Source organism: Cygnus olor (assembly GCF_009769625.2).
Source record: "Cygnus olor isolate bCygOlo1 chromosome W unlocalized genomic scaffold, bCygOlo1.pri.v2 SUPER_W6, whole genome shotgun sequence".
Taxonomy (NCBI): Eukaryota; Metazoa; Chordata; class Aves; order Anseriformes; family Anatidae; genus Cygnus; species Cygnus olor.
In genome coordinates this window covers 1-64,542 of record NW_024429077.1, presented here as the reverse complement: position 1 = coordinate 64,542, position 64,542 = coordinate 1, and the positions used below count along the sequence as shown (strand labels likewise).

The window sequence follows — 64,542 nt, the reverse complement described above, 5'->3', positions numbered from 1 at the left end:
CCCAAAATTTCTGTGTTGGCACCAGCCTCTGAGCCACGTGTTAATCAGGTGGGTTTTCCGTGTCCTCTCGGTACCCCTCCCTGCTACTGCAGGGATAGATGAAAACACCACCTGTACTCCCGCTCCAGCCACTAACTGTCCCAGTCCCCTAAAGTCCCGTTTGATAGCCTTCAGGCTTCTCTCATCAATATCATCACTGCCAGCCTGGACTATCAAAAGAGGGTAGTAGTCAGAGGGGCGGACCAGGTTGGGAAGCTTCCTGGCAACATCCCTGACCCTGGCCCCAGGGAGGCAGCAGACTTCCCTATGGGTAGGGTCAGGTCGACAAATAGGGCCCTCCGTTCCCCTGAGAAGGGAGTCGCCTACTACGATCACCCTTCTGTCTTTCTTGGTGGAGGCAGTCTTGAGGCGTGGGGTCGGCTTCCTCGCCCTAGGCATCCTCCTGGGTAGACTTTCTACCTCGTCCTCACCCACCGGCCTCACTCACGGCCGAGGTTGATAGTAGCATCAATTGCAGCTCGATAGGCACAAGCCAGACCCCAGCACGCCACAGTGATTTGTGTCACTTTGGAACTGCCAGAGTCATGACACCCTTTTTTCAAGCATTCTACCAGTTTTTTAGGATTTTGCAGTTGTTCAGGGGAGAATGTCCAAAACACTGGAGGTGCCCACTGCTCTAGAAACCTGCCCATATCCTCCCACACTCTCTGCCACTCACAACTATCCCGCCTCAAGACAGATCTCCAGATGAGATTCCTAAGTAGTTGTTTAACCTTAAACAAAACCTGAAGCGCATTCAGGAGACATAACAACAAGAACATGCTGGTCTGAGTATCCCAAGGATATTCAACATCTTGGAGAGTTACCGTAACTATCTCGGAGGATAAGAGGATGGTGAAGGAGAAAGGGAGAGTGAACAGGTAGGAAAAAATATCTTCCCCTGTCCCCTCCACAGATTGACTCCCTGATGAAAAAAGGCAATAGGTGTAATTGCTAATAGTTTCTGAGATATGGTTTCCGAAGTATAGAGTCAACGACAGTGCTGAGTACAAATACCAGGTTAGAGTCATGACCAGAAATCTCATCATGTCATAAGCCATCGTTACACCACACAGTACCATAACAATCTTAAACCAGGGCCCGGAAAGGATAAACAGCGTGACAGGGAGCACATACAGAAAGTAACGTGCTATAAAACTCAATTTGGGAAACAGGCACAGCAGACTTGAGATTAAGGCAATCAACATTGTGACTAGCAACTATAAAGCAGGTCCAATACTTATACCAATTTTAGTTTAACACACTCTGGTCAAATCTGTCGATATCTCAACCCTTCGGGCCCCACGTTGGGCGCCAAAAGGACTGTTGTGGTTTAGCCCGGCTGGCAGCTAAACACCACACAGCCGTTCGCTCACCCTCCCCCCTCCCTCTCCGGGATGGGGGAGAGAAACGGGAAAGTGAAGTCTGTGAGTTGAGATAAAGACAGTTTATTAAGACAGGGAAATAATAACAGCAACAACAACAACAACAATAATAATAATAATAATAATAATAATAATAATAATAATGTGTACGAAATAAGTGATGCACAATGCAATTGCTCACCACCCGCTGACCGATGCCCAGCCTATCCCTGAGCAGCCGCCCCCCCCCACCCCGGCTAGCCACCCCATATATTGTTCAGCATGACGTCAGATGGTATGGAATACCCCTTTGGCCAGTTTGGGTCAGCTGTCCTGGGTCTGTCCCCTCCCAGCTCCTGCTGCATCCCTAGCCTGCTCGCTAGCAGGACAGAGCGAGAAGCTGAAAAGTCCTTGGCTTGGTGTAAGCACTGCTCTACAACAATTAAAACATCAGCATGTTATCAGCGCTCTTCTCATCCTAATCCAAAACATAGCACCCTGCCAGCTACTAGGAGGAAAATTAACTCTGTCCTAACTGAAACCAGGACATTAAGGTTAAACAACTACTTAGGAATCTCATCCAGAAATCTGTCCTGAAGCGGGATAGTTGTGAGTGGCAGGGAGTGTGGGAGGATATGGGCAGGTTTCTAGAGCAGTGGGCACCTCCAGTGTTTTGGACATTCTCCCCTGAACAACTGCAAAATCCTAAAAAACTGGTAGAATGCTTGAAAAAAGGGTGTCATGACTCTGGCAGTTCCAAAGTGACACAAAGTGACACTGTAGCGTGTTGGGGGTTGGCCTATGCCTATAGAGCTGCAATTGATGCTACTATAAACCTAGTGATAGACCCTGCGGCCACTCCAACCCCTATAGCCACTCCAACCTCTACGATGGACCCTGCAGCCTCTCCAGCTCCTGCAGCCTCTCCAGCTCCTGCGGCCTCTCCAGTTCCTGTGACGGGCCCAGCAGTTGTTCCAGCTCCTGTGAGAGGAAAAGGACCTCTTTGTCGTCCTCGGCCGACAAAGAGGTGAGCCGAGACAGCCAGAATGGCTTCACCAAGGGCAAATCGTGCCTGACCAATCTGGTGGCCTTCTATGAAGGAGTGACTGCATCAGTTGACAAGGGAAGACTGACCAATATAATCTAACTGGGCTTCTGCAAGGCCTTTGACACTGTCTCACATGACATCCTGATCTCCAAATTGGAGAGAGAGAGATTTGATGGGTGGACCATTCAGTGGATAAGGAGTCGGCTTGAAGGTCGCACCCAGAGAGTGGTGGTCAATGGCTCTATGTCTAAGTGGAGGCCGGTGACGATTGGTGTCCTGCCGGGGTCTGTCCTGGGAGCAGTGCTTTTCAATGTCTTCATCAATGACATAGACAATGGGACTGAGTGCACCCTCAGTAAGTTTGCAGATGACACCAAGCTGAGTGGTGCGGTTGATACAATAGAAGGAAGGGATGCCATCCAAAGGGACCTGGACAAGCTTGAGAAGTGGGCCCACGTGAACCTAATGAGGTTCAGCAAGTCCAACAGATCTAGGAGGGCGCCAACTAGGAAAGGCATTTTGAAGGCATTGGCGTCCATCAGTGCTGGTCAGTCTTTAAGCACTGCCTCCTAAAAGCACAAGATCAGGCAATTCCAAAATACCGGAAGTCAATCAGGTGTGGCAGAAGGCCGGCCTGGCTGACCAGGGATCTTCTTCTGGAGCTTAGGCAGAAAAAGAAAATCTACGGCTGCTGGAAGCAGGGTCAGGCAATGTGGAAGGAATACAGCGACACTGTTCGCTTTTGTAGGGAGAAAATTTGTGTGGCCAAAGCCCAATTAGAGTTGAAGCTGGCCATGTCTGTGAGAGACAATAAAAAGGCTTTTTTTAGATATGTGAACAGAAAAAGGAGGACCAAAGAAAACATAGGTCCGCTACTTGATGGGGAAGGTCTCCTCACAGACAATAACATAGGCAAAACAGAGACGTTTAACGCCTTCTTCGCCTCTGTCTTCAACACTGATGATGGGCTTCGGGACCCTGGGTGCCCTGAGCTGGAGGACCATGACGATTGGAATGACAAACTCCCAACCGCCCCTGAACGTGTGCGGGATTTGCTGCTCCACCTGGATCCATACAAGTCCATGGGTCCGGATGGGATTCATCCCAGGGTGCTTAGAGAGCTGGCTGACGTCATCGCGGGACCTCTCTCAATTATTTTTCAACGGTCTTGGGAATCTGGAGAGGTCCCAGTAGACTGGAAGCTGGCAAATGTTGTGCCAATTTTCAAGAAGGGCAAGAAAGAAGACCCTGGTAACTACAGGCCTGTCAGTCTCACATCAGTGCCTGGTTAAATTATGGAGAAAATTATCCTGGGAGTTATTGAAGCGCACCTGGGGGACAATGCAGTCATTGGTCCCAGCCAGCATGGGTTCATGAGGGGTAGGTCCTGTTTGACCAACTTGATTTCCTTTTATGATAAGATCACCCATCTAGTCGATCAAGGGAAACCAGCTGATGTAATCTTTTTGGACTTCAGCAAAGCTTTTGACACAGTTTCCCATAGGATCCTACTGGACAAAATGTCCAGCATACAGCTAAAAAAAAAACATCATACGACGGGTGAGCAATTGGCTGACGGGTAGAGTAAATGCCTGTGGTAAATGGGGCCACATCAGGCTGGCAGACAGTCACCAGTGGGGGTCCCCCAAGGCTCCATTTTAGGGCCAGCCCTCTTCAATGTTTTTATAAACAATTTGGATGTAGGACTAGAAGGTGTTTTGAGCAAATTTGCCGATGACACTAAACTGGGAGGAGTTGAGGACTCTGTTGAGGGTGGAAAGGCCTTGCAGAATGATCTGGACAGATTGGAGAGCTGAGCGATCACCAACCACATGAAGTTTAACAAGAGCAAGTGCCGGGTCCTGCACCTGGGACAGGGCAACCCTGGCTATACGTACAGACTGGGCGACGAGACTCTGGAGAGCAGCCCTGCAGAGAGGGATCTGGGGGTTGTGGTTGACAGCAAGTTGAATATGAGCCAGCAGAGTGCCCTGGCAGCCAGGAGGGCCAACCGTATCCTGGGGTGCATCAAGCACAGCATTGCTAGTCGGTCGAGGGAAGTGATTGTCCCGCTCCACTCTGCGCTGGTGCAGCCTCACCTCAAGTACTGTGTGCAGTTCTGGGCACCACAGTACAAAAAGGACATTAAACTGTTGGAGAGTGTCCAGAGGAGGGCGATGAAGATGGTGAAGGGCCTAGAGGGGAAGACGTATGAGGAGCGGCTGAGGTCACTTGGCCTGTTCAGCCTGGAAAAGAGGAGGCTGAGGGGAGACCTCATCGTGTTCTACAGCTTCCTCACGAGGGGGAGTGGAGGGGAAGGCGCCAATCTATTCTCTTTAGCCACCAGTGATAGGACCCGTGGGAATGGTGTCAAGCTGAGGCAGGGGAGGTTTAGGCTAGACATCAGGAAGAGGTTCTTCACTGAAAGGGTTGTCGCACACTGGAACAGGCTCCCCAGGGAAGTAGTCACTGCACCAGGCCTGTCTGAATTTAAGAAGCGTTTGGACTGTGCACTTAGTCACATGGTCTAAACTTTTGAGTAGACCTGTGTGGTGCCAGGAGTTGGACTCGATGATCCTTATGGGTCCCTTCCAACTCAGGATATTCTATGATTCTAGATTATGAAGAGTTCCCTCTGTGAATAACAAGATGTGAAGAATAACAAGAAGGGGTTCTACAGGTATGTTGGACGCAAAAGAAAGACCAAGGAGAATGTAGCGCCTCTGACAAATGAAGACAGAGAACTCGTAATGACAGATGTGGAGAAGGCAGAGGTACTTAACAACTTCTTTGCCTTGGTCTTCACTGGTGGTCAGGCTTCCCACATCTCTCGAGTCCCTGAATCTCTAGACCGGGGCTGGGGGAGCGGAGTCCCTCCCACCGCAAGTGAAGAGCAAATTCAGGACCTCCTGATGCAACTTTACAAGTTTATGGGGCCTGATGACATGCATCCCAGGGTCCTGAAGGCATTCGCTGATGTAGTTGCCAAGCCACTCTCCATCATATTTGAAAAATCATGGCAGTCAGACGAAGTCCCCAGTGACTGGAAAAAGGGAAACATCATTCCCATTTTAAAAAACAGTAGAAAGGAAGATCCGGGGAACTACAGACTGGTGAGCCTCACCTCTGTGCCTGGCAAGATCATGGAACAAATTCTCCTGGAGGCAATGTCAAGGCACAAGCAGGACAAGGAGGTGATCCACAGAATCACAGAATCATCTAGGTTGGAAGAGACCTCCAAGGTCACCGAGTCCAACCTCCGACCTAACACTAACAAGTCCTCCACTAAACCATATCACTAAGCTCTACATCTAAACGTCTCTTAAAGACCTCCAGGGATGGTGACTCAACCACTTCCCTGGGCAGCCCATTCCAATGCCTAACAACCCTTTCGGTAAAGAAGTTTTTCCTAATATCCAACCTAAACCTCCCCTGGTGCAACTTTAGCCCATTCCCCCTCGTCCTATCACTGGGCACGTGGGAGGATAGACCAATCCCCACCTCACTACAACCTCCTTTAAGGTACCTGTAGAGAGCGATAAGGTCGCCCCTGAGCTTCCTCTTCTCCAGGCTGAACAATCCCAGCTCCCTCAGCCGCTCCTCGTAAGACTTGTTCTCCAGACCCCTCACCAGCTTCGTTGCCTTTCTCTGGTCTCGCTCGAGCACCTCCATGTCCTTCTTGTAGTGAGGGGCCCAAAACTGAACACAGTACTCGAGTTGCGGCCTCACCAGAGCCGAGTACAGGGGGACAATCACTCCCCTAGACCTGCTGGCCACACTGCTTCTTATACAAGCCAGGATGCTGTTGGCCTTCTTGGCCACCTGAGCACACTGCTGGCTCATATTCAGCCGACTATCAACCAGTACTCCCAGGTCCTTCTCCGCCAGGCAGCTTTCCAACCACTCATCTCCCAGCCTGTAGCTCTGCTTGGGGTTGTTGCGCCCCAGGTGCAGGACCCGGCACTTGGCCTTGTTGAACTTCATACAGTTGGCCTCAGCCCATCGGTCCAGCCTATTCAGATCCTCCTGCAGAGCCTTCCTACCCTCGAGCAGATTGACACATGCACCTAACTTGGTGTCATCTACAAACTTACTGAGGGTGCACTCGATCCCCTCATCCAGATCATCGATAAAGATATTAAAGAGAACTGGCCCTAATACTGAGCCCTGGGGGACGCCACTAGTGACCGGCCTCCAACTGGATTTGACTCCATTCACCACGACTCTTTGGGCCCGGCTACCCAGCCAGTTTTTAACCCAACGAGGCGTACGCCAGTCCAAGCCATGAGCAGCCAGTTTCTTGAGGAGAATGCTGTGGGAAACGGTGTCAAAAGCCTTACTGAAATCAAGGTAGACCACATCCACGGCCTTTCCCTCATCCACTAAGCGTGTCACTTTGTCATAGAAAGAGATCAGGTTCGTCAAGCAGGACCTGCCTTTCATAAACCCATGCTGACTGGGCCTGATCGCCTGGTTGCCCTGCAAGTGCCGCGTGATGACACTCAAGATAATCTGCTCCATGAGCTTCCCCGGCACCGAAGTCAGACTGACAGGCCTATAGTTTCCCGGGTATATCCTCCGACCCTTCTCGTAGATGGGCGTCATGTTTGCTAGCCGCCAGTCGACTGGGACCTCCCCTGGTAGCCAGGACTACTGATAAATGATGGAAAGCGGCTTGGCCAGCTCTTCCGCCAGTTCTCTCAGTACCCTCGGGTGGATCCCATCCGGCCCCATCGACTTGTGTACATCTAAGTGCTGTAGCAGTTTGCCAACCATTGCCGCATGGATTATGAGGACCACATTCTGCTCCCCATCCCCTTCCACCAGCTCAGGGTACCGGGTATCCAGAGAACAACCGGTCTTGCCACTAAAGACTGAGGCAAAGAAGGCATTAAGCACCTCAGCCTTTTCCTCATCTCTTGTCACTAAGTTTCCCTCCTCATCCAGTAAAGGATGGAGATTCTCCTTAGTCCTCCTTTTCGTGTTTATGTATTTATAAAAACATTTTCTGTTATCTTTAACAGCAGTAGCCAGATTTTGCTCCAGATGAGCTTTGACCTTTCTAATTTTGTCCCTGCACAGCCTCGCAACATCCTTATAGTCCTCCTGAGTAGCCCGCCCTCTTTTCCAAAGGTCATAAACCCTCTCTTTTTTCCTAAGCACTAGCCACAACTCTCTGTTCAGCCAGGCTGGTCTTCTTCCGCGCCGGCTTGTCTTTGGGCACGTGGGGACAGACCGCTCCTGAGCCTTTAAGATTTCCTTCTTGAAGAGTGCCCAGCCTTCCTGGACTCCTCTGCCCTTCAGAACCGCCTCCCAAGGGACTCTGCCAACCACTGTCCTGAACAGCTCAAAGTCAGCCTTCCGGAAGTCCAAGACAGCAGTTTTACTGATCCCCCTCCTGACTTCGCCAAGAATAGAGAACTCTACCATTTTGTGGTCACTCTGCCCAAGACAGCTCCCGACCACCACATCTCCCACCAGTCCTTCTCTGTTTGTGAACAGAAGGTCTAGTGGGGCACCTCCCCTGGCTCACTAACCAGCTGCGTCAGGAAGCTGTCTTTCACGCTCTCCAGGAACCTCCTAGACTGCTTCCTCTGAGCTGTATGGTATTTCCAGGATATGTCTGGGAAGTTGAAGTCCCCCATGAGAACAAATGTTGGCGATTGTGCAACTTCTGCCAGCTGCCTGTAGAACTCCTCATCCGTCTCCTCATCCTGGTTTGGCGGTCTATAACAGACCCCCACCAGGATGCTTGCCTTGTTGGCCTTCCCGCCTATCCTAACCCATAGGGACTCAACCTTATCATTCCCAGCCTCAAGTTCCTCAACATCTAAACACACTCTAATATAGAGAGCCACACCACCACCCCTTCTGTGCTGCCTGTCCCTTCTGAAGAGCCTATAGCCAGACATTGCAGCACTCCAGTCATGGGAGTGGTCCCACCGCGTTTCAGTGATGGCAACCAAGTCATAGCTTGCCTGCTGCACAATGGCTTCCAGCTCCTCTTGTTTGTTGCCCATGCTGCGTGCACTAGCGTAGATGCACTTCAGTTGGGCCATTGCCTTCTCCCCAGGCCCTGACATTGTTCCCCCTGGCACACCTCTAACAAGCCTTATTTCATCCCTGTCCCCCTTCTTACCTAGTTTAAAGCCCTCTCAATGAGCCCTGCCAGCTCCTGGGCTAGGATCCGTTTTCCCCTTAGAGATAGGTGGGACCCGTCTGCAGCTATCAGGCTGGGTGCCAAGTAAAGCACCCCGTGGTCAAAAAACACAAAATTTCTGTGTTGGCACCAGCCTCTGAGCCACGCATTTATCAGGTGGGCTTTCTGTGTCCTCTCTGTACCCCTCCCTGCCACTGTAAGGATGGAGGAAAACATCACCCGTACTCCTGCTCCATCTACTAATCGTCCCAGTCCCCTAAAGTCCCATTTGATAGCCTTCAGGCTTCTCTCAGCAATTTCATCGCTGCCAGCCTGGACTATCAATAGAGGATAGTAATCAGAGGGGCGAACCAGGTTAGGAAGGTTTCTGGCAATGTCCCTGACCCTGGCCCCAGGGAGGCAGCAGACTTCCCTACGGGTAGGGTCAGGCCGACATATAGGGCCCTCTGTTCCCCTGAGAAGGGAGTCGCCTACAACGATTACCCTTCTTTCTTTCTTAGTGGAGGCACTCTTGAGGCGTGGAGTTGACTTCCTTGCGCTAGGTATCCTCCTGGGTTGACTTTCTACCTCATCTTCACCCACCAGTCTCTCAAGCTCCAGGGCCTCAAACCTGTTGTGTAAGGGCACCTGGGAAGGCGAGGCCAGTGGGAGGGGGGGTTGCCTGCGACGCCAAGTGGGGACCTGTTTCTATTCCTCTTTATCTCCTAGGTCCCCTCTCTCTGTCCGACAGCAACAGGGCAGAGGGTCCACCACTGTTTGGGGTGTTTCACCCCGGTGCCTTTCCTTCATGCCTAGCAGGGAGTTGCTCCACCAGTCTATCTCCTGCTCACACTCCCTGATGGTCCTTAATCTCTCCACCTCCTCCTTGAGCTCTGCCACCAGGCTGACCAGGTCATCCACCTGCTCACACCTCACACACATGGTGTCTCTGCCACCCTCAGATGGCAGCAACAGGCTCAGGCACTCCCTGCATCCAGAGACCTGAAATGCTGCATTTTTGAGCAGGCAGTCAGTCTGGGTCGCCATAGACTTTCTAGAAAGAGCTTTCTGCCTAGTGGAGACCATGTCGGTTTAGTTAGGTAGACAGCCGGTAGATGAGCTGTTCTTCTGAGCGGGGAGGGATGCTCTGCCCTCTCCGAGTGCGCCCTGCCCGCGCGAAGTGCCACGCAAACTGCCGCGCCACGCCCTGACTGACATGCCACGCCCTGTTTGCCCGTCCTAGTCGCTGCGCTCCCTAGGGGCTGCCTTTGAACGCCAGGGGAGGGGGCGCTGCTGGCTCCGCCTATGCCTCGTCAGCCTCCCTCGCAAGGGCTGCCGGGTCCTGGCGGCTCCCTCGGCTGCCTCGAGTGGCCTCGATGCCGGAAAAAAAGCCGGGACAACTCGCATGGATTCACCAAGGGTAAATCATACCTGACCAATTTGGTGGCCTTCTATGATGGAGTGACTGCATCAGTTGACAAGGGAAGACTGACTGATGTCATCTCCTTGGACTTCTGTAAGGCCTTTGACATGGTCCTACACAGAAACAGAATCACAGAATTGCAGAATGAGTGGGGTTGGAAGGGATGTTTGAAGATCATCTAGTCCAACCCCCTGCCGAGCAGGATCACCTAGAGAACATTGCGCAGGATCACATCCAGGCTGGTTTTGAATATGTCCAGAGAAGGAGACGCCACAGTCTCTCTGGGCAACCTGTTCCAGTGCTCTGTCACCCTCACAGTAAAGAAATGCCCCCTCATATTGAGCTGGAACCTCCTGTGCTTCAGTTTGTGCCCGTTGCCTCTCATCCTGTCGCTGGGCACAACTGAAAAGAGACTGGCTCCATCCTCTCGACACCCTCCCCTCAGATATTTATATACATTAATGAGGTCATATACAACATCCTAATCTCTAAATTGGAAAGATATGGATTTGAAGGGTGAACCATCCGGTGGATAAGGAGTTGGCTTGATAGCTGCACCTGGAGAGTAGTGGTCAATGGTTCTATGTCCAGGCGGAGGCTGGTGACGAGTGGTGTCCCTCAGGGGTCTGTTTTGGGACCGGTGCTTTTCAATATCTTCATCAGTGACATAGACAATGGGATTGAGCACACCCTCAGCAAGTTTGCAGATGACACCAAGCTGAGTGGTGCGGTTGATACCAAAGAAGGAAGGGATGCCATCCAAAGGTGAAGGGATGAAAGACACGGACTCCTGATGGCTCTTGAACAGGAGACCGTTTCTTTCATCCCTTCAAATGGTGACCCCGACGTGATAGGGGAGGAGCAGCACTGTATGAGCGTCCGAAGGGAACCCAGCCGAACGAGTCAAGCTCGCAGCTGGACTGCAGCTTCAACCCCGGGACATCACCTGAAGGACAGGTGAGCGGCTGGTCATTGATCATGGGAGCTAGCCTTTTGGCAGAGGAAGAGGCTATAGTGAAACTACTAACGCAACTCCTAATAGACAGGGGAGTAAAATCTGATCCGTTTAAGATAAAGCTATTATTGAAATTTTTGCGAAAACAAGGGTTCCCCTCAATGGCTCCCGCAGTATTTGATGTAAAAACTTGGGACCAAGCGGGGGAAAAAATATGGGAAGCAGCGTCCCGTGGGGATACTGAGGTGATGCTGCTGAGGTGATGACTACATGGCGGCTGGTGACAGAGACTTTAAGATCGTGGCAGGCAGAAAAGGAAGTACAGAACGTCGCTGCCCAGGCAATAACAGCAGCCGAACCGAGATCAGAGCCTGCAAGGTCACCAGAGCGGTGCAATTTGATAGACCTGGGGGATAACAAGAAAGAGGGTCACGGACCGCCGCCGCAGAGCCCCTCCCCGCTGACCCCCTTGGCTCCCGCCTTGCCTACCCCCAATAACGCCTCCCTGGGGGCCCAAGCTTTCGACCCGCGGGAACGATGGGAGCCGGTGCGCCGGGAAGCGCTAAAGGACGGGGACCCGGTAGGAATGGCTTTCCCGGTGCAGGTGCGACCCAACGGTCCAAATGAATATAATGCCTTCCACTGGGACCTAATTAAAGAATTAAGAAAGACTGTGACTATGCTAACGCAGGGTCCAGCGCCACCTGCACCCCTGCTGTCACCTCCGAGCACCCGCCCACCTGCCCCGCCGCCGGCTGCTGTGTTTCTCAGGTTTGAGCGCCCGCCCGCCCGCACGCACCGGGCGCTGCCATGTTCCGCCTGCTGCTGCGCCCGGGCCCGCCGTCCCGCGGGCCTCCGCTCGCCGCCGCCCGCTGCCTCCGCCGCTGCTGCCCCCCCGCCATCCCCCCCACCCCCCACCCCCGGGCCGGCCCCCCTCAGCCCGCCGGCCCCTCTGCTGGCGCTGTGGGTGCATCCTCTGAAAAGGCAGCCACAGATCTCAGCGGTGAAAGCGAGAAACTCAATAAATCCCAGCAGCTGAAAAAAGTTTTAAAAGAATGTGGTGCTGTAGGGGTTTCATTCCACGTTGGAATTTCATTAGTATCTCTAGGAATCTTCTACCTGGCTGTGTCAAGTGGTGTGGATATGACTGCAGTTCTCTTCAAACTTGGTTTCAGTGAATCATCGCTGCAATCTAAAAGGGCTGCTGGTACAGGCACATTTCTGTTGGCATATGCTATTCACAAATTGTTTGCTGCAGTATGAATAATTTGTGTGCCAGCGATACAGATGGCAATGTTTAACAACAGGAAAACATTCCATTGTTCCTTATCCAGCTAAATTAGACGGCTAAGTACCTAAACATGCTTTCTCACAAACCACCGTGTCCCCTGCTCACCACCTTTGGGTTTTTCCAACTAGAACAAGAGTTGCTGTTGTAACATCACAATTTGCGTGAATAACAATCTGTGTAGCTCAAAAGATTACACTGTTTCTCTCTCCTGGGGTAGAATATTTGCATTGTGCCAAATGCTAGTAGATATTTTCATATATTTTCTATGCTCTGTGATACCTTAATATATGCAGATTTTCAGACTTGTGTCCTCTTGTGTTAGAGATAAAAACCATAAATGATGGAGAAATTACATTGTGAATATGTCTTAGGCTGTTAAATATTTGTTTTTCAGATTTTTTTTAAATGTATGTATTTAAGTAAATTTGTTAGCATATTTTTGACAATTTATGTTCATAAATGTTTTGAAGTAATTGTTTCAGGGAAGGTATCTGTGCTGCACTCTCAATAAAAATGTGTTAAATAAAAAAAGAGGAAAAAAAGAAAAAAAAGAAAAAAGACAAAAAAAGGAAAAAAAAGAAAGAAAAAAAGAAAAAAAAGAAAAAAAGAAAAACCTAGTACCTTTGAATATTGTATCGGACTTGCAATATGCTGTAAGTGTCGCTCAGCACATTGAGGGGGCACATTTGAGACATATTCCAAAGGAAAACTTGTTTCTAAAATTTAAGGAGCTGTTATTTTTGGTAGAGCAGTGAGTGCACCTGTATTGTATTATTCATAAGCAGAGCCACACCATGTTACCTGGTTATTTTTGCAGAGGGTAACACACACGCTGACCAGCTAACTAATATGACCCTGACTGCCCCGGTGCCTAAGGTGCTGGAGCAAGCACGGTTATCCCATGCCTTTTTCCATCAATCCGCCAAAGTCTTGGCGAAACAATTCACTACATCGATCACTGACGCCAGATTGATTGTCCAAACATGTCCTGACTGTCAACATGTTTCGACCCCGTCTTTAATGGTAAACCATGGAGGTCTACGGTCCTTACAGTTATGGCAGACCGACGTAATGCATATTCCAGAATTTGGTCGCTTGAAAAATGTTCACGTATCGGTAGACACTTTCTCTCATGCTATTTGGGCGACAGTTGCGGTGGGTGAAGCTAGTCGCCATGTCCAGGCTCACTTCCGTGTTGCTTTCGTGGCGCTAGGCATCCCAAAAGAAATAAAACCCGACAGTAGCCCCGCCTATGGTAGTTACTCCCTTCAAACCTTTTTTCAAACTTGGGGTATCCGACACATCACAGGCGTTCCTCATTCCCCCACGGGTCAGGCCATTGTTGAGCGCACACATGGCACTTGGGGTCGAGGGTATGCTTGTGTCTCCACAGGTCACGGACCAAGATGAGTACCAGCAAGGGGGGTAAGGCCATGGTTGGCCTCCTCCTCACAATCGCCGCGGTCATCGGTTATTGCCAGCCCTGGGTCTCCATCCAACCACGCCGCAACATCTGGGTCACCCTCGCCAACCTGACAGGACAAGAAGCGATGTGCCTGTCCCGGGCTAGTGCTAACGACCCGTTTACGACATGTCTGGTGGGGAACCCGGCAGATAACTAAGACTGGACTCTCTACTTAACGCAAGCGCCCCTAGAGCCACAGGAACTAGATATCCTGGGATGTGTAACAGCAACAGCATGTGTAAGGTTTAATTGCTCGGACAAAAAACCAAATCATGAAACAAATGGTCAACGCCACACTTGCTCCTTATTGCAGTGCATCTCTTTGCTGTAATTATACAAAACTATAATAGCATCCTTCCTTGCGCCAGGAGCCGCTCTGCTCGGCTGTGGGATCGACTGTGGAACGGACGCCCCTAGGTGCACCCCGAGCATTTTTCCTCGGAGGGGTCTTCACTCTCAGCCGCTCACCACGGGAGTAGACAAGGACCTCCTGAAGCCGCGGACAAATTATTTTAAGTGATATTTTCTTGTGGTATGAATGAGAAGTGCAAGAGGCCTCTTTGCGTGATTGTGTGATTGTGCTGTGCGAGTGAGATGCAGCATCGCTGCGAAGCAACATCCCTAGCGCTTAGTGGCTTGTTGACTGATGTAGATTCTAGTAGGCACGCTACTTTACAATCGGAATTCTGCATGTGATTTTCACCCTGTTGCTTAATGTACCTTGCTTACTGCAGTGTCTGCGGTGATTGATAGAAAATCTATAGAAAGCTTTTGGTTGATTGAAAATAAAAAAGGGGGGATTGTGGGAAAGGAATTCGCAGGTGGCTTTGCGCTGTTTCACACATCCCTGAATTAGAGATAATGAGGAAACAAGTGGTAGAACCAAAAACTTGAGCAAGGTCAAGATAAAGTAAATTGGCTACAGTGTTAAAGATGAGCTTTGGGCAGTGGCCAATTGCTGGCTGGCTCAAGGCGCGTGTCTGAGGGTCTCTAACCAATTGCATGACAGATTCGGGCACGTGGACAGCACGTGGGGCTACGGGGAAAGTATATGTAGTAGTGAAAAAGGGCAATAAAGGTCTCCTGTTCAAGAGCCATCAGGAGTCCATGTCTTGCATCCCTTCAGTAGACAGAGGTTGCTGGTGGTGAGCAGTCAAGAACCGTCAACATTAATATTACCTATATCCATGCAGATGTTACATTGGCTGTTACAGTCCTCATTCTTTTTCCAACTCTGGGGTATCTGCCATGTCGCTGGCATCCCCCACTTGCCCACTGGGCAAGCGATTGTCGAGCGAGCGCATAGGTCACTGAAAGCTATGCTAGATAAGCAGAAAGGGGGAGTAGGTGGCCTGTCCCCTCAAGAAAGGCTAGCCAAAGCAACCTATGTACTAAATTTTCTAAATTGATGGACGGATGAAGATGGGCCTCTGATTTTTAAGCACTTCCTTTCTATGCACGAGGACTGACCAGAGATAAAAGGGAAGGCCATGGTATTAGTTAAAAACCTAGAAACTAATAAGTGGGAAGGGCTGTATCAGTTAATAACCTGGGGTCGAGGGTATGCTTGTGTTTCTACAGATCGAGGTCCAAGATGGGTGCCTGCAATATTTACGCGGCCTGCATCATCGGCTGGAGCTACCTGAACGTCACTGTAGCCTTCTGGGTTCCACCGCAGCCGAAGGAGAACATACGGGTAACCTTAGTGGATAAAACAGGTCAGGACACTATGTGCCTCTCCTTATCCACCCCCAGGAACCCCTTCTCTACGTGCCTAGTTGGAGTTCCAGTGGAAACCTGGCTGGCACCCGATTCGATGACGGTGTCTCTGTGCAGCACCACAAACTCTTGTATGGACAATGGGGATGAGTGGGGTGCTTACTTGCCCCTGCTACCACATGAACCGTAGGTGCTTGAACTTTTAGGTTCAATCAAAAATGGACAGTTGTTTGTATTTTAATTACACTGGTAAAAATCAATTTATAGCACAAAATGTTAATTCCTCTCTATCAATATATAGAAATAGCACAGCCTGGTGCAGCTATATCAGCCCGAACATCTCCCGCTCCACCAATGTGCCCTTAGTGCTCCCCTCGGGGATCTTCTTTATCTGCAGAGATTGCACATGAGGAGGAATACACTCACATATAAGGGGAGGACCTTGTAGCTTGGGAAGGCTCACGTTGTTGACACCGAATACATCCATGGTTCTGAATTACAGAAAATACCATCGGCGCAGTAGACAATCAACCCACGCCTTTCAGGCGGAATGCAGGGATGATGTAGAATTCTGTAGTAGCAAAGAGATAATTCTGGCCTCTATATTTGCACCAGGAGTATCAGCATCGAAAGCTTTAGCCACACTGAATAAGTTAGGCTGTTGGCTTGCTAAGCAGTTTACAGCAGAAAGATATTTCAGTTTAGGTTTCTTGACTGACTCCACCTGGAGCACACAAGCCTTGATTAAATTGATATTTTAGCATGTAAATTGCTTTTGTCAGGCCTGTAGTTAAGTGCTATTCATTAACGTAGAGACGAGTCCCAAAGTCCTCTCTCATCATGTTTCAGGCTGAAGCTATCTCAGACCAGTAGTAATTTTGTACCTAGACCAGGATTTGGCACTGATTAGGGTTATTTTAAAGTATTTTAAAGGTCAGAGTCTACTCTAACTGGCAGTCTTTTATTGACCATCTGATTATTCTTTTACTCTTTTGTTTAAGGCACCAAGTCAATGCCATGTACCTCTGCCACAGTAGCTGAAGCAGAGGAACATACCATACTAATAAATAATAATGTCTGAGTTACAGATTCATAATGTTTGAGGAGAAAACAAAATCTACAGACAGAAAAAATCTTCTCTGTAGTTTCAAGTAAGATGTAATAAATGCTCATTTTTTTCACTTGCAAAGCTCACCATATATGACAAGGTATCAAGTTGTTGGCTATAGAAAATAGAGTATAGTGAAGCTTAAGCTTGTTTTTGTAGTTCTGAAAGGAACTAAGTTTCAGGAAAAATAAATCTGACAGTTTCCTAGGCACCAATAAAAGTTATTTCAATAATGCATTGAAAAATGACTGCTGCTTTCAGAGGTAGTTTTGATTTGTGCTTTTCGTTTCTTTGCTTCGTAGAATTAAGAGAGGCAGCAGTATCAAAACTAAGGTGACAACTGATGTTCACTTGGGCAGTTTATTAATCACATTCTTGGAAACTCAGAGAATTCTCAGAAACTTCAAAGTGTTTTCAAAGTGTTTGGGTTTTGGTCCAAATCAAAACAAGCAAACAAAAATTGTGTGTGGGGGGAGTATTTCCAGTGAACTGGAAATTTGAAATTCTCCTTTTTGGTCACTTCAGCAGTAGGATTGTTAGAAAAACGAAGTATAAAGCACAACTGGGGGAATCTCCTACTACAATCAGCTATTGCAGCAGCCTCTTCCCTGAGAGGGGACTGAAAAAAGGCTTGATAAAAGCAAAGTGAAAGCCGAGAAGCCAAGCAATAAGGTAACTAACTACCAATATATCTAGGGAAAGCACTAGGGAGAAGGCAAGTAACTTCAGGTAAAGAACAGTTTTTGATACACAAATAAGTGGATTTTTGCAGGCCATGAATATCTAAGTTAAAATGCACAACCATTAGAGAAGCTGAGTTCTGAAGCCCCCAAACTCAACCCTATGATGCTTAAGACAGTTTGAGAAATTTAGATATGTTCAGATGACACAGTAGCTGGAAATAGTGGACTTAGCCCTGCACCTTAACTGCAGGGGGTATGTTAAAGAACATCATCCTTCCCTCTCTTCCCATGTGAGTAAGCAGTTGGGAGTCAATGGTGTCTACTTGCAACTTATGTCACCCAGCTGTCAGAATGTATGTAGCATACATATCTCATCTGATGGGTTGGAAACTATGTCTGTGTTTCACTCTTCAGCAGTTACTCAAAATTTTCTTTCCATCTCTATTTTTGTCTGATGGGCAAGAGGTGGGGAGAGGATATTTCCAGGGCAGCTGACCTAAACTGACCAAAGGGATATTCCATACCATATGATAACACACTTGGCAATAAAAGCTGGGGAAGGGGAAGAAGAAGGCGGGGCTCTCATTATGAAAACATCTGTCCTCCCAAACAACTGCTACATGTATTGAGACCCTGCTCCCCAGGACATGTCCGAACATTGTTTGCTGACGGGAAGTAGAGAATAATTGTTTTCACTTTGCTTCTGTGCAGGTTTTGCTTTTTTTTGTTTGTTTGTTTTGTTTTGTTGTTCTTTTCCTTTAATTAAACTGCCCTCATCTCAACCTCTGAGCTTTTTAATTTTTTTATTTTATTTTCCCTCCTCATATTTTCTCCCCCTGTTCCTTTGAGGAGGGGGAGTGAAAGAGTGGTGTGGTGGAGTTTATCTAGTCATCAGTGTGAAACCACCACAGTATGCAAGTAGCTCAAGTCTCTTAACATTACAGGGCCTTATTCTTGGCTGTGTAAAATGACTTATGGGATTATTTCTGTACAAGCTATTCCTAGATGTGGCCTGTGTCAGAGGCTTTGGTTGGCTGAATATCGAAATGTTGCGTTAAAGGTTAAAGTAATTGGGATTGATGCCCAATTAGTTGTTATAAGTCCAGTCATGTTCAGGGTACTGAACTATCATGATTATGGATGCACAAATAACGTAATACACTCTAAGTCTAGTCATGTTCCATGAACTACTACAGCCACACATAAAAAGTTTGGTTGTGTTCAATGAGAACTACCACAGCTAGATTAATGAGTAGTGCAATTTATTAAAGAAACAGGTACACAGGTTCTTTGGACTGCCGGTGATAAATTCACTGTCTGCAAAGCACATACAAATATCAAAAGTAAGAGTAAGTACCGCTGGAACCCAGGGTAGTGAACAGGACCTTTCCTCAACTTCGACCTTTCTAACTTTCTCTCCCTCTCTCTCTTTCTTTCATAGAATAGATTCATAGATTCATAGAATCATTAAGGTTGGAAAAGACCTCCAAGATCATCTGGTCCAACCATCCCCCTACCACCAATGTCATCCACTAAACCACGTCCCTAAGCACCACATCCAACCTTCCCTTAAATACCCCCAGGGATGGTGACTCCACCATCTCCCTGGGCAACCCGTTCCAATGCCTGACTACTCTTTCTGAGAAGAAATTTCTCCTAATTTCCAAACTAAACCTCCCCTGGCACAACTTGAGGCCATTCCTTCTAGTCCTATCACTGGTTATCTGAGAGAAGAGGCTGACCCCCAGCTCCCCACAACTTCCTTTCAGGTGGTTGTAGAGAGCAATAAGGTCTCCCCTGAGCCTCCTCTTCTCCAGACTAAACAACCCCAGGTCTCTCAGCCACTCTTTATAGGACTTGTGTTCCAGACCCTTCACCAGCTTTGTAGCCCTTCTCTGGACACGCTCCAGGGCCTCAATGTCTTCCTTGTACTCAGGGGCCTAAAACTGAACACAGTACTTGAGGTGCAGCCTCACCAGAGTCTACGTAGACTACATCAACAGCCTTTCCCTCATCCACCAGGCAGAATACCTGTCCAAATATCGATGTGTCTAAAAATACATTGATGACAACATTGTGTGAGGCGACACAGTTTTGAGAAAGGAATAAAAATAGTCTAAATCCTTCTGAAAGCTGGTTTTGCCATAAAACAAAGTAAGGTCAAAGGACCTGCACAGGAAATCCAGTTATTGGGGGTAAAATGGCCGGACGGACGTCATCACATCCCAATGGATGTGATCAACAAAGTAACTGCTATGTCTCCGCCAACTAGCAAAAAGGAAACACAGGCTTTCCTAGGCCTTGTGGGGTTCTGGAGAATGCATGTTTAAGGCTACAGTCAACTTGCAAGTCCTCTATATCGAGTGACTCGAAAGAGGAACTATTTTTTGAGTGGGGCCCCCAGCAACAACAAACCTTTGAACAAATGAAACAAGAAATAGCTTGTGCAGTAGCCCTTGGGCCTGTCTGTACAGGACCAACTATGCAAAATGTACTTTACACTGCAGCTGGGGAGCATGGCCTTACCTGGAGCCTCTGGCAGAAAACCCCAAGAGAAACTCGAGGTCGACCTCTGGGGTTCTGGAGACGAGGCTATCGAGGATGAGAAGCCAATTACACTCCAACTGAAAAGGAGATACTAACAGCCTATGAGGGGGTTTGAGCCACTTCAGAAGTTGTTGGTACAGAAGCACAGTTCCTCCTGGCACCATGGTTACCTGTGTTACATTGGATGTTCAAATAGAGAATCTCCACTACACATCATGTAACCGACGCTACATGGAGTAAGCGGGTAGCGTTAATTACGCAGCAGTCTCAAATAGGGAAACCCAACTACCCAGGAATCCTGGAAGAGACCACGGACTGGCCAGAAGGCAGAGATTTTGGAGTATCTACTGAAGAAGTAACTAATGCTGAAGAGACACCACCATATAAAGAGTTGCCAGAAGACAGAAAGTAGTTATGTGTTGTTCACTGATGGATCTTGCTGTATGATTGGAAACCATCAGAATTGGAAGCTGGCGTTTGGAGTTTCACAAGACAAGTTGTGGAAGCCACAGAATGGAAAGGTGAGTTGAGTCAGTTTGCAGAAGTGAAAGCCATCCAACTGGCCTTAAAAACTACCAGAAGAGAAAAGTGGCCAGTACTGTATCTCTACACTGACTCCTGGATGGTGGCAAATACTTTGTGGGGATGATTACAGCAATGGAAGCAGAGCAACTGGCAGCGCAGAGGTAAACCTATATGGGCTGCTGCACTGTGGTAAGATATTGCTGCCCAGATAGAGAACCTTGTTATAAAAGTACATCATGTAGATGCTCACATGATGCTTACAGTCGTGCCACTGAAGTACATCAGAATAATGAACAGGTGGACCAGGCTTCAAAAATTGAAGTGGCTCAGGTAGACCTGGACTGGGGATGTAAGGGTGAGCTGTTTGTAGCTCGATGGGCCCATGAAACATCAGGATATTTGGGGAGGGATTCCACATAGAGATGGGCTCGTGATCAAGGGGTGAACCTGACCATTGAGGCCATCATCCATGAGTGTGAAACCTGTGCTGCGATCAAGAGAACCATGAGGGTAAAGTCTCCCTGGGATAGGGGGAGGTGGCTAGGATTTCGATATGGTGAGGCCTGTCAAATTGACTATATCGGACCACTCCCACAAACCCGCCAAGGCAAACGTTACATACTCACCACCGTGGAAGCAACTACTGCATGGCTGGAAAGATACCCAGCAAACCATGCCACTGCCTGAAACACCATCTTGGGCCTGGAAAGGCAAGTGCTGTGGCGCCATGGTACACCAGAGAGAATTGAATCCGACAATAGGAGTCACTTCTGAAGCAATCTTGTGACCTCCTGGGCCAAGAGGCATGGCATTGAATGGGTGTATCACATCCCCTATCACCCACAAGCCTCTGGAAAGTTTGAGATGTATAATAGACTGTTCTTTTCAGTAGCGTATATCTTGTTCAGAATCTAATCTATTTTTAAGTTAACTATATTGTGTTGCAGCTCCAGTTTCCTCCTCATATCACAACTACAAAAGACACACACCTGATTATCTTCCTGTTTGTGGTTAAATCAGAAATAAGAATGAAGCAATTAAAAAGTTGTAGCCCACTGCTTGTACTGGATCCCGTTTTATAAATCCTTCTAACCTTTAAGCAGGTGTTTGCTGATAGGAAGAACTGAAATTACTCTCTCTGGGTAAATAGGTACTTAAATCTGAAAACTTAAATCTGAAAGCTATAGCATAGACTTGCTTGCTGACACTTGTGCTGAAAATGCAGTTGGGAATAGAATCAATGTAAGGAGAACTGTTAAGTTTTATTTCAATTTTATTTAATATATGCTATTTTAAATAATGAGATTAGACTGTAATTGAGATGTTTTGTGGCTCTGAATGGTAAAAATGAGTCGTACTGAAAATTATTCAGACAGCTTGAAATGTTTAAATGGGAATGCAGTGTCTTTCATCACCACCACATCTCAGTCTAGCATTACTGGAGTTGCTACTTGCTGTGTTAATTCAGGATGTTAGCTTTTTTAATAATTATAAGGAATTTACAAACAAGACAGGTTGCATGACTTCTCTGAGAAGTCATTTTGAAAATTGCCAATAAGTGGCAGTGGTACTTTTACTAAATTTATGAAAATAACTGCTGAAACTTATTCTAATATATAGAGAAATCAGAGATACCCCACAAATATTTTGGAGCCAAATTCTCCACATATGGTCAAGCTTTGTTTTTCTTCCTGTGAGCTGTTTCACTGTCTCCTGGTGTTGGTATACTTGCACTGCACAGAGCAACACCATGCAAAGGTATAAACTTGGGGGCCCTATAGCCATTTTTATAGAGGTGTTATTTTTTGTAGTGCTGTGCAAGATGGCAGTGCAGCTCCCAGAGAACACTTGGGTGTCTTCACCGCCCTGGCTGTATTCTTCATAGGACAGTTCAGTCTACAACTTCCTCACGAGGGGGAGTGGAGGGGAAGGCGCCGACCTATTCTCCTTAGCCACCAGTGATAGGACCCACGGGAACGGTGTCAAGCTGAGGCGGGGGAAGTTTAGGCTGGACATCAGGAAGAGGTTCTTCACCGAGAGGGTGGTCGCACACTGGAACAGGCTCCCCAGGGAAGTAGTCACTGCACCAAGCCTGTCTGAATTTAAGAAGCGTTTGGACTGTGCACTTAGTCACATGGTCTAAAATTTTGAGTAGACCTGTGTGGTGCCAGGAGTTGGACTCGATGATCCTTATGGGTCCCTTCCAACTCGGGATATTCTATGATTCTATGACTTGTGTTCCAGACCCTTCACCAGCTTCATAGCCCTTCTCTGGACACACTCCAGGGCCTCGATGTCCTTCTTGTAGTGAGGGGCCCAAAACTGAACTCAGTACTCGATGTGTGGCCTCACCAGAGCAGAGTACAGGGGGACGATCACCTCCCTGGTCCTGCTGGCTACACTATTCCTGATATGGCATATAGCAACCACAGCAGTGATCACATGCGGTACTAAATAGCAACTAACATCATACAATTCAGATCACTGGCTATTCTTACCCAACATTAAATCCCCTTGAGGTACACATTGGACTTCCCCATTCCTCCGCATTACCCATCAAGTACACCCAGGTACTTGAGCAAAAACAATCCCATGGGTGAATTTTTCTTTGCCTGAGGCAGGAACCCAGACTCTCTTCCCCAAAATGCTCTTTATGTGCACTACAGGAACTTCATCTCCTTCTATAGTATGTAGAAGGAACCTGAAGGTGCACAGGTTCATGGGACCTGATGAGATCATAGAATGGTTTGGGTTGGAAGGGACCTTAAAGATCATTTAGTTCCAACCCCCCTGCCATGGGCTAGGATGCCACCCATTAGATCCGGTTCCCCAGGGCCTCGTCCAACCTGGTTTGGAACACCTTCAGGGATGGGGCATCCACAACATCTCTGGGCAACATGTTCTAGTGCCTCACCACTCCCTGAGTGAAGAATTTCCTTCTAACCTTTAGTCTAAATCTCCCCTCTTTTACTTTAAAATCATTCCCCCTTGTCCTGTCATTGTCTGACCAAGCAAAAAGTTGTTTGTCATCTTTTTTATAAGCCCCCTTCAGGTACCGAAAAGCTGGACAATAAGGTCACCCCAGAGCATTCTCTTCTTCAGGCTGAACATCCCCAGCTCTCTGAGCCTTTCTTCATAGGAGAGGTGCTCCAGCTCTCTGACCATCTTTGTGGCCCTTCTTTGGACCCACTCTAACAGGACAACAACCTTCTTGTGCTGGGGGTCCCAGACCTGGATGCAGCACTCAAAGTGGGGCCTCACAAGGGTAGAGTAGAGGGGGACAATCACCTCCCTCGACCTGCTGACCACACCTCTTTTGATGCAGCCCAGGATGCAGTTGGCCTTCCAGACGTCAAGTGCACACTGCTGACTCATGTCAAGCTTTTCATCCACCAGAACCCCCAAGTCCTTCTCTGCAGGGCTGCTCTCAATAAATTCTTCTCCCAGTCTGTTGCACTCGTGTCCGGGATTGCCCAGACCCAGGTGCAGCTCCTTGCACTTGGACTTGTTGAACCTCATTAGGTTCACATGGGCACATTTTTCTAGCTTGTCAAGGTCCCTTTGGATGGCATCCCTTCCTTCTGTTGTATTGACTGCATCACTCAGTTTAGTGTCATCTGCAAACTTGCTGAGGGTGCACTCAATCCCACCGTCTATGTCATTGATAAAGCTATTAAACAGTACCAGTTCCAGGACAGACCCCTGAGGGACACCACTCATCACCGGCCTCCACCTGGACATAGAGCCATTGACCACCACTCTCTGGCTGCGACCTTCAAGCCAATTCCTTATCCACTGAATGGTCCACCCTTCTAATCCATCTCTCTCTAATTTGGAGATCAGGACATCATGTGGGACCGTCTCAAATGCCTTGCAAAAGTCCAGGTAGATGACAGTGGTCTTCCCTTGTCAACTGATGCAGTCACTCCTTCATAGAAGGCCACCAGATTGGTCAGGAGTCTCCTGGATAGCCGACAGCCTGCTGTGTAGCTTTTCCAGCAGACATCCAGGTGGTTGAAGTCCCCCATCAGGATGAGAGCGTGCGAGCATGATGCTTCTTGTAGTTGAAGCAAGAACGCCTCATCAACGGGCTCCCCTTGATCAGGCAGCCTATAGTAGACCCCGACCACAAGATGTCCTTTATTGGTATGGTCCTTAAATTTCATCCACAAGCTAGCTCTCAACCTGTCTGTGGCTGTTTCTCAGAGGCACCTCTTCTCAATCAATCCCTTCCCTCACATAGAGGGCAACACCCCTGCCCCTCCTTCCCTGCCTATCTCTTCTGAAGAGCTTGTAGCCCTCTATCCCAGTGTTCCAGTTGTGTGATCTGTCCCACCACGACGCCATGATAGCAGTGAGGTCATATTTGTCTAATTGGACCATGGTTTCAAACTCCTCCTGCATATTTCCCATGCTGCATGCATTGGTGTAAAGGCACTTCAGCTGGGCTATCGGTCACATCTCTTTTCCAGAAGAACCCTTCCTGATTGCTTTGGGACAGTTCACAAGTATTTCCCTGTTGTTTCCTAAAGTGACAACGTTCTCAGGTTTGCTTCCTTCACTCAGAGGTACATCCCCTTCTCCCACTGCATATAGTTTAAGCCCTCCTGATAAGCCCAGCCAGCTTGCTGCCCAGAACACTTTTGCCTCACCTGGTCAGCCTCACCCCATCCAGTATCAGCATGCCCAGTCTCTCAAAGTACGCACAAGATCGTAGAACCCAAAACCTTGAGCATGGCACTAGCCACACAGCCAATCATTCAGTTGGTCCATTTGTCTCCTTCTTCTTGGGTCCCAGTCACCAACTGGGAGGACAGAGAAGAACACTACTTGAGCTCTTGATCCCTTCAACATCTTTTCAAGGGACATAAAGTCCCTTTTGATATTTCGGAGTCTCCTTGTTGCAGCCTCGTTTGATCCTACTTGAAGAAGTAGGAAGGGGTGATAGTCTTTGGGACCCACCAGGCTTGGTAGCCTCTTCGTAATATCGTGGATGCGGCCCCAGGCAGGCAGAAAACCTCTCTGGAGAGATTATCTGGAGATACTGAGAGAGACTGAGCCAACTTTGGTTGGCCTTCCTGAGATCTTTACTAGTTCTCCCAGAGTCTTCTCTCTCTTGCCCTAGAACATCATATCTGTTGCGCAGAGGCACTTCAGGGGAAAGGGGGAGACACCTCCTCCGGCTCTGATCAGAGACAAGGGTCCACTCTCCCTTGCATCCTGTGAGATGCATCTAAGGGTCCTGAGGGATCTGGTGGATGAAGTTGCTAAACCAGTATTCATCATATTTGAGAAGTCATGGCAGTCCGGTGAAGTTCCCACTGACTGGAAGAGGGGAAACAGAACCCCTATTTTTAAAAAGGGAAAAAGGAAGACCTGGGAAACTACAGGCCAATCAGTCTCACCTCTGTCTCAGGCAAGATCATGGAGCAGATCCTCCTGGAAACTATGCTAAGGCACATAGAAAATAAGGAGGCAACTGGTGACAGCCAACGTGGCTTCACTAAGGGCAGATTGGGCCTGACAAATCTGGTGGCCTTCTACAATGGGGTTACAGCATTGGTGAGTAGGGGAAGAGCAACTGACATCATCTACCTGGACTTGTGCAAAGCATTTGACTCTGTCCCGCACGATATCCTTGTCTCTAAATTGGAGAGACATGGATTTGATGGATGGACCACTCAGTGGATAAGGAATTGGCTGGATAGTCACACTCAAAGTGTTGCAGCCAATGTCCAAGTGGAGATCAGTGATGACTGGCGTTCCTCAGGGGACCGTATTGGGACAGGTGCTGTTCAAAATCTTTGTTGGCGACATGGACAGTGGGACTGAGTGAACCATCTCCAAGTATGACGATGACACCAAGCTGTGTGGTACAGTCAACACTTTTGGGCCCCTCACTACAAGAAAGACATCAAGACCCTGGAGCGTGTCCAGAGAAGGGCTACAAAGCTGATGAAGGATCTGGAACACAAGTCTTATGCAGAGTGGCTGAGGGAACTGGGATCGTTTAGTCTGGAGAAGAGGAGGCTCAGGGGAGACTTTATTGCTTTCTACAACTACCTGAAAGGAAGTTATGGTGAGCTGGGGGTCACCCTCTTCTCAGAATCACAGAATCACAGAATGGCCAAGATTGGAAGGGACCTCTGAAGACCATCTAGTTGTACTGGGTCTGGCTGGGATGTTAACTTTCCCTGCAGCAGCCCATACAGTACTGTGCTCTGCACTCGTAGCTAGAACAGCAATGGTATCACACCAGTGTTGTGTCTGCTGCTGAGCAGTGCTGGCACAGCATCAGGACTCTCTCTAACCCCCCTACGGGTGGGCAAAGATGTGAGAAAAGAAACATCACCAGGGCAGCTGACCTAAACCAACCAAAGGGATATTCCATACCATATGATGTCACACTCAGCAATAAAAGGTGGAAAAAGGAAGAAGAGGGGAGGGGTGGGCTCTCGTTGCGAAAACGTCTGTCCTCCTCCCAAACACTGGCTACGTGCGTTGAGGCCCTGCTTCAAGGACGTGGTCAAGCATCGCTCATTTGTGGGAAGTAGAGAGTAATTTCTTTCCTCTGCACTTCCACATAGCCTTTACTTGTTTTGTTGTGTTTTTTTTCCTTCTCCCCTCCCTTTTCCCCTTTCCCTTTTTTCCCCCTTTAGTTAAATTGTTAATTGTTTAAATTGTTTAGTTAAATTGTTTAATTAATAATAATCTTTCCTTAATAATTATTTCTTTTTTTTCCTTTAATTAAATCATCCTTATCTCAACCCGTGAGTTGTTCTTTCCTTTACTTCTTCCCCTCCTCATCTAAGGAGGGGGAGTGAGAGAGCGGTTGTGGTGTTCAGCTGCCTAGCACGGTAAAACCACCACACTTCCTCACGAGGGGGAGTAGAGGGGCAGGCGCCGACCTATTCTCCTTAATCACCAGTGATAGGACCCGAGGCAGTGGTGTCAAGCTGAGGCAGGGGAGGTTTAGGCTGGACATCAGGAAGAGGTTCTTCACTGAGCGGGTGGTTGCACACTGGAACAGGCTCCCCAGGGAAGTAGTCACTGCACCAAGCCTGTCTGAATTTAAAAAGTGATTGGACTGTGCACTTAGCCACATGGTCTAAAATTTTGAGTAGACCTGTGTGGTGCCAGGAGTTGGACTTGATAATCCTTATGGGTCCCTTCCAACTCGGGATATTCTATGATTCTATGATCTGTCTCTAAGGCATCTATGCCGAAAGCCCACCAGAGCCCTTTTGGGTCCGTGAAATATCCTCTTCTAAGATAGTCTATGCCAAGGATGCACGGAGCATCCGGGCCAGTCACAATACGGTGCTTTTGCCACTCATTCCCGGTTAGACTCACTTCAGCCTCCAATACAGTTAACTGCTGGGATCCCCCCGTCACCCCATAAATACAGATGGGCTCTGGCCCTTTATAGCTTGATGGCATTACAGTACAGTGTGCACCGGTGTCTACTAAAGCCTTATATTTCTGTGCGTCAGACGTGCCAGGCCATCGAATCAACAGACCAATAAACTCGATTGTCCCTTTCCTCCCCCTGGCTGGAGGCAGGGCCCCTCTAGTCCTGGTCAGAATCTTCGTTTCTGTGTCTAAAGGACTGCCTGCTGGAAGTTGGAGCAGCAAACTTTTCAGAGAACCCCTTTCTCCCGATTGTTTTCTTTTGCAACTCACGTACTCGTGCCTCTAGGGTCGTGGTAGATTTTCCATCCCATTTTCTCATGTCCTCTCCATGGTCACATAGGTAAAACCACAGGGTGGCGCAGGGTGCGTACCCACCATATCGTCTTCCTTGCACGGATGAACGTTTACCCCTAATAGCCGAGACACTGGTTTGTACAGGTGGGGAAGAAAATAAACTCTCTTTAAGTTGGTGGACCTTTTCAGAAAGTTTCTCCAAAGTATTCTCTTTTAGTTGATGGACGCTTTCAGAAAGGTTCTCCACAGCCGAGACGCAGGCCTGTAGGGAAGAGGAGAGACTTTCTTCGTACTGCCGGAGTTGTTTAGCCACTTCATCCACTGTGGGTTCGTCACCATCTTTCCAGGTTATTATTGCCAATGAGCTGGCCCATGATGATGGTGCAGTCCGTATAAACTTCCGCCACATGGGTCGAGTACACTGGACTTCATCTGGATCTGTGGATATTTGTGCGTCTTCTAGGTCCCTATAAATCACCTCCCGTACGGCTAATTCCCTCAGGTACTGAATTCCCTTCTCCATGGTGGTCCACTTGCCTGGTAGACATACAAGTTCTTCCTTGAAGGGATACCTTTCCTTCACAGCTGACAGGAGACGCCTCCAGAGGCTGTAGCCTGGTGCTCCATCTCCAATTGCTTTGTCAATGCCTGCATCTCTAGCAAGGGATCCCAGCCACCTGGCTTCCCTGCCCTCTAATTCCACACAATTGGCTCCGGTGTCCCAGCACCGGAGCAGCCAGGTGACAAGCTGCTCACCTATGCAGCGACCAAAATCTTTTCGCACATCTCGTAGCTCACGCTGGTATAGGTTTCAGGTAATTACTGTTGTTTTTTCGAAATTTTCATCTTCATCCTCCTGCTCCTCTGATGGCCCAGCCTCGTCTTCTCTATACCTAGACCTAGCAGAAGACTCTCTGCGTTCTAAACGACCTGAGTCTCCATACCATTTTTTCACCTTGTCTACAGGGGCAACTTGCACTGCTACAGCTCGTTTCTCTGACCCAGCCACAGGGCCTGCCACAGGGGTTGGAATACACGCTGGGCCCATCACAGGGGTTGGAGCGGCTGCAGGAGCCAGAGCGGCTGCGGGAGCTGGAACGGCTGCGGGAGCTGGAGTGGCTGCAGGAGCTGGAGCGGCTGCAGGGTCCATCGTAGGGGTTGGAGTGTCTGTTGGGCTTGTCACTAGGTCAATAGTAGCATTAATTGCAGTTCGATAGACATAGGCCAGACCCCAGCAGGCTACAGTGGTTCGTGTCTCTTTGGAACTGCCAGAGTCATGACACCCTTTTTTCAAGCATTCTACCAGTTTTTTAGGATTTTGTAGTTGTTCAGGGGTGAATTTTCAAAGCACTGGAGGTGCCCACTGCTCTAGATGCCTGCCCATATCCTCCCATACTCCCTGCTACTCATAACTATCCCGTCTCAGGACAGATCTCTGGATAGCATTCCTAAGTAGATGTTTAACCTTAAACAAAACCTGAAGCGCATTCAGGAGACATAACAACAAGAACATGCTGGTCTGAGTATCCCAAGGATATTCAACATCTTGGAGAGTTACCGTAACTATCTCGGAGGATAAGAGGATGGTGAAGGAGAAAGGGAGAGTGAACAGGTAGGAAAAAATATCTTCCCCTGTCCCCTCCACAGATTGACTCCCTGATGAAAAAAGGCAATAGGTGTAATTGCTAATAGTTTCTGAGATATGGTTTCCGAAGTATAGAGTCGACGACAGTGCTGAGTACAAATACCAGGTTAGAGTCATGACCAGAAATCTCATCATGTCATAAGCCATCGTTACACCACACAGTACCATAACAATCTTAAACCAGGGCCTGGAAAGGATAAACAGCGTGACAGGGAGCACATACAGAAAGTAACGTGCTATAAAACTCAATTTGGGAAACAGGCACAGCAGACTTGAGATTAAGGCAATCAACATTGTGACTAGCAACTATAAAGCAGGTCCAATACTTATACCAATTTTAGTTTAACACACTCTGGTCAAATCTGTCGATATCTCAACCCTTCGGGCCCCACGTTGGGTGCCAAAAGGACTGTTGTGGTTTAGCCCGGCTGGCAGCTAAACACCACACAGCCGTTCGCTCACCCTCCCCCCTCCCTCTCCGGGATGGGGGAGAGAAACGGGAAAGTGAAGTCTGTGAGTTGAGATAAAGACAGTTTATTAAGACAGGAAAATAATAACAATAATAATAATAATAATAATAATAATGATAATGATAATAGTACTACTACTAATAATGTGTACGAAACAAGTGATGCACAATGCAATTGCTCACCACCCGCTGACCGATGCCCAGCCTATCCCCGAGCAGCCGGCCCCCCCACCCTGGCTAGCCACCCCTATATATTGTTTAGCATGATGTCAGATGGTATGGAATACCCCTTTGGCCAGTTTGGGTCAGCTGTCCTGGGTCTGTCCCCTCCCAGCTCCTGCTACACCCCCAGCCTGCCCGCTGGCAGGACAGAGCGAGAAGCTGAAAAGTCCTTGGCTTGGTGTAAGCACTGCTCTACAACAATTAAAACATCAGCATGTTATCAGCGCTCTTCTCATCCTAATCCAAAACACAGCAACCTACCAGCTACTAGGAGGAAAATTAACTCTATCCTAACTGGAACCAGGACACCATTCAGGCCGGAGTTGATCCTTTCCAGGTCCGAATCAGGACCCAATTTCCCACGAGTCCTGAGAGATGACAAAGAAGAGGACAACCCCAGAATACAGTTCTTAAGAAAACTCTCTTGTTTCGAATTGTGGTATCTCATCCCTTCTGCCCAGATAGGGTAATCCGAACAGCATCTCATACGGTGAAATTCCTATATCCTTTCTTGGTGCTGTTTGAACCTGTAGGAGTGCTAAAGGTAAGCATTTTACCCAAGGAAGTTGGGTTTCTAACACTAATTTAGTTAATTGCTTCTTTAATGTCTGGTTCATTCACTTTACCTTCCCAGAAGAGGAGGGGTGCCAGGGGGTGTAAAAATCCCACTCGATCTCTAAGGCCTGCATTAACCCTTGCAGTACTTGTGAAGGGAAATGACTTCCTTGATCTGAATCAATGTTTTCAGCTATCCCATATCTAGGGACTATTTGCTCCAGTGATACCTTAGCCACCGTGTTTGCAGTGGCAGATACCGAGGGGAAAGCTTACACCCATCCAGTCAGATGGTCAATTAGGACAAACAAGTACTTAAGTCTCCCTGCTTTAGGTAACTCAGTAAAGTCTACCTGTATACTTTGGAAAGGTCGAATCCCTGACTCCTGTCCCCCTCTAGGTGGGTTACGGATGACCTTTTAATTTACCTTTTGACATATGGTACATCCTCTGCATATTTGCTTCACTAAAGTGTATATTCCTACACAGACATACTTTCTTAGCACAACAGCACACATTGCTTGCACCTCCCAATGACTCTCTCGATGTAAAACAGCTAATATTTGCCTCAATAGTGCTTTATTCAGCGTTTCTCTCCCATCAGGGAGTATCCATTTTCCCTCAGACTTCGTGGCTCCTGATTCCTTAAAAAAATCTCTCTTAAAACTTTTTAGTTCTTTCTTAGTTTTCAACAATTCCCTGAATCCTCTCTGGATTTATTCCCCGTTTTCCCTCAGACATTAGATGCCTTAAATACCTGACTTCTCTTTCTACATATTGTAATTTATTTTTCAATGCTCCCAAGCCCTGCTTTCCCAGAAAGTTGAATAGCTTGTTAGTAGCTTCCTTCACAACTGTTTTCTCCTGTCCTGACAATAAACGATCATCCACATTTTGTAACAGTAATACCTCCTGGGGAGGTTGGAATTGCTCCAAAATCTGTTCTAGAACTTGCCCAAATAAATTGGTGGCCCTGTAAACCCCTGAGGTAAAACTGTCCATATGTATTGTTGCTTCCGCCCCATCTCAGGGTCTTTCCAGTCAGAGGTGAATATATCTTTGCTCTCAGGGCCTGAGAGCACTCCATTAATAACACTGTTATTCCAGCCTAACAATTTACTATTTGAATGCCCAATTTCATCATCAAATCCCTTCCCAACAAGTTAGTCCCTGCCTTGGGTACATACAATAATTGCCCAGTGATCATTCTATCCCTAGTCTCAGCTTGGTGTCCCCCAAAAAGTGGCACTGTTATCCCAGGCCCTTCTACCCCCATCACTTTTTAGGGTTTCATTAGTTAATTTAATCCCTGATACTTTACAGGCTAGTAATGACCTAGCTGCCCCAGTGTATTGGGTTCAATGGCAAGGTTCAAGGTGGGGGGCTGCAGTGGCAGCCTCCGCAAGAAAAATCCAGAAGCCTCCCCGTGGCAGATAAGGGACAATTTCAGCCGGCCCCAAAGGGGCCCACCGCTGCCCAGAGCCAAGCCATGAGCAACACAGTCTGTTCCTCTGTGAGAGCACATCCACGAAAACAAACAAACAAACAAAAACCTGCTGCTCAACAGCAGTTGGGAGAGCGAGGAGCAAGAAACCTCCCCGCAGACACCAAAGTCAGCGCAGAAGGAGGGGGAGGAGGCGCTCCAGCCTCCAGAGCTGAAGCCCCCCTGGGGTCTGTGGAGAGGCCCCTGGTGGAGCAGGCTGCCCCCCCCCACCCCCCCACCCATCCCTCCCCGATACTTGGGAATCTGACCAAACACCACAGCAAATATACCAAAACTTCTAGACTGTTACTTAGATAATGCCTACATCCTCTTTCCCTGCTCATATAACTTCAAACAGCTCTGTCAAACACTACGTACCACACCTTTAACACCTTCAAGAACCCTTTAAACACTTCTTTTTATAATAAGCAGCTTCTTTTTATAATAAGCAGCAATTGACTAAGTTCTGGAAACTCAGCTTCCCCAAACGAAGTGCTTACCTTTGGCACTTCTCCGAATTCAAATTGCACCAAGAAAAGATGTGGGAGTTTCACTATATGATATTTTATTTGGATTGCTGTACATGGACAAAGGGAATGAATTACCTCAATTTGAAACAAAAGATGCTTTTCTTAAGAACTGTCGTCCTCTTTGTCATCTCTCAGGACCTGTGGATCATTAGCTCAAACCCCAGTCTTGGAAGCCCTGATCCATCCATTCCGAGCAGGAGATTGGGATCTGATGCGAACATGGAGAGAATTGAAACTGCAACCTGAGTGGGACGGACTGTTCCAAGTGCTCCTGACTACTGAGATGACAGGAAGAACGGCTGAGAAAGGGTGGACTCATACCTGGGTAAAAGCATCAGTTAACCCTGATACCAGAGAGACTGCATTAACAAAGACTTTTAAGGTTAAAACTGTTAAAACTATCTATTGTAAACCTTTAACTTCTCCTTAGAAGAATTCTTAATGAATTAATGAGTAAAAGGGATTGAATTACACAGAACTGGAGTGTTTCCAGGGAACACTCCCTGGAAGTGGGAGAAGGGGGGGTATTTAATCCCCACCAGAAGAATCCTTATTAGTTTGTGATTTTTATTGTTTTTCTTAATTATTTCTTAATTATTATAGGGGTGTATATATACATAGAAATGATGTATTTTAAGTTTATCTTAGTAATACCTGTTCTCAATGGATTAGTGATAGGATGGAGGGAAAAATCAGCATTTCCAATGAATCCAGAACATCTCTCGAGTTCTGTCTCGAAATAATTGTTGGATTTGCACCCAGATGCCTAGAAAGACTGAAAAGGCCTTGTCCCTGATTGCTATTTCCGGCAGCAACTGTGTCTGGATTCTCTAGATTTCTAAAAATGACAGATCATACTCAGTCCCGGGAAGGAACAGATTTTGAAGTTGAGCTCCCTACACACAATCCTGGCTACAATATACTGTGTTATCAAAGGTGCCTTTTAAACAACATTGATAGAAACTCAGGAAGCAATAGTACTGACCCTGGGTGTGGAAATATCCATGAAATAGGGAATAATCCATACTGTACTGAATATGGTAGCCACGGGAATGCTAATATACATAATGCACACCAGATACAACATGAGAATCCTGTAACCGGATGGCCTGTTCCGAATGGCAAGGAGTGGTACTGGCTATGTGGCAATAAAGCCAGGAAGGTGTTGCCCCTAGGATGGAAGGGAGCTTGCACCCTGGAGGCAATAATTCCAAATGTAACTATTATTGAAGACCCACAAAGCCAAAGCCCCTTGAGACCACACGCAGGATTAAGCAGACTTCAGATAATCCTCTAGTAAAATTCTCTAGCATTTCACAGTTTTGCAAGGTGGTTTTTACCTTGGTTAGGGGTGAGTGAATTAGAAAATGCTATTGTAAATATCTCAGCTATAATTGAAGAACTAGAAAATAAGTTTGATAAGTTTGCAAAAATAGTACTCTAGAATCGAATAGTATTAGATTTATTAATAACCTCATAAGGAGGAGCGTGCACTGTAATTAATACTAGTTGCTGTATATATGTAGATCAAATGGGACGAATTTGACTGATCTCAAAAATATCTGGGAGAAAAAAAAACACAACACAACAAGATCCTACATAGAGTAGCTCAAGATGACAATTCCTGGGGATTTAGAAACATTTGGGAGAAACTAACTTCATGGTTACCTGAATAGAATTGGTTCAAACAACTATTTGTTGGTATTGTAATAATAATGGCATTGTATATCTATCATCCCCTGTGACATCTGAAGAAGATTACACCTTAATGTTGGAAAAACTCAAGAGTGCGGTATGTGAAGAGGTACAAAAACAACAATAGGCGTAAGAAAAGAAGAGGGGGGAATTGTGAGAAACTAAGTTGTGTTTTTGCACTAGAGAGCTAACTTTCTGTATTCCAAGGTAGTTGTGTAGTCATAATAAGGAGAAATGCTAAGTAGATAAGTACACAGTAGAAGGCCTCACTGTTCCAAAATAAGGTAGAAGCTTGAGAAAAACAGGATGAGCAGTGTGAGAACAGTAAAACAAAGATCACAAGTTCTCAAAACATAAGAAAGGGAAAAAAAGGGAAAAAGGAGAAACTAAAGGGTTGAAAAAAAAAGAAAAATTGTGCATATATGGTATAGAGGAGCATCAAGTAGCTTGTGAACCTGTAGTACTCAGCCAATGAGGAAACGGGAGGTGATCAGGTGTCGGGTAATAGGGAATAAAAGGTTATGATTTGTTTACTATAATGCGCTCCTAATTGGCAGGACGCCCGCCATTGCAATCGCGAAGAATCGCTTCACAGAAGATCCTGTCTGAAGAAAATTATTTGAGATGTTTCTCACACTTTTAGTATCAGGGAAGGCGAAACTCTCAATATCTCTTCTACCTTGTTCTAATTCTTACCAGAGCCTAGAATATGCTCCTTCTCTAGGGACAGTGCTAATTGCAGTCCCTGTCTCCCTTCCTGGAGCGACTGCTGCTGCCACCGGTGCAATATTAGGATTATAGGGAGCATAACTTGGCTCCTTCTCCGAAAAAGGAATCTTATTGTTTACACATAAATTTAAAGCCTGAATTTTCATCAGGCCCGTATTTTAGCCAAAATACTGCTGTTTCCTTAATTGTTTTTTTGTCCAGACTGATACACAATATTTAACCATTTTTTTTCTTTTATCATCTCCTCTAATTTTGGGATTATTTTTCCAATTTCTTATAATTCTTCAGGAAGACCTGTCGGTAGGCACTCCCCCAGGGATATCTCCCTGTCCCCTGGAACCCATATTTTCCCATTTCTCCTAGCCCTTATCAGTGTGCTGCTACAGAAATTTCCCTCCTGCAGGGTACCACACACTAACGTTCCGATTCTGGAAAATGGGGGTGTACTGCCAAGCACTTTACCGTGCAAGGGATACCGCACACCAAATTTCCCGAGACTCTTCCTTTCTCTCTCTTATCTCACGCTTCATCCATCTCCGGCCGCGCCCCTTGCGGAGCTAGGGAACCGTGGATCAGGACTCCACACTCGCTTCGTACAAAAGTACGTCTCAATCACACGTCACACAGAGTCTCACCCGACCCCCAAGGCAATACTTAATATTTCTTACCTTGGTCTATGCACAGAGTTACCGGATCAGTTCTCAAACCCGGAGTGCCTACCTTCTTCCCTTCCCCACTACTTCATGGATCCTGCCTCTTTAATCAGTCTCGGGCCCTCTGTCAGCTCTCCGCAGAACCACCACCATCGATGCACAGGACCGCTGAAATCAGCGGGGCATGCCTTCCTGCTGCTGCGGCGGTGGGGCTCCCCGGTAGGTGACTGGATCCCAGACGAGCCCCCAGATTGTGAGAAACACTCTGTAGCCAGTAACATAGGCTCAGGCGAGGATCTCAGTGAAGTAGCAATTTTATTTGCGATTGCAATGGCAGGCGTCCCACAAGCAGGAGCGCACCTACTAGTCACACAGTACAGTTTATATACTTTATTTCTCGATGACCGGGACCCTCCCCTGTTTCCCCATTGACTGGGTAATCCAGGTTCACAACCTATCCGATGCTTCACAGACAATACATGGCCTTCAGTTGCCGGCCTATTAATTTTAAAATTTCTTTTGACTTTTTTACTGTTTGAAGTGGTAATGTTTCTTCGCTTATCTGACCTGACCTGACCTGACACCATGATTTTCACCTAATCGCTCTAAGGAGTCTGGTTGTCTGCATTTTACAAGGTTGTCTGTAAAGCTTTCTTATCACTGCAAGCATATCTCAATACCACATTCCTTCCCTCTAAACAATGTTACTTTGTGCAAAACCAACATTTTTATTCCCACATATATAAGAAGCAGAAGGGTAAGCTGGCCTCTCAAAATTGTGACAAGGTTATCTGGGTAATATTTGCAGCTGCTGGAGGGATATTAATTGGAGTGTTACTAATTGTATGTCTTATTTGTGGATGTCTGGGTATCTCATGTTGAAAGCTTTTGTGTAAGTGTATGTGTTTGAGACAAAGTATTGTTGTGAAGTGAGTTACTCCACAAGGAACGCGGTCTGCGACGATACAAACAAGTTTGGTTATTGTTTTAAGTGATATATTCTTGTGGTATGAATGAGAAGTGCAAGGGGCCTCTCTGTGTGATTGCGTGATTGTGCTGTGTGAGTGAGATGCAGCATCGCTGTGAAGCGAATGCGGAGTTCCGATCCACGGTTCTGTATTCTCCGTGAAGGCAACGGCCGGAGACAAACAAAGTGTGTGACAGACTGAAAGGAAGTGCTGTTTTATCCAAGTGTTGATTGGTGGTGCCCAATATACGGGCCCGACAGTGCATCTTGTAATCCTATTTTGTTCTTAAACGTTTTGAGTGTGTCAAGGAGGAAGGTGGGAGCATTATCTAAGTAACAGGTTAGAAGTTTCGGTATATTCGCTGTGGTGTTTGGTCAGTTTCCCAAGTATGGGAGGGGGGGGGGCTTATTGATTATCAAAGCGGTAGAACAGAGAGAGTCACTTCTTTGGTGGTTTGAGATTGAGCCCTGGGAACTTGGTAAGAAGGGGGACAGTGAATTTATTTAGGCCTCAATACATTTTTAAACTCCCATATTGATGGATATGTAGGAGTGATTCCTTGTTGTGTGTGGGCTTACTAACAAAGTGCATGAGAAAAATTAGCATTCGGCTTGAAATTCAGTCCTGTTGAAATGTAAATTTTGTGACAAAGGTGGTATTGTTTGTCTAGAAGACGGAGGGCTGAGTGCTTCTGGTGTTTTTCCGAAGTCCTGTGGATTTATGATTGGAACGGGGCTCATTAATAATCTGAAATAGTAAAGTTTGTATGTGGAAGGAAGAGTTTAATCCCAGAGAATTGAGACATTTGGGAAGAAGATTAGGAAAAGATAGTAAAAACCTGCAATAAAAAGTTTTGCGTGGAAATTGAAACAAGGGACAGTAACTAATAAGGAACAGAAATAAATAAATAAAAGGGAATGGGAAATCAAGGAAATGGGTAATATCCAAAACAAAGACGTTTTAAAGAAAGCTTCCTTGGGTGCATATTGGCACATTGGAAGGATATTGTTAGAAATGGAAGCACAGAAAGCAAGAGGACTTTCACTAAGTATTGCAATCAACGGTGGCCACTATATAAGCTAAATGGCCACTTTATGAGTCAATCGATCTTGCAATTAATGTTGTTTTTGAGGAGAGAAGGGAAATAGGATGAAATATTGTATACTGATATGTTGTTTCAGCATCGTGGAGGGAAAAGGTATGGAATTAAGTTATTAAAAAATTTTTCTTTGCAGAACTAAGAGATGCCTCGAGATCAACTCCCCTTGTCCTTATGGGGGATTTCAACTTGCCAGACGTCAACTGGGATCACCACACGGCCGACACGAGCAAGTCCAGGAGGTTCATAAAGCACCTAGATGATAGCTTCCTGGTGCAGGTGCTGAGGGAGCCAAGTAGGAAAGGTGCCCTCCTTGATCTGTTGCTGGAGAACAGAGAGGGTCTTGTGGGGGAATGGCAATTGGCGGCTGTCTCGGCCATAGTGACCATGAAGTGGTTGAGTTTAAAATTGTTGGTGACAGAAGGAAAACTGCCACCAAAACTTCAGCCCTGGATATGGGGAAAGCAGACTTCAGGCTGCTCAGGGAACTAGTTAGCAAGGTCCCCTGGGAAACTGCTTTTGAAGGCATTGGCGTCCATCAGTGCTGGTCAGTCTTTAAGCACTGCCTCCTAAAAGCACAGATCAGGCAATTCCAAAATATCGGAAGTCAGGCAGGCGGGGCAGAAGGCTGGCCTGGCTGACCAGGGATCTTCTTCTGGAGCTTAGGCAGAAAAAGAAAATCTACGGCTGCTGGAAGGAGGGTCAGGCGAATCCATACAAGTCCATGGGTCCGGATGGGATTCATCCCAGGGTGCTTAAAGAGCTGGCTGACGTCATCGCGGGACCTCTCTCAATTATTTTTCAACGGTCTTGGGAATCTGGAGAGGTCCCAGTAGACTGGAAGCTGGCAAATGTTGTGCCAATTTTCAAGAAGGGCAAGAAAGACGACCCTGGTAACTACAGGCCTGTCAGTCTCACATCAGTGCCTGGTTAAATTATGGAGAAAATTATCCTGGGAGTTATTGAAGCGCACCTGGGGGACAATGCAGTCATTGGTCCCAGCCAGCATGGGTTCATGAGGGGTAGGTCCTGTTTGACCAACTTGATTTCCTTTTATGATAAGATCACCCATCTAGTCGATCAAGGGAAACCAGCTGATGTAATCTTTTTGGACTTCAGCAAAGCTTTTGACACAGTTTCCCATAGGATCCTACTGGACAAAATGTCCAGCATACAGCTAAAAAAAAAAACATCATACGACGGGTGAGCAATTGGCTGACGGGTAGAGTAAATGCCTGTGGTAAATGGGGCCACATCAGGCTGGCAGACAGTCACCAGTGGGGGTCCCCCAAGGCTCCATTTTAGGGCCAGCCCTCTTCAATGTTTTTATAAACAATTTGGATGTAGGACTAGAAGGTGTTTTGAGCAAATTTGCCAATGACACTAAACTGGGAGGAGTTGAGGACTCTGTTGAGGGTGGAAAGGCCTTGCAGAATGATCTGGACAGATTGGAGAGCTGAGCGATCACCAACCACATGAAGTTTAACAAGAGCAAGTGCCGGGTCCTGCACCTGGGACAGGGCAACCCTGGCTATACGTACAGACTGGGCGACGAGACTCTGGAGAGCAGCCCTGCAGAGAGGGATCTGGGGGTTGTGGTTGACAGCAAGTTGAATATGAGCCAGCAGAGTGCCCTGGCAGCCAGGAGGGCCAACCGTATCCTGGGGTGCATCAAGCACAGCATTGCTAGTCGGTCGAGGGAAGTGATTGTCCCGCTCCACCCTGCTCTGGTCTGGCCTCACCTCAAGTACTATGTGCAGTTCTGGGCACCACAGTACAAAAAGGACATTAAACTGTTGGAGAGTGTCCAGAGGAGGGCGATGAAGATGGTGAAGGGCCTAGAGGGGAAGACATATGAGGAGCGGCTGAGGGCACTGGGCCTGTTCAGCCTGGAGAAGAGAAGGCTGAGGGGGGACCTTATCGCGGTCTACAACTTCCTCGCGAAGGGGGGTGGAGAGACAGGTGACCTATTCACTGTAAACACCAGTGATAGGACCCGTGGGAATGGTGTTAAGCTGAGGCGGGGAAAGTTTAGGCTGGACATCAGGAAGAGGTTCTTCACCGAGAGGGTGGTCGCACACTGGAACAGGCTCCCCAGGGAAGTAGTCACTGCACCAAGCCTGTCTGAATTTAAGAAACGATTGGACTGTGCACTTAGTCACATGGTCTAAACTTTGGGCAGACCTGTGCGGTGCCAAGAGTTGGACTAGATGATCCTTATGGGTCCCTTCCAACTCGGGATATTCTATGATTCTATGATAATGGAATCCTTTGATTTGTACTTTGACATCAAGGGTAGCTGAAGACAGAAGGTGACATTTAGAAATCTCCAAGGGTTTATTCCCCAGGGTGTTTACTTGTGGGTTTCTTGTTTGTCTTTCGCTTTCTCCAGCACAGCCCAAAAACTTCCACCAAGCACAGCGGGTGGGTAATTGAAAGAAAGAGCAAATCTAAATGAAACACCAAAACCAACACAGAGAAGGCTCATTTGCTAACCATGAAAAACGCATGTTTTTGAATAAAAACATACCTGAAATACTTTGACATTACAAAAGAAAACAGAGAACCTGACATCGGTGAACAGACCGGTAAGCTACCTATTACTTTAGGACTTTTTTCTATTCAAGTTTCTGGCATTTGTGAAAACGTTTCCTTCCCTGATCCTGGCATTGCCTCATCTTGCCCAGAGGCAAGGTATAAAATGATAAGGGAGAGAGGAAACTTCAGTATTGCTGGGCAAATGAGGAAAAAAAGGAGGAGGAGGAAGGAGGAGGAGGAAGGAGAAAAGAGAGAAGAAAAGAGAAAGAAAGAAAGAAAGAAAGAAAGAAAGAAAGAAAGAAAGAAAGAAAGAAAGAAGAAAGAAAAGGCAAATCAAGTAAAATCACAGTCAACTACATCACTCTTAAGAAAGAAAGAAAAAAAAACTTTTCTAAAGAGAGAATTGCCATTTCCAATAACTCTCCCCAAACTCCTCTTCCTTTCTACTGCCTCTCCAGCAGGACATTTTGTTCTCATAGATCTTCAGACTGGTGAAAGCTTACACTCAACTGCTCTGAGGATACTCTCACCTGCTCATATCAGTCTCCCAGTAATTTTGGAGCTCTGGTCCTCTCCTTTCTGAGAGCTTTTTCAATCTGTCTGAATCAGCAGTAGTTACAAAAATGGATGCTCCCATGATCTCTAACCTCAGAGTAAGTTCCTATACACACTGCTCACTATCTGCCACCCAAGCCCATGTAGAGAAAATGTATAATTCATAAACATAAAACAAAAATAAACCCAATATATATGTATTTTATTTTTAATTTAGTGCAGCTCTAATGAAGGCAAAAGCGTCCTTTCTACAGAGTCTGGACAATCTCAATTGGTTAAGGCTTCCTGGTGAATTTTACTTAAGCAAAGGCAAAGAAACACTTTAAGATCAATGGGAATTAGATGTCTACAGCCCTGGGGAGCTGGAGGCTAGCTGGGAGCTGTGCTGCTGCTCATGTGAATGGGTGCAGAGGCTTTCTGCAGCTTTAGGAAGTCTCTCTCCTGACTGCCTGAGGTCCTCAGAGGACATTGCATGAAACACACTGATAAACAAAATCAACGAAGAAATTACGCTTTGCTGAAGATCTTCCAAACCTGCTCTTTTTCATGTTTCTCTGAAGAAAATTCAATGTCCTAAAGTGTCCCGTTCTTCGGCCAAAGAGTCAGTCTAAGCCCCCACATGCAGAGGATGGAAGGAAGGCTGACCTGTCCATCAGCAGCAGCTCTATGCAGTTTCTAGCACTCTTAAATTAAGTCTGTCAATAGGAAACATCTAAATCATTAGAGAACAACGAAGCAGAAACAAGACGTGTGGCCTACATAACTGCCAGCTGACACAGAACAAACAGAAAAGCAAACTGCGTACTTGCTACTTGCTGCAAATATTTTGGTTTAGGTGATCACATCACTTCAAATTTTTAACTTCAACTCCCTGTAATCCAAGAGGTGTACACGAGGCTACAGCCACAAGGTAAAAATTTAGCAAAATTAACAGGTAAAAAATAACAAGCGCTAAAATTCATGGTATGCTTAGATTTTTTTTTTCTTTTCTTTTTTTTTTTTTTAAACTGCAAGGACAGACTTGAACAAGAAAATAGCACTAAGCAAACATGCAAAGCCACTTACATCCTTATTTATTTAAACAAGAAAGTAAATATTTTCTCTACTGAAGTCAACTGAAATTTTAAAATAAATATATAAAAGACAAAAACATAAACAGCACCAAGCCAACATCTTTTTAGCAACACAGAAACGAAGCAAATTGGGCAGGGTATAGAAGAACCGTCTAAACACTAAGCTCTCTGTAAATACAATATAGACTGAAACTACGTATACAGGATTCAAAAGAAAAATTCCCAATGTTAATGTTTAAGTAATACTAATTCACAATCTTCATCTCAGTGCATGCCACATTTTATGAAGGTTATAAATCTTCCACTTTATTGAGAAAAAGTAGGGTCTTGAAAACATACATACCACATGTATTAGCTCAGAGAAACTAGATTAATCTGCAGCCATAAAAAAAGCCAATTTTGCTAAGCCTGATTAAATATGTAGGTCATATTGTTTCTGCGGTAGAATTTGAAAAATGCACACCAACCATCTTTTGCTAAGTTTGAAGACTTAATCGCTATACTTTCAAAAGGGAGTTATGCTACAACATGACTCTATGGGAAAGCCAGAATGGAATCATTTTTATAAAAAACAATCAAAGTATAAGCTAATTAAACTGCAGCACACGTTAGTCAGCATCCCAAACTACCTGTATACATGCCGGGAGAAGGTTGTGACGTGCTACAAAGTTTTTACTACTGTTCATGTCAAACAACCTATGTTCTAGGAAGCGTATTAGTCATTACTTTCATGTTCCCAAAGACGAATGCAACAAAAATGTATACTACACTCACTCAAATACTACAGAGAGGATGACATTAACTCACTAGATCAACCACTCTGTGAGAATGGCTAATTCATTTTCTGCCTAAAATATTATCAGTGCTGTTTCATACAGTACAAACAGCAGAAACGCAACCCATCAAAAGCAGACCTGCCTTCTTGCCAACAGAAAGAGTACAATATAAAATCAGAATTTTGGACAAATTGTCAGTTCTGTTTCGTAATCTGCTATTTACGATGCTATGAAACATGGTACTGATGAACTACAGTAGAAAGAACACTACCTAAGCATTATGTGTATTACTTTTTTTTTTTTTTTTTAAAGTACCAAGACTATTATGAATGACTGATATGCATGCATCAAAGAAGGTTTGGGGTGGGTTTCTGCCACTGTGGCGGTGGTAGCACAGTTAAGCTGCTTAAGATACCGTTAAAGTCAGCACTGCAGACGCAGGCAATTGCACTGACTTTACTGTTTATACTAGAGCACTTAAAACTTAATTCCTTCTTTTTCAGACAGTTTCAATATCTTTACCCCTAGTCCAACTCTAAGCAGTCCTGCTTAAGAGTCCAACTCCTAAAAGTCCTAACTCTAGTCCTGCTCTAAGCAGAGTTAACACTGAATTCACACCAGACAAGGGTTTTGTTCAGTTGGATCTTGAAAGCCTCCAGGGACGGAAACTCTACAGTCCCTCTAGGCTCCTGTGACAGTGCTTGACTGAAAGTTTTTCCGTGTCATTTTCCATAGTCATTTCTTCAAGACTATGAAAAATTGTCATCTTCCATCAAGCTGGAACCTTTGACTTCAGTTTTTGACCATTCTCTCTCACCTTTCTGCCACAGACCTCTATAATAAACCTTGGTCTACTTTCTCAGCAGCCTTCCCCTAGGTATGGGAAAGCTCCTCTCAGGTCCTACAACGCTTTCTCTAGATTCCTGCAGTAGCTTTGCCTCAAAGCCTTCTCTTTTCAAAGCTAAAGAAGCACAGTTCCCTCAGCCCCTCCCCAAACACCAGGACCTCCAGCCCCCAACGTTGTGTCAGCCCTCCACTGAACTTGCTCCAGTTTATCAACACCTTTCTTACGTCTGAGGGCCCCAAACCTGGATGCAGATCTCCAGATGTGACCCAAGGAACGCCAAACAAAGCAGAAGTAGCACTTCCCTACATGTAGGGGCTATGCTCCTGCCTTACAACCCCGCATGCTGCTGGCCTCCTGGGCCGCCAAGGCACACAGCCAGCTCCTGCTCGGCTTCACTGGGGACCTTCCCCAATTTCTATGGCTTGTCAAAAAAAATGACAGCCACGGGTCTTGCAATGGCCCGAGTCAGCTCTCACACAGCAGACAGATAGTTTCACTGGGTCCCATGAATGTCTTTGCGTCAACTCTCAAGTTATCCATGACTTCACCCTTTTTTTTTTACTACTGGTAGTTTTCTTCCTCGATCCCTGCCGAACTTCCTAACCTAAGCAACAGTGTGACTTCTTAGCCTTCTAAAAATAGTTCATTCTTTCAAGCCTACTTTTCAGATACAAGTATCTAAAAAGCACTAAATTTACATCTCGCAGCACAGAGTGATGACAGGATTTTAAACTGCATCATTGTAAACAGCAGCTGGAGGGGGGGGTCGCAGGGTTAAAGGTGACATAACAACACAGAACAGAGAAAGATGAAAATTATTTAAATACTTCAGAAGAGATTATTTGTGATAATGCGTCACAGATGTAAGTTCCCATGCCCTGATGAGGCACTCTTGTCACCGTGCTGGCCAAATGCACACAAAAGGCTTATGAGAGGAGCATTAACTTTATGCATAGAAGTATTTATAGTGAAGGAAGACAAGGAAATGAAAACCAAACAAGTTCTGCAGATACTTGATAGACTGCAAATCAAACGATAAATACATGAGACTCTTACACAGAAAGGCAAAACTATCTCTGTACAGATGAAGTTGTGTTAAAAAGAACACAAGGATTTGTATATTAGAATCAGACGTGAGGAACTGATGACCCATAAGAAAAACGTTGTGAAAGAGCTGGGAGGAAGTGTTTATTGGGGACCGATGTTTGAGACAAAGAATGAAGGCATTAATCACCCAGATGTACCAATTCCTTGGAAGGCACATATCCACGGCAGCTTAAGAAATGATAAGAACGGTGCTTTTGAAACGTTCTGAGCTTTTATCCTTTGGACAGACACTTGTGATAATTCACAGGCTCTACACGGGATTACAGGAGATGCCTACTACATGAGCATTAGAGCAGACATCTGTATCTCTGCACCAGCTACAACCCTGCAGGCTGCACGAACCTGAAATCCCTGTCAGGAGAGATGCTGGGGCAGAGCAAGAGGGGGAAGAGGGGGGCGCTCGGGCAGTCTGCTGACGAGTTGTTGCGGCACTGCTCGCAGCATTGCAGCACCGCTCGTCTGAGCCTTCATCCTGTTTCGCAACAGGATCCTTCCAATCTGAGCCCCGCGTAAATTGCGGCATCTGGAGAAACCTATTTGTGGACCCAAGAGCACAATTAATGAGTTACAGAAACATGTCTCTACACAGCTTCACAGCAAATTTATTTATTCACTGCAGATCTAAGTGTATTTACTTTACCTAAAAGCCTGTTCTTTCCTAAACTTGCTGAAGGCCATTACCATTAAAAAGGTTGAGTCATTCAACAGTTATAAAGACCTGATGCACATTAAAGTTGTTAAATCCTGATTCTTTCTTCTGTACCTATAGTTTCATCCTCCACTTAAAAGCGTCAGATGTTTTAAAGGGCAATATTCTACTTCTTAGCCGTGCAAAATAAGGTGAAAGCATATGGTGGTGAGAAATACCTTGGCTTACAGGCTCAAAAACGTCCAACTGTTTTCTGTCCTCCCCAGATCAATTAGAAAGTCTGCTTTAAAATGGTCATGTAACTGTGGGGTCCAAAACCAAGATTTCAATACGTGAATAGATCTATAGGCAACTGTAAGTTTGAAGAGATTTGAACCACAGGTTTGAAGGAGACTGCTCTTTGGATGGGACCGACACAGTTCAGCAGGGTGTTACCAGTTAAGTGTTCAATTTTCCTCTTTGCAGTCACTCGTACCGATCCCGTCTTCACACTTGCGGAGAGAGAACTTAGCTCACTGAATTGCAAAGCTGGTAAAGCACTGCACAAATATACTGACACCAGTTAAAATGTGAAATATGGAGCAGCCGTACAAGAACAGAAGTCATGACTTATAATCAATGCTACATTATTTTATGCTGATGCTTGCTTACAGCCATAATACAATTTTAGTTTGTCAGATAAATCCTTGTAAGTTCATTACTCATTCATCTATTTAGATCATAGTTGACAGTTTTTTTCCAGAAAGAAAATTTCTGAAAAGGAAATAGTACGTGTTTTATCTGAATGAAGCAGTTAATGAGGCAAATAGCTTGCAACTGAAGATACAAGACAGGTTCAAGCAAGTCATTATCTTGAGTCACTTCGTTACTTCTTTTAAGGAACACTGTCCTATAAATATGTTCAATTCAAAACAAACTGCAAAAGCAAAACTGCAGTTTCTATAATTCTACTAGGACAACGGTAGTTTTTAGAATACTGTTAGAATTCCCTTATTTTTTTTTTAAAATGTCAAACCTTTTGTAGGACAATTTATTTCTACAGAGCAGATTTTTTAAAATGCAAAATCTATAAGGTTCACTTCTTCAGCGTACTTTGCATTAGACACCCAAATCCCAAAGAATCTTATAACCAGTGGGATACAACCCAATAAATGTTTTAAGGGCATTAATCTTCTTCTTCCAGGCCAGCTAGAAAAAATCAAAATTGCACTAGCAGGACTAGAATAACGCTGCTAGCTTTCACCTTTTTGCTTCCTATCATGGTTAAAAATGCAGAAAACTTAAATGACACTAGCTCCTGAGGGCTAAAAGGAAAAAAAAAAAAGATCTTTGCCAAAAAAACAAACAAGATAAGGGTGGTTTATGGCAGTCAATCATATACATGTCTTCAGATTGATCTTTAAAGCAAAAGAAATAATGCTTGCAACAAAATAAGAACTCATTTCAGAGAACAGCATCTTCTGCTTTAGGTTTGATTCAAAGCACCAGCTTCTTCTGCATTCCAAACAGCTCTTTTTTTTTTTTTTTAAGACTCACATTATTAGAGCAGGGATGTGTGAGCTGTACCTCAAGTCTCAGGCTGCAGTAATTCACTCTTCCAGTACAAAAAAAAGAAAAAGCGAAAAACAGAACTAGCAGGTGCTCGATTCGTTAAAAACCAGAAGAAAATAACTCTTCACAAACACCACGTTAAACCGCGGCACTCAGTACTAAGGATTCTGTGGACACTAAAACAACACAGCTCCTTCAGCCAGAGCTTATGAAGGCAGGTAAATCCCCCAGCTGCAAACTGCTGGAGCCTGGGATACTAAATGAGGTGAGTGTCACTGTGTGCTTCATCTGCCTTGACAGATTTTGTACACAGCCACCAGGAAATGCTGTTGGAGAACGCTCGCAGGTTGAACCGGACTTTTGTCTCAAACAACAGTTTTAGGGGCCAAAGAGAAGCTCAAGGCTTTTACAGCCATTTTTTTTTGGCTGGTGCTGGCTTTGTCTGGGGGAAGCGTTTTAAAGAAGAGGCAGGCATTCTCTCTTCCCTCCCTAAAATGGGTTTAGTACTTTAAAACACAGTATTTTTAACATGATCCTTGATGATGCAGACTGTGCTCTGCAAAATTCCTTCTCAGGAATAATCCAGTACACACGAGACCAAGTCACAAAACTGCTGTCGTGTTTGTCTTTGAGGGTTTTTTGTTTGTTTGCTGTTGTTGTTGGTTTGTTTTTGGTATCTCTGGATGGAAAGTGCAAACAGCTTCTTCAGCCCTGAATGGGAAAATAGTTCAATTTCATTGGAAATACGGAAAAATGCTGATATCTATTTATGTGTAAGCTTTTCTTCTGGAACTTGCTAAAAAGAGAGAAGTTTTTAAAGCTTTGTTCTGCCGTATAGCAATTAGTACCCACATTTTGCTATGAGTAAGGCTCGTTTCATAAATACGTTACTTTTTGATTATCCAATTACTTTGAACGCCACACTACATAATCAAGGATCAGTTTGCAAACTGGGGAAAAAGAAAACAATAAAGCCAAAATACATTCCACAGACGTTATTCTGGAGGTATTCAAGAGATGTGGATGTAGCACTTCGGGACATGGCTTAGCGATGGACTTGCTGGTGTCAGGTGAAATAGGTAGCCAGACTTCAATAAATTTTAGTTCTGAGGCCAAGTTTTGTGCTAATTTGAATTATGTTCATTACTCACACATTCTGCCAAGTGGTGACTTACAGCTTGAAAGATGCTGAAGTGCTGCACAATTTCCTAGATGGCAGAAGACTCATGAATTGTAGCAATGAATTCCCCCCAAGAAATGCAAGAATCATCACAATGTCTACGTTTTACAGGTCAGCAAAGTGCTTCAGTAGAAGAGAACTATTTTGACCAATGTTGAACATTTAGTGTGGTAAAAACTTAGATTTAAAACAACATTTCAAGGCAATCAACAATGGTATTGTTAAAGAACACTGTGCTACGACATGCAGAGCAGAGGATCGGCAGTGTAACACCGGTAAGTTTTCTTCCTTGCAGATTTCTCCACCCTGCATCATTACATGTGAAACAATCCCGAGACAGAATGAAGAAATAGTTTGCCCAAGACCCCTCCCTGTTTCATGCTGATCCAATCCACCTCAAAATAAAGCTATGAGTCTGTCCACCTGGGAAATCTCCAGTATCCCATGAACCCAGGGGTGCCAGGCTCCAGCACTTCTAATGGCATGCAGGGTGTTCAAACTGCCCACGCCAGATGGAGGACGAGGGTATTACTATCCCATCAGGTGCCCACTCAGAATCCCCGGCAGGTTCAAGCAGTCTTAACCCAACTTCACTGATATTTCCATGTTGGAAACAGCTGATATCAGCCTAAAACCTCATCTCCATATGTTACACCCAGGCAAAAAACAGGCCTACCCGCAAGGAGTACTCCTCTTTCTGTTAATACAGCTAAAACAGCATTTTGATATATCTGACTACAACTACACTCAACACGTACCAACAACGAATGCTTCATTCCTGTAAAAAATTAACTTACATCTACTTTGCTAGTTCTATCAGCAAGAAGATTTTGGCACTAACATTATCTTTTCCCTTATTTGTTGTTGCAACTGTTGTCTCCCCTTTTGTCAAAGCCTTTCCTCCTAATTGCAATGACACCTCCCAACTTTGGGATTGCTGATCAGCTTATAAGCGTCCCCACAGCTAATCTAGGTCAACAAGCTACTAATAAAGCCAGCATATGCTCCTTTAACACTAAATTGCTTTCGTCTCCCAACAAAAGCCGCTCCACAGAAACTCCATGCGTACAAGAAGCAACACTGATGCAGTAGAGAGCAAAAAAGATAAAAAGCGATTGCAATGTGTGCCCGTGCCAGCAAACAGCTCATGAAAGAGCAATCTGCCACTACCAGAAACCCAACATTGCACAGGTGATACAAAAATCTCTGAGTACCCTGCTGTGCGTACATCTTCTACTGCTACCAGTCCCCAGATTAAAATCCAACTCCAGACTCGGTGGCTTGGAGTTGTTGGATCTTCCCTTCCCAACGCCCTCTTGCAACGCAGTCGGCACACTAGAATATCATGAAGGCCCCTTTCTGAAAAGCCATTCGTGTTCACTCCACTTGGAACACACCATAAAATGGGATTATCATTTTTGTACCATACTGCTCTGTGAGGAAAAAAAATCTCATTATAAAGAAGTTTCTCATAAATAGAGTATCATTTACGGCCAGGTTGGATTTAAGTAGGCTCTCCTCTAATCTACCACGCTACAAAACTACCTGAAAGTTAAGCAGCATTAAAAGCAAAACGTCTTCGAAGCTTCTAATTCTTACTTCTGAGGCAACGTCAATCAGTCACTTTTGTGGCGTTCCATATCGAGTAGAAGTTATTGCTAAAAATCTAAGGCATACAGCACATAGTAAATGTCACCAAAGCAAAGGACAGGCTACAGAAAATCAACACAAACATTTCAGAGCAACAGATTCATCAGAATGGCATTATAGGGCAATGGAAGTTTGCTGGGATGGATGGGGGAGTCGTCATCTACTGCTTTAAAGCGAAGACAGAAAATCAAACGTGCTAGTTGAGTTGCAGGTAAATCGTCTGAAGTTGAAGAAAGATGCTTTTCCCCTGCTTAGATCAGTGACATGACAACCCCCACGAAAGTCTTAGGGGACAGGAATTAGAGGATGCCATCGTTTCTATCAACTGGTCTCCAAAGCAGAGTCAGGCCTGCAGGGCATCCTGCATGCTCATGGCTTGCACCATGAACACAGGTGATGAAAGCCAGCATAATTCTGATTTAGGAAAAAAACTCTTGTTTAGAAAACTTAGCAACAGTATGACTAGGTTCTTTTCTATTACTTTCATTAAGGTAATTTCCTTCTAGCACAAGTATAATCTATGTGTGATGAAAAAGTAAATAAGGGGAAATAATTAGCTATTACTCTTAAACAGCTCAGACCAGAGATATTTACACATCACTATTAGAAACCGGGGATTTGTGACTACACCCCTCCCAGCGTCTGCAGAGGCAGAAATCACTACTTCAGTGAAACTATTCATTGCCCTCTATTCATTTTCCCTTTTCTTTTGGTTACAAAAAGGGAAGGGGAAAGCTGATGCTTGGGGGGTTCAATATTTTAACAGCTCTGGCCACAGGGCATTTATTCCAAGAACACCTTTCAGAACTTGATCTTTTATTACTGCATAACTTGACTTGTGAAGTCTCTTGATATACACTGGTGTGAGATCAGACGCCTCTTTTCTCAAGGGTTTGCTAATATGGACACTTTGCTATTATGATAGAGAGAAGAGTAAACTGAGATTTAATTGTCCAATTAAATCTGAACCCAGAACATAAAAGGCTTGTCTCCAGATTGGTCTTGCAGTTGCTTTGAAAAGCTGCTGCTGAAGTCCAGGCTCCTGCATGGTATGGTGCAAACCTGCACATTTCAGAGCATCCTCCAAGCCATGCAGCTCTGAGCAACACAAACACCTTCTTATAACAGTTCCAACAGAAGAGTAATAAAGGACAGAGCAACTAGGTTTATGTATTAATAAAAATAAAGGTCAGTTATTACACTATGACTCTATCTACTGGCATTTTACCTTTTTTTTTTTTTAACCTTGCTCTTTGCTTACTGAGAACTGAAAGCTGACATTTCTGAAATAAAACTTTTCCAATATCATATTTCGTAGGGTCAAAGAGTTACACCCCCAAATTCAGAATATAAGAATCTTCATATTTGAAAAATGGTTCTCTCTCACTTAATACCATTCATTCCCTGATGCAACAAAGCCAGAAATATGAGTTTAACAGAAATATTGCATACTCTATTCATCTAATTTCTTTCAGTCAACTCACACATCTCATTTAAAATCTGAAGTGCCTACTACGCTGAAATTCTACCAATTAAAAATGAGACTCTTGCATGAGAAGCAACTTTACTGAAGTTTGCAAGCGAGAATGAAATTAGAAACCAAACAGCTTTGAAGCATTCATGCAGAAACCTGCCAATTTTTTTTTTTTTTTTTTTTTCCAGTTTTGCTCCTTAAGAAATGCCTTTGATTTGGGTAACTCAGTTTCAGTAGTTTTCTGCACCAACTGTCCCATTGCCGTACTCATATGAAACAGGAAGCTGTATGTTAAAGGGCTTCCCAAAAGCACCGTGGACATCAAAGGGAACAACAAAAAGGCAGGAAAATCGGAATGCTCACAGACTGTAAAGCCATGTGGGAGAGAAATGTATTTATCTTCCTACATGTGAGCAGCCTTGTGAGTTCTGAGCCAGCAATTACATCTCATTATTGTCACTGTTAGGAAATTTTATGAAGCAACTGGTAAATTCTAATTTCATCACATTCACACAATAATTTTAGAATTTTCAGTTTAATGTGGTCCTTAATAAGCAGGTCAGATCACACGTCTTGCTGCTGCACAAACGTTTTTCTTTCTCTGTAGAACACACACACGCCGGACTACTTGAATAAGCAAGTGCCTGGCCAACGCAAAATGTCTTCTGCTTCTGTACAAAGAGATCCTTTTTGATGAAAATGTAGGTTTGGAGGTAAGACAAAGCAAAAAAACAAACAAATGAAACCACAGTCCCAACCCCCAAAAAAACACATTAATACAACTTACTGCTAAGGAACTGATGATAAACATGAAACTACTCTGACACTACTTTTTTGCTTTAGAAATCAAGCTTGTGGAATAGGTAGGAGAGCTTTCAATTTCTCCCCAAAGCCATAAAAACAGAAAATTCCATGTGCAGACCTGAACAGGGCCTTAGAATTGACAATTTCAAACGACTGCCAGAAGTAAAAGCAAATATGATTTCAGACTTACAAGTCAGGGATGTAAATGTGTTTCTCAGCCTCAGCTCTTCTTCTGGCTCTACATTTAAGGAGTTAAGTTAGCTTAAGTGAGCTCACCTACATATTTAAAAAAAACACGTCACCTATATACATATATATATATATATATATATATGTAGGTATGTATATACACACATATATATAAAGAAAGAAAACACTTTAAATAGTCTCAGGCCAGGAAAAAAGGCCAGGGTACCACACCTAATGAACAGATGCATTACAGAGTCCAGCATCATTCTGCCAAATACAAGAAGACATGAAATACGATTAATTTTCTCCTTGTCCCTGATTCATAAAAACAACCGATCATCTAGGGGAAAGAGGAGGCAAGTAACATGCCCTCTTCTTTTAAGAATAATACAATATAACAATTGATAATGTGACAAATTAATCTGATTATATATGCCCTATAAAAAGGTAAGCAGAAACAATACTAATGAAAGATCAATGGTCTAGCACTCCATCAAATTACTTCAGGAACATTACAAAGATGTGCCATTCTATGAAGATGACGAATAAAAACATTGCAAAAAAAACCAACCACTTCAATAAGGGACATTGTGAAGTAACCAAAATTCAGATTGACCATCCCAGCACATCATCTATATTGCAAACAAACCCATTCTTGGATAAGCAGTGAACTTGTTCTGCAAATAAACCAGTATTCATTTCTGCACACTCAAGCATTCCATCAGTTTACCAGTACCTAGGAACAAGGCACAAATTTAAGTGATTAAAAATCATAAAGATGGAAGAAAACCTTCATAGCAAATGTTTCTATAGTTCACGTTTTAATCTAGAGTCAGTACCGTAATCACAACAGTTTTTACAGAACTCTGACAATTTCATTAGATCAACTGTGGCCATAATTGAAACGGGGCTAATAAGCTTGAAAATCATTAGATTCTAGATTCACATTACTCCATATTTCAACAAACTAGCTACATGGTTTCACGGGCAGCAGTATAAAATACACAGCCACACGTCTCTATTAAGAAAATTCAGAGATTTCTTCAGGAATAAATCAAGTTAAAGGAGCACTGTAATGGGAAATACATTTTGCACTCCTGCCATACGTATTGTTCACTCTCTGTAGCACTAACTCCAGAAAGCTTTCTTCTCATCCAGTATGAAATTTGCCAATTGATGCTACTTGCAGCTGGTAATTATTAACAAATACTTTGCAGCAGCAATACAACATTTCTACAGAGACTCAAGACAAACTTCGAGATGACACTGGATTAAAAATTGTCTTTAACCAAACTCAAAAGGTGCAGTTTAAAGCAACACCACGCACTCTTAAAGAACTTTAATAAAATATTTTAATTCAAGAATATCCCATAAGATTACTCTAAGATAAAATGATAGTAAAAAAAAATATCAAATAATAAACGCAGTAAATCACAAAGCAAATGGTTTGTTTGGGGAGGTGAACCATCCCCAAACTTGCAGCACGTATCAGAATGGATGGGAATTTTTCTTGCTAGATTATGAAACACAATTGTCACTGCAAACGAAGACATTCATCAAAGGGAAATAAGAGTTTCAGCCTCTTCTCAGAGGACAAAAGGAAGACTTTATGAACCACAGAAAAGCAGTCACACTTCAGTACTGAAGCACGGATATTTAAGCGCACTACTGCCAGCTCTTAGAAAAAAGCACATGGAACTACTCTGAAGCATCATCCTCCAAAATGTCTCACAGCACTCATCACCACCAGCTTCCAGGGCTGCTGGGCTAGTGGGGAGGAGAGTTACTGTCCCTGCTTCTGACAGACTGCAGCAGAACGAGTACAGCCAGCTGTACATCTCATGCTTTGCTCTCCTAACTGAGGTACGGTAGAGTTAGGGTGACACTCAGGTATTACACGCTATATTCTCATGATCCAGCCTGCACAAGTTAATGAAGCTTCTGATCTGCTAAACTAAAATCCCATTTATGCAAGCTTCCCCCCCCCCGCCCCGGCCCACCTAACTCCCATGCTCATTAGGAGAATGACAAAAAATATTACTTCATATTGTTCCCTGACCCTCACTGAAGTCTCTAGACAGCAAAAGAAACCAGCAAAACGTGACATAGGTAAAATTGTGCCACCTCTTGATATTTCTCTTAAGTTACCTAAAGGAGAGAAGTGCAACTGATGAAGCGTTCATAGTGGGTCACACAACCGTGCACATAAATAGCTGTTACAATAGCACAGAAAAAAAAGTAAAATTAGCCCCGTAAATTCATTTAACGTTAAATGTGCACGTCTAATTAGTGAGGTGTATGGCAACCTCTAGTGGTATATGCCTGCTTAGGAAACAGCAAACATTCCTATACATGGAGCCATAGAGATATAGGAAAAACATTCGCCTTAGGTAATCAGTCTTCTTTTTGTCAGTAATTTACTCGAATGACTCAGTGATGAGATGTCAAAATCCTGCTGTTCAGGGAAAGACTCTTCCTTCATCTACAAGCGTGCCACATACTAGAGCAGGCAGACTGGCTGTAGAAAAGCTGAATGTCATAAAATCATAAAAACTGTCTCCAAATAGGATAAAGGAATTAATGCCAAGTAACTTGCGGTTTTAAGGGACAAATGGAATACCTGCAATAACACACCACTTAGGTTTGTAGTTTTATTTTTTGGTAATTGTAACTTGCAGAATAAAGCAGAACAAACGAAGCTGACACCAGAGAAGCCGTCCAACGCAGCAAGCAAAGGAAAAACCTATCCTCACAGCAGGTACGTAGCGCTCCACCTGGCCGTGTTTTGTTGCTTAGATACTGTACAGCTCCTACGGTAGCCTAATCACGTGTGACAATAGTGACTTCAACACAGATTTTTTTTTTTCTCCATTCTGTTATCATTTTTAGTAAGTCTCCTAATATAATTTAAAAATACTACCAATGTCAGCACTTGACGAAGACGATAGAGTCACAGTACGGTGGAATAATATCCGTGGCACGTTGCTGATAAAAAAGCTCTGCGTAATTAAAAACCAACCAGTGGTAACAATGGACAAAAGGGGGAAAGATTTCAGTATACGCAAAGTCGGGGCAGTCTACTGCAAAGGACGTCCAACATTAAATGAATACTGCCCTGGATCTTATTAAAAACCATCTTTTTACATCTATTTTTACTTCCCGCAGCTGCTTGTGATAAATTCATACAAATCTGTCAATTTTTATGCCTGCTGGAATGTGAAACAAATTACCCAACATTATGAAGCTGTATTTTACTGAGATCATAAGTAATATATTGAATATTTTCGGCTAATTCTTTCACAGAAAATAGTCTTAAGAATTTAGAACAATTGGCAATTTCTGCTCAGAATAGGATTAGGAAAAAGCTTGCATGGAAATGGAATTACTTCTCACATTAAGGAAGGAATCATTAGAGCATCTGGTGAGGCTTAAATTATGACTGTCTATTCATTTGTATTGCTAAGCAGATTTTAAGTTAAGTGTTTCACAGCTATTTAATCTAAAAACCTATACCCTAAAATACTTACTTATGAAGTCTTCTTTTTGGTCTTTTCCTTCACAGAAAAAGCTTTTATTTTTTATTTTATTTTTTAATTAAGGATACTGTGGTTTATTTTCTCAGACATGCTTGCACTCTGATAGTAGAATCCGAATAAAAATAAATAAAAATATTCTACTTTGGGATCATGGAGCAAGTTGGGTCCATTGGTGCTGGGTAAATTTAATAACTGTGACTAACAGACTTTGTAAGATAGGAAAAGAAAGGACAATGTATGCTTCAAAGCATTAATCTCTTATGAAATGTATGTGTTTATAAATATTTATTCCTATTAACTTTCTTAATAACCACAACAATTTTGTTATTATTTTAGAAGTATATATCTTGAGAAATAAAGCTAAACTATTTCCTTTATGGTACTTAGGCCTGCCAGGGAAACCCTGGTTGAAAGCTCCTGAAATGAAAATTCTACCATATGAGCAGTGAAGTCCACAGCCTGCCTCTGGAACCAACTCCTCCTTCCACCAGCCTGCCCAACTCCTAGCTGTACAAGATATTTTACAACAGAATTTAATACATTTTATACTAGGGTAGTTTGATTTATAAGCAATCATGACTATTGTGACAAATTAAACCACAATCTTGGTGGCCACATTGGCCTATTTTTAAGATGTACAGTTTTATAACTGCAGAGTAAGATCGTGAGTCAATTAAAGACAAAAATTGAAAACAAATCAAAAACTATATATTCCCTAGCCCTCCTCTTGTTTTTCTGGTTCTGTTTCAAATTTAAAGTAATCTCTTTCATTACAGCCTCTACTATATAGTAATATGGGGCATCCGTCTACAAAAAAAAGCAGAAGCTTAAAAATTATAGCGTGGAGTATCTTATAGCGTGGACTATGTACGAATATTATATTATATTGATACATCATATATCATATTGCCTTTTTGGTTTGCATTTCAGTTGATGAGCATGACCATTTTTTGTACTTATCCTTATTCCATTATTTCCAACCACAACAATACAGCTCCAACCCCGCCAGCAGCTGGTGGCTGGTATAACCAGCAAACTGCTAAGACTACCAAACTACCAGACTTGACAATTGTCTCTCTACAATTCTTCAGATGCGCTGAAGTCTCAGAACAAATGATCTTCCATCTGTTCCTGAGAACTACTGAAGTGTTAACTTGAAGCAGTCTTACTGTTTTTAGACAAAATTCTCACTCTGCTCTCTGAATGACTAGACAGCACAGTTCTCCATGCATTTGAGCTTTTGTTGTTTATTTGTACACAGCACAGCTAAGACCCCAAGCTAAGTCTCTCTGCTAAATGCTGTACAGAAACCAATCAACAGTAGCTACTAACAGCTTACACTTTGGGGAGTACTACGTTTTGAATATGCCAGCACTCTCTTGTTTGCTCTAAGGTCTCTTTTCTATTTGGCACAACATTTCAAATGCGGCATTGTTAGTCCTTCATAGAATAAAATATCAGAGCACCTCTGATAATTTGACAAAGAATTCCCATGTGATATAATTTTATCTTCCTCTTTTCTGCCATTCACTGTTATTCCTCCTTACTGCACGCATCAAGCAACAACAGAATGATACCTTCAATAGGAATAGCACAATTATTTCACAACTAAAATCAAGTAGCAACATTAAAGTCACATTTCAACTATGCATGTCTAGACAGATGACAACGCACCACAACTTCACAGATGTTGAAATGCTGCATACAAGGAGTGCAAGATAATTTAATTGGGTTACACAGCCTCCCTTGGGTCTTGAGTTGGCTCTCAAAACACCATGGAGTCAATCTGCTTCAAAGATATAGTTACAGATGGTGAACACTTCATGTGAGTAGGTTGGAAGAGCCTGGCGTATGGAAGAGCCTCGCAGCACATAAAGGCTCTTTTTATGTTTCAGAGTTAAAATGCTGAGGTGAGACGTGTAAAAGTACTGAGGTTACCGCTTCTCTACTGACAGCTGCCACGTCTTCTGGTAAGCTAGCAGACCACAGACTTAGTCATTTCATCACCCACTTAAAACAATCCAGATGAGTTTACTCTGAACCATGAGTTTAAATTTTGAACAGTAGATGTCCATGAGGAGTACAGGTACGTAAGACAAGGTCTGAAATATGCAGCAGAAAAAAAGTGCAAACTCAAATTCTGAATACTCACTATCGCAGGGTATGAAAAGAGTGTGTGTATCAGCCAGGTAAAAGATAACAATGGAAAGCACTCATCCTGATTAGAAGTTGATACCTTTGCAACCAAGCATTTCCAAAAGAGAAGAGGCTAGGAGAGAATTAAATCCTGAATAGCAGTGGTTTAAGAATGAGATGTGTTTCTTGTTAGCCGAGTCCTTTACAAAGTGTACAGGCACGCAATTATCATGTACTTATTTTTGGCACACTGTCTGTACTTGACAAGCACTGTAAAAGCTTATTCCAGATTGCATTAATAAGGACCTTCCTGATTTCCCTTGGAGCATGGAGCAGGGTTGGCTGCCAAGATGAGGATGCCTGACGCGTGATTACCTGCCTTTACCAACTGGGCTGTAGCACACACAAAAAACTGGAAAAGACCAACTTCAACATCTACTTCTCTAGCTATGGCCCTGTTGTAGAACCAGTGCCGATATTGCCTCTCTTCACCAAGAGGAGCTGTGGATGCCCATTCCTGGAGGTGTTCAGGACCAGGTTAGATGAGGCCCTGGGCAATGTGTTCTAGTGGGTAGCACCCCTGCCCATGGGAGCTGGAACTGAGTGGTTTTTAAGGTCCCTTCCAACCCGAGCCATTCTACGATTGACTGATTTATTACTAAACAAGCTAATATAGTTGATCACTTGAAAAGCATCAGTGTAGGGTTTATTGCCTGTATTTGCAGCACCCCATCATAAAATAATCATTACATCTGACGTAAGAAATAAATCTTTTGTCAAATGTGTAGGAAGAACTCAAGCAAGTTGAAAATCCAGTCTGCATAGTACTTGAGAGCCAACAGTGCATTTTTATAACATGATACATGACTAAAAATGCATAATTTACACAAATCCCAGAAAACCTTTCAGTTTAAAAGCAGCTACTGTGCTATTTTGTTATGAGAATCAAAAGTCAGAAATTTCTGAGATAGAGAAACTAATTATTTTTGTGCATTCAGGAAAGATCCAAATTAAAAAAAAATTATTTTGGTATTATCTAGTTACTCAGATACCGTTTCAGCTATTTAGTTCATCATTATCTATTACAGCATATAAAATTCAAGTTCCTCTGCTGCTGAGTTTTACCAAGGATGAGAAGTCCATTTCAGAAGTTTTATATTTACCTGATGATCCTCTGAGCAGCATACTGATGAAGAGAGCGGAACTGCGCTGACATGTTTGCTAAGGCAGCCAGACAATTTGTATGAAGGTATTTGTCCTGTCAGAAAGGAAGAGGAAAAAAAACACATCAAACTTTTATATTTATATATATATACACACACGTATACACGCACACAGTCACCTATTGCAGGAAACCACTCAAAAGACTAGTATTTGTTGCTTTAAAGGATGAGGTCAAAAGCATATAGCAAAACTGCGAAGTGCATATACTTGGTGGTATTTTAAATATTTTTTCTTTAGATAATAAGGCTTATGAGTCATTTCACACAGATTTCAGAGTGTGTATGCATATACGCATATCTACATGTGTACATCTTCATATTTTAAGCAATATTAATTTACAAAAATATCATATATGTAGCATATTGAAAGAAATTCCTCCTCTCCATTTCTCTCTCTCCATTTTGTCGTCTTTTCATAAAGTTTTCTGTTTTGTAACTCATCTCCTACTGTCTCAAAACATTCCATATATATGGAAACTATTCCACATGTATCTTACAACTATTACAAGATACCTCAGATTTCTGCTCCTCTTGTTACCATCCCTGAAACCATTTGACCAGAGAAGCACTTAAATGACGGCCCTATCAAATTCTAGGGTTTTCACAGAACCAAACTTCAGAGTCCACAGTCAGATGGAAATCTTCAGTACCAATTGATCTTGGCTGCAGACAAGTAAACATGGAACGTGCCATTGCTCAAAAGGGAAAAGAAGAATTAATCTTAAATCCACGTAATGACTTGTTATTACTAGTAATAGCAGGATTTTCAACATTATATTCAAATTTGGAAAGAAATGCAGCCATGTTCAGACATTATTTTGAGTCATGAGGGTGACCAGCCTCTATGCATCAGTGTTCAATTATACCTACAAGGGATTTATTTTCCATTCTCAGATCTAAAATATACATTTAAACTTGAGCATAACAGATTCCATATCCCAGAAACATATGTCGAGATCTTATTTCTTCTAATTCTTGTGATCACAAAAGTGAAATCCTTAAGTTTTCCAATTTAAAATATATTTAAAACAATTTTTTCTACTTCATGTAAAAACTTCCGTGTATTTAACCGTTGAAAATATTTAAGAGTAGGCAATACCAAGCTTATATGTTCAAGATAAAGTTTAGAATCACATGCATGAAAAATGCATAAAAACAATCTGATCTGAAGCTGAAGCAGTTTTGCTCTGTGACAGCTTAGAAAGGTCTAACGACCCAGCCATCGTCCTACTTCATAAAAACACTAACAGCAAAATAGACCTGGAATTTCCATTTCTCAGTGACTGAATAGAGGCAAAGAACCTATTAGGAATCATTTCATCTCATCAGCCAAAGGAACTTTTCCTTCTCATCTGAAGATGGGAATTCTGTACCTGAATTAAGGACTTTAGCAAATGCTATTCGATGAATTGAACAATAATACAGAAATTGTGTTGCAAGTTCAGAACCACATAATACCGTGCTTAGTTAATATGACTGTTCTTCCCTTTTGCTTCCATCCTGTAGCTTCAGAAGCCAACTGGTTGCAACAGAACAAAGAAAATCCCACACCCTGTTTCAAACTGAAATCACTCTGTTGAAGTTAGAAACCCACGCTGTGTACTTAAGCACTACACGTAACTCTTACCCTTGTCCGTGTCATGTTGTACTGGATGGTTCTTATCACAACTAGTATCAGGAGACTCCCAAGCGAGATCTCTGTTAAAACACGCTCAGCATACCAAGTGATATTTTTCAGTATCTGAAAAGAAGAAAAAAGTTCTTTAGTACCTAGGTCTGAATAAGAACACAGAAAGCTGTCCACTCTCACATTCCTTAAGATAGGCAAATTAACTTCAGCCTTAAATGTGACAAAACCTATTGCATTCTAAAGCAATAATTAAAAAAAAATCCCTGCCATATTACCACCTAGTCAATCTCATCAACTTTATTAGAAGTCATGTAAGCTAAGTGCAGAAAGATGATCAAATTTCACAATTCCTTAATTTCCATGCCCTGTGCCACCACTCTCCCTATTCTTTTTGATCTTACCCTTTACATTTCCATCTCCAGTTCTACCCTAGCCATCTGCATAGGGTTTCCAATTCTCTCCCATTCTCCCTCATTACAAATTGGGCAAGAGGCAGCACATACAAGCTCTGACTGATTGGCAAGTGCACACATGCTGAAGGATGCAGAGCAGATCAACAGGTTAACATTTGACTTCACATCAAAAGCCTTCTCCTGCCATAGGTGAGGTCTCCCCCTAACCTAGCTGATGACCTTCTCTAATCTTTTAAGAGCTTTAGATTTTTACGCTCTTCATGATCAGGGAGAGCGAACTTAACCACTATTCCAGAGCTTATTGCAGGAAGAGAATCACCACATTTGTTCCTCCCAGAATTATCAGCAACCAACTGTACTGGGTTTATGTGGCAAGGTTTTGGTAGCAGCAGCTGCCCCATGTCAGATCCGAGCCAGCTCCAGCAAGCTCCAAAATGACCCAATGCTGGCCAGTGCTGAGCTATGAGTGATGCTGGCTGGGCCTCTGGGAGAGCAGATTTAAGAAGGGAAAATAAAACTGCTGTGCAACAGCAGCTGGGAGAGAGGGGTGAGAACTGAGAGAGAAGCAGCCTTGCAGCCCCCAAGGTCAGTGCAGCAGGAGGGCAGGTGGTGCTCCAGGCAGGCAGCAGCAGCTCCCCTGCGGCCTGTGGAGAGGCCCCTGGTGGAGCAGGCTGTCCCCCTGCCGCCCATGGGTCCCACACGGAGCAGATCTCCACGCTGCAGCCCGTGGAGGAGCCCCCGGTGGAGCAGGTGGATGTGGCCTGAAGGAGGCTGCGGCCCATGGAGAGCCCCCACAGGAGCAGGCCCCGGGCCGGAGCTGCAGCCCGCGGAGAGGAGCCCACGCAGGAGCAGGGGGTCTGGGGGGAGCTGCTGCCCGGGGGGACCCGTGCTGGAGCAGTTTGCTCCTGGGGGATGGACCCCGTGGTACAGACCCATGTGGGAGCAGGTCTTGAAGAGCTGCTGCCTGTGGGCAGCCCCCGCAGGCTCAGTTCAGGAAGGACGGCATCCCGTGGGAGGGACCCCATGGGGAGCAGGGGCCGACAAGGACAGAGAAGAAGCTGCAGAGACGAAGCGTCAGGGACTGACCCCAGCCACCATTCCCCACAAAAAAGGAGTAAACAAAAGTGTCCTAAACAATGCAAATTCTTTATAAATTTAGGGTTATTCTGGGTCAAACCAAAGATTTGCTTAGCAAGGACTATTCCACACAAAGCTGTCACCCTGCATAGATTTTACCTTTGATATTTTAAGTATGTTTCACTGAAACTTCACGTATAATGAAAACTACAGACGTCTTAAAAAATTTAAACCTATCAACCTCACCAATCACCTCCATTAACTACTACTGTCAAAAAGTTATATGAAAACGCTTCTGACTGTATCCCTTCTTCCCCTCCTCTTTGGATAACGGAAAAGAACTGCCCTGCATTTACGTATTTCTGCTTTTAGAATTCCCTCTTCCTCCCACTGACTAACAAGCTTGCTCAGCAAAATCTACTTTCTGTGAGAGAGAGGATGGAGACACAGTAACAAGTTTTCTGTAAGGAGAAATGGAGACCTGGGCAGCAAATGACTTGCAACATAAAAGGAAAGGTAATACTGGGAACTTGGTCAAGCTGCTGCTGGTTTTATACTATTTACATCTTCTCTGAGATGAAGGGGCTTCACCCTTCATATACATTCATATATCTCCACTAGAAAGAATCACAGTTCTACTTGGGAAAAAGAAGGTGTATCCACAAAAGTACTTTGTACATATAATTTAGCGAAATTCTGAAAAAAAAATAAAAACAGCATTTGCACATAGTTTCAGAATCTAAACCCTCATAATCACTAGGTGGAAATCACTAAAAGAACATAGAACTGGCATCCTAGAAGTTTACCCCAAATTTTTACTTCCCACAGCATTAAGTTTACCATTTCAAGTTCTGTACGTTATATATTTAAGGAGATTAGTCATTGTCGTGCACAACGTTCAACTCATTTACAGATGACAACCCTCCACATGGTTCTCTTCTTACCTCTTAAGGTCTTAAACACTTTACGAGAACTTGAACGTCAAGCCAGTATCTCCTAAAAATGCATGGTTAGAGAAAAATTGTTAGGCCACATACGGTGCATAACTGCCATTTTCATAATTTAGTGCTATGTCAGCCTTCATCCCTGCAAAAGCATACCGTGGAATTATTACTGTACAGGTACTCCTTTCTGCCTCTTGTCTCCCTTTTGCCTCTGCCCCAGTTTACCACTAGCATGACTGAAATGCAGAGGAAGAGCAGGCCAAGTGCCCTTCCTTCAGCTACATGGAGCTTTCCCCTTTTCTGTGAACCACTTTTCTTGTTAATGGTCAATTTACCCCCATTCTTATATCAAAGGCAGTATAACGTACGTACGTATTTTTTCCTTTACCTGTGATACTGAAACAGGAGACCAAGAGTTAGTTTTACTAACTCAGCTTCTCCTGTTTAGCTCTGAGTCTGGATCTGTTCAAACCATTCTGAATTACAAATATTCAATTTGCGTATTGCCAAATCACTGTATTTTGACAAGGAACAGAAACACACACAGAGGTGTTTTACAGCTGAGACAAAGACAGGACATGCTTGAGCTTATAAACAGAAAATATTCTAGTATCTTTGAAACCCGTACCATCAGACTAAAGTTGGCTTTTGTTCCCCATAGCATTACACACACTGAACGCATTTACATACTAATTTGGTTTGTTTTATAACTATTACGGAAAATGAACCACAGAACTGTATGTGAATGGGAAAGAAATGAGTTATCACATACTATTGCCAAAACAGGATCGGTCTTTAGAGCCTGTAGTGACAATCTTGTTTAGTCCTATTATAAATGACTTGAGCAATCAACCTTCCACTAGGCAGGTTATTCCACAACTTGCACATCCCAGTGTCAGCTTTTGTTCAACCTGGTTTTCAGTTTACCATCTTTGACAGTTTAACCCCACTACCATTTTCTGATACTCCACCATCATAAGAACCTTTACTCCCTTAAGATTTGCATTTGGTAATTGGACAGGAAAGTTCTTCCATTTATTGTTATTTTGGGTCACCATGCAACAAAACCCTGAATTTTTATTTCTTTTAAAATTTCCAGTTGTTTGTCAAAAAGCATATGCTGCAGCTG

The 64,542-nt window shown here is 44.4% G+C and overlaps 1 long non-coding RNA gene across 1 annotated transcript; it reads right to left on the bottom strand.

Annotated features, from left to right (window-relative positions):
* Positions 1-41,339: 41,339 nt before the first annotated feature.
* Positions 41,340-61,117, bottom strand: LOC121063001. Its single transcript, XR_005815776.1, has 3 exons — positions 60,977-61,117; positions 59,290-59,384; positions 41,340-41,849 (listed from the first exon to the last, which is right to left on the bottom strand). It is a non-coding gene; the product is annotated as an uncharacterized LOC121063001 (long non-coding RNA).
* Between the last annotated feature and the right edge of the window lie 3,425 nt (positions 61,118-64,542).